Raw genomic sequence first — 71,625 nt, forward strand, 5'->3', positions numbered from 1 at the left:
AACATGATAATTGTCAAGAGGCTAACAAGAATAGCACATCCCAAAGTCACTTCCTTTAGTAACCTATATATCACTGGGCTGGACAAAAAAGGCACCTCCCATGTTCTCGACTGGAAGTTACAATGCCAAAACCCTAAACAGTATATTCAAACACTGCCGGTCAGAGTGGGGTGGAAGTTCACCCAGTTGTTTACCAGTCACACCCTGAATATCACAAAGGGAGCAACGCCTTCCGCTGCCGGCTGCCGCTCAACTCGCCGCTGATTGGATGACCTTTGACCCCCTCCCATTGTGGGCCCAGCTGGTCTGTCCCTCCGTGTGTCCGTCTGGCTAACAAAAGGGTGCCAACTTTAAACGCTGCAATCTAACTAAAAGGAAGGGGAAACGGTTTGGGGAGATGAGGGGTTGCAACACAAACAGTTGCTCATTCAACTGTACATGCTCCTCACCCAAATCCTCAACCATTTCTTAGTGGGCTGCATTAAAATGGGCCAATACCAGCAAAGACAATAGGCCTAAGTTTAAAGTCATTGCACTACAGTGCGGCACGCAGGTCAGACCCAGCCCTGCCCTGGAGAGTCCTGCCCATGCAGCTTTCTAGCTATCCAGGCAGGTGAGCCACACTGTCCCCATTGTTAATGCTCGGCATGTGACATCAGAGGCCAACAGACTGACAGACCCCCCCGAATAACATGACCCGCTGTGCTTAAGAATGTAAGGTATGCAATCAAGACACATGTAAAGAATGTTATAATGCACTGTTGTTTATACATGATATGCATACCTATATGTCAACTCAAGCATTTAAGCAGCTTACTAATTTTAAATTATAAATACACATGGTACTCAACAGATCATTCCTGATGTTGCTTTGCACATAGGATGTTGGGGGTATTTCATGCGTGGGTGGCTTGATGTAAAACTTGCCTTGAGTTGTCAACACTTTGGCCTCAAGGAGTCCTCGGGAAGATCCCAATTGCATACTCCTCGAGAGGGGAGGAACTCTGGCTTTCTCATCCAATGGGTTTTGAGAAGGAGCCGAGGAGAGAGGACACGAGGACTATGCAATTGAGATCTACCCCTGCTCTCTGTCTCTGGGCGGAGTCACAGATCAATACAGCACATAAGCACCATCTGTCAATGTATTACATTCTGCTGAGTCACATATTTTTGCCTTATGGTGACAACAAGGCCCCAATGGCAGGGCCTATAAGTATGGCCATGATGGGATGACAAGAAACTTGAATGCCTGCTACAGTATGATGCATCCTCATCATCACCCCCAGCCTCAATCATCATTGGTTTCTAACAAGAGGATGAGTGTATTGTGTGGGGGACATCTGGGGTCAATGTCTGGACGCTGGTCTGGACACATATCTCAGCCATCCTACCAGAGTATTAGAACCCGCAAGTCATTGTGTCATAGTATTATCATAGTGTTAGGCTTACACACAAGTGAAGCCAGTCATATATTCTGTATAATGTGAGTGTCGATCCCTCCATACCTGCCCTGGCTTGTCGTTCTTCCACAAAACTGATGTTCTTTATAGCCTTCCATTACAATAGGATACAGTAGCAAAACTACACTTCCTTTCAGCCCCACCTATACTATTCCAGTTGACTGTTCCCTTCGCCATATCAGAGGATGCGGACAGGTAGCCTACATGAAAGTATAAGGTGTTTCATTGCAGGCATGCGTCGTATAAAAATGCAGGGCGCGTTTTTGAAATGTATTACTGTAGAGATGAATAGGCAAAAACTACAGGCGCACAGAACACGATAGAAGGTGGGCATATGGCTCTATTACACCGGACACAGATATTTCATAGGTTACCTTTCAATAAAACCCAGATCATGTTTCCACACCACAAGCAGAATACAATGGTATACATCTGCCTCAGAACGTAATGATTCGGCAATGCAGAGCGGCGTGTAAGTGGTGGTCTTGACTGAACCATAGGCTTCTGCAGACACTGCAAATCATTTAACATATTCCATGCATATAAATAGCCTATTTCAAAACTATTGGCTGCAGTTATTTTTCAATAGATCTAAATTGTTTCGCATCTTGTTCCTACTAATTGATCGCATTTCTTGGATTTGAAAACGAAGAAGACTTCCGAGACATGCACGCACAGAGATTAATTCATTATTAACCATTCAAAATCAACAAAACATCAAGTCTCCATAAATAACAGTATGGGTATAGGGAATATAGAGTCAACTCACCAATGAGAAGAGTGAATAATTGTGTGAGTCCGTGCCGCCTTTTGTGTAATCCAATCCCAACGAAATATGGAAGAACATGTAATTTCAGAACGTCTTCATGAACATTGGATGGAGCGATGATGCGATGCGGGCAAGTGGTCTTCTTGATGCAAATACTTGTACGAGTCAATCCGCTTTTAATAAAATAAAACAAAAAAACAAGACGAGCAGTGAATAACGATTTCGATAAATGTTTTGTAATATTTATGCTTTAGTTGACTGTGCAGTTACTGTCGCACAGATTGGGTTCCTCTCCCAACTCCACTCGCTGGCCCTGCCTTCTGAGCGAGCCTATTGGCACAGACGCCCGGACATGCAAATTTACTCTACCCATTAAAGTTTTACAAAAATACAACGGACCCATGTTTCAGTCACTCTACAGCGCCACCGTGTGTTTTATATATATATATATATTATTTTGTTAACCTCTATTTAACTACGCAAGTCAGTGAAGAACACATTATTATTTACAATGACGGCCTACACCGGACAAACCCGGACGACGCCAAATGTGCGCCGCCCTATGGGACTCCCAATCACGGCCGGTTGTAATACAGCCTGGATTCGAACCAGGGTCCTGTAGTGACGGCTCTAGCACTAAGATGCAGTGCTGCACCACTCGGGAGCCCATAATAATTCAAAAAGTGGCTACACTATTACCACTTAATTAACAGCTCTTTTCTTTCAAGTTGGATTGTAGTAAACCTAAATTGGTATTTAAGACTAAAATAAATGGGCTTTAAATGGACAAATGTGTTCTTGTCAGGCAGAAGATGCCATGATGTCCTGCCTTCAAGATTGTGGAGGAGAATCTACTGAATGATTGATGTGTGGGCTAAAAAGCTTCAGAGATCAATTCGGACTGTGAAGATCCCAAAAAGTCTCCAGATTTAACTTCTATAAGAAACAGTTTTCCTCAATTGACTTTGTGGTTTCAGTAGACATCATCAGCTTTTAGCAAGACACAGTGGATGGAATGTGCTGCCTAATAAAACGTCAATTTTCATGCCGATATAAACTAAAACCATCTGGTCATTATTAGCACTGTTGCAATCCAACTTTCCATTACGCTATACTACAACATCACTGGGCCTTTCCTTCCCCAGTGTATGTGCTAGTCATTACATCTTAGTTGAGAAATGTCTTGAGAAGTGGCAATTAATACTAACACTCATACTCGTTTGGCCCTACATGCATACTTGTGTAACTTATAGCTTGTGCCTACAGGACTTTAGCACAGCACTCCTCTTCTCATAAAGAATAGTTAAGGTTTTCAAAACAAATACACTGATGTCTGAGATACACTGATTATACTGTGCTAGGGTTGAATAGGGTTAGACTGTGATTGAACATTATTGACAGCTTCAGGGTCTGACAGTAAGTCTACTTAGTCAATATTCTACCTTGACAATCAGAGGTATGTCTGGTACAAGGACAAGGTAGATGGACCAGAGATGAATAAACACAGTGGATGACCGTCCATTATATTATTGTGGAGGAAATGGCATTAGAATGGTAGGATCTATTATCATAATGTTGTGTATGTAGACCCTGGAAGGTTTACTCTATTTCAGTCCAGAGACATGAACAGTGAATGACTCTTAGGGAGTGACGAAGGGAGTCCAACAGCTGGGGCTCACAGCAGCAAACCTTCATCTCTGTGTGCGCCTTGCAGTGCTTCTCCTTGTGAACATCAAAGGGTTTAGCAGCATATACAGTAACACAAGAGCCAGTTAGTCAATGTTCACTTCCCTGCCCAGACTCTTAATCATCAGAGTGAAGATGTCAAAAGGTTTTCATGTTACCTACTGAGCAGGTAAATTACCTCGTTACTAGCAGGCGCCTGCTAGCACAGGGGTATATTCATTAGTGCAAACCGTTGCAACAAAATAAATGCATCTTATTGGAGAAATTGAGCTTAGTCCTCCCCATTTCAGCCCGTTTGGGTCTGAATTAAACCCTGTTTAAACAGCTAGCCAGTGGCAAAAGGTCTCTATTTTAGTCAACTGTTTATTGCAAGGATGGAAACCCACAGAATAATCATTTGTCTTATGGAGCTGAAGTATGGTCCCAAAGTGCATGTACAGCATATCATGTGAAAATGTCAACGCACATATTTATGCTGAGGCTTTTTACAGTTGGCGTCATCTAGCAGGACTATTTTATTACACTGTTTAAGGACATCTTCTATGGTTTCCATCAAACAGTCCTTTAAAATACATACAAACACTGCTCTTCTAACATATCGTGGAAATACATTCACAAGATGGCTTAATACTGCAACCCAACAAGGCAGTGAAATAAGCCTTGTATATTAAGACTAGTATAGAAGATATTTTCTGGCTTTAAATAGTAAATCTCCCAGACATTGTTTTTTTTAGCCAAAAATATACCTGTTGGAAGATTGCAACAATATTTGAAAGAGTAATCTTTGTAGTGTGTACAATTATGTCCAAATAACTTTTCAGTGTCAAAATGCCTTTTAGTACAAACAATGCCATTTTCAGAAACAAATGTCATGTTTGTGGCATTAACATGTAATAATCAATCTGCATTAAAATGAGAGTTTGTTGGAAACCATTAGACCAGGGCACATCAAAAACACAAACCAACACTCAAAACATATTACCTTTCCCCCCCCCCCCCAACAGAGACACAGCTCAAATCAGTTATATGGCCTTCATACATTTACATTAAACAAATATTATTAACACCAATCTCAAGTGATTCAATCACACAAATGCCATAGAGTTTCTTTCTGTGTTCGTTTATACAAGCAGACGCTCCACCTACCACTCCTTACTGTCAGCCCACCTCATTGAGTGGTATCGAGTCACTGACAGTCAAAGTACTGGGAGTCAGTAGATCACCCATGTACTACAGTTACCCTCTCTTAAATAAACCTAGTCCACAGCCATGGGACTTCTGCCAGAGAGTGACCACTAGTAATGACCTTTGACCCCATCTAGGCCTGAACTTGGGCAGCCTGCTCCTTCTCCAGCCGCCGCTGTTGGTAGGAATTGTAGATGTCCAGGAACATGTCCTTGCAGGCAATTTTGGCGCCAAGCTTGGAACAGATGAGGAAGGAGCCGGCCATCTTGCGGTGCAGGGAGTAGGTCTCCTCGGGGGGCGGGGTGAGGCGGTGACGCAGCATGACGGGGATCAGGCTCTGGATCCGCTGCGTGGTGCTCTGGGTGCCAAAGTCAAAGGGGTCAGAGTTGGCGAAGGCCTCGCCCAGGATCATCACTGCCTCCACGTGGGCGTCCTGGAACGCCTTGGGAGAGGGGGCATTTTCAACACAACTTGGTAACACTCCGCATGTATAATGCTTTATTACTTGTTAAAAGCATGTATGAACCTTTATTATGGTCTTAAAATGAATAATATTATATATCCCTCTGTTTATTAGTTTTTTTTACTGACTCAAAAGTGTAGAAAAGTACATGGCTATGTATACAACCCTGCCCCAGTAGAAGGAGAGGAGAAAGGGAACAGAGAGAGAAGGGTGATGTCATAAACCACACATAAAAAATGTATACGCTTCATGACACCATGGTTATCACTGCACAAAAATACCTTCTTACCTTGGCCTCAAACCCTGTGAGGAACTTGAGGTCCTTGGATTTCTCCAGCACAGTCTCCCTATCTCCGATGGAGGCTGCGTGCACCACCTGGACACAGACAGACGTCATCAAAAGGTTACAGAGAACAAAATCAAAGCCATTTGATATGCTGTGCTCCTGGGTCTAAAATATTCATGGAATCTGTCATTCATCAGGTAATTGTTAGGGCACACCGTAGAAAAACGTTGTCCAGGTAGTCCGTCCCTGCTTCGGCCCATTTCCTTTCGTTTGGTGTTTTAATGCACACGACTCAGATTAATTTACCTGTACGTAATCATCTGTGAAGGCCTCAGGGTAATCCCGGCACGCACCGAAATCCAACAGAATAATCTGGAGACACAAAGTGGGCGGAGGTTTAACTACGTAACATCCCCACCAAAAGAACAATCGCCATCACACATGTTCATGAATGCGGGGAATAAAGTGGTATGTTCTCATGAAAATGTATGATACACTGAATACATGTACATAAAATGTATTTCAGTGTACATGTATTCATAAATCCATTATAAAGCTATTTAATACAAAAACATGATTGAAGGTCAGAGTCATGGTATTGATGAATGACACAGAGGTTAAGTCCCCAATGGCACCCTATTCCCTACATAAAAATCAGCGCACCCTGTGGCCTCTGGTCAAAAGTAGCGCACTATATAGGGAATAGGGTGCCAGATGAGACACCTCTAGCATCTCGTCACAGGCTCACTCGCCCTCTCACCTTGTTCTGCTCAGCGTTGTAGAAGAAGTTGGCCCAGTTGGGGTCCGTCTGCATGAAGCGGAACTCAAAGAGCTCTCTCAGACACAGCTGTAGGATGTTGAAGCAGATCTGTAGGGGAGAGGTGATGTGGGACCACAGGGGTCAGTTTATCACTCCTAAACTGAGTCCCAAAATGGCACCAAATAGGGAACAGGGTGACATTTGGGATGCATCCACTACATAGTGTGAGTGATATCAGTGTCACCACTCAACTTGGGATACTGCCCCCTGCTGGTCAAAATGAGCCATGTTCATAGTGTTGCTTCAGAAATGTGGTTTTAGAGCGTCTTTTTAAAGTATTAATAATGCTCTCCGTTATCTGTCGTTTTCATTTCATCCCAACGCCACAGGTGCTGAATCGTGAGTGAAACGTTGTCTGTTCACAAAGTAAGAACCCTGGAGTCATTTTAAACCAGATTCCACAATCACTTGAGCCATTAATAAATATGAATGATTCCTCTACTTCTGGGTGTAGAGACAATGGTGTATGATTCATTGCTTCAGGGTTTGGGGGGGGGGCGAGGGGATGCCTAATTTCTTCATACCAGTGACAACTGAGAAAAGCACATTATACAGGTGGTCTGCAGAGTCATAGCTTATCAACCTATCTAACGGTTAAGGCAGGATTTCCCAAACTCAGTCCTCGGGACCCCAAGAGGTGCAACGTTTTGGTTTTTGCCAAAACGTCAGCTGTGAGTCATAGCCGTGGCCGATTAATTAGGGCCGATTTCAAGTTCATAACAAATCGGTAATCGGCATTTTTGGACGCCGATTATGGCTGATTACATTGCACTCCACAAGGAGACAGGCTGACCACCTGTTATGCAAGTGCAGCAAGGAGCCAAGGTAAGTTGCTAGCTAGCATTAAACTTATCTTATACTTATCTTATAAAAAACAATCAAATCTTCACACAATCACTAGTTAACTACACATGGTTGATGAAATTACTAGGTTAACTAGCTTGTCCTGCATCGCAGTGCTAACTGCGCCACCAGAGTCTCTGGGTTCGCGCCCAGGCTCTGTCGCAGCCGGCCGCGACCGGGAGGTCCGTGGGGCGACGCACAATTGGCATAGCGTCGTCCGGGTTAGGGAGGGTTTGGCCGGTAGGGATATCCTTGTCTCATCGCGCTCCAGCGACTCCTGTGGCGGGCCGGGCGCAGTGCGCGCTAACCAAGGGGGCCAGGTACACGGTGTTTCCTCCGACACATTGGTGCGGCTGGCTTCCGGGTTGGAGGCGCGCTGTGTTAAGAAGCAGTGCGGCTTGGTTGGGTTGTGCTTCGGAGGACGCATGGGTTTCAACCTTCGTCTCTCCCGAGCCCGTACGGGAGTTGTAGCGATGAGACAAGATAGTAATTACTAGCGATTGGATACCACGAAAATTGGGGAGAAAATGGGATAAAAATGTTTAAAAAAAAAAAAAAAATTAAATAGCTTGTCTTGCGTTGCATATAATCAATGCGGTGCCTGTTAATTTATCATTGAATCACAGCCTACTTCGCCAAACGGGTGATGATTTAAGCACATTCGTGAAAAAAGCACTGTCGTTGCACCAATGTGTACCTACCCATGAACATCAATGCTTTTCTTAAAATCAATACACAAGAAAAAAAAAATGTAAACCTGCATATTTAGTTAATATTGCCTGATAACATGAATTTCTTTTAACTAGAGAAATTGTGTCACTTCTCTTGCGTTCTGTGCAAGCAGAGTCAGGGTATTTGGGCCACCTGGCTCGTTGTGAACTGTGTGAAGACCATTTCTTCCTAACAAAGACCGTAATTAATTAGCCTGAATTTTACATAATTATGACATAACATTGAAGGTTGTGCAATGTAACAGCAATATTTAGACTTAGATAAAGGTTCCGTATTTCACTGAAAGAATTAAACGTCTTGTTTTCGAAATTATAGTTCCCGGATTTGACCATATTAATGACCTAAGGCTCGTATTTCTGTGTGTTTATTATATTATAGTTAAGTCTATGATTTGATAGAGCAGTCTGACTGAGCGGTGTTAAGCAGTAGCAGGCTCATAATCATTCATTCAAACAGCACTTTCCTGCATTTGCCAGCAGCTCTTTGCAATGCTTGAAGCACAGCGCTGTTTATGACTTCAAGCCTATCAACTCCCGAGATTAGGCTGGCAATACTATAGTGCCTATAAAAACATCCAATAGTCAAAGGTATATGAAATACAAATGGTATAGAGAGAAATAGTCCTATAATAAATACAACCTAAAACTTCTTAACTGGGAATATTGAAGACTCATGTTAAAAAGGAACCACCAGCTTTCATATGGTCTCATGTTCTGAGCAAGGAACTTAAACGTTAGCTTTTTTGCATTGCACATTTTTTTGCATTATTTAAACCAAATTGAATATGTTTCATTATTTTTTGAGACTGAATAGATTTCATTGATGTATTATATTAAGTTAAAATAAGTGTTCATTAAGTATTGTTGTAATTGTCATTACTACAAATATATATAAAATAATAATTAAAAAATGTGTCCGATTAATCGGTATCTGCTTTTTTTGGTCCTCCAATAATCAGTATCGCCGTTGAAAAATCATAATCGTTGGACCTCTAGTAGTATTATCTAAACATCTAAACCCCCCCGGGGTCCGAAGGGCCGAGTTTGGGAAACTCTGGGTTAAGGGCAGTCAGAGCTACAACCAGTCAACCAGTCACTGAGTTAGACTAAGGTTAGGCAATGATGTGTCCACAACATCCCCCCACAGCGCTACCGGGAAAAAGGCCATTCACCCAATGTTTATTCTCCTGGGTGGAGGTCAACTCTAACCTGATTCCTTGTCTCCTGATCCAGATCCACACAGCTGTCCAGTGGTACCCCTGACACCAGCTCCATGGCCAGAACCCTCCTTCCTGAGAGCTCGTCCACCACAAATGGAACGTGGAAAAATGGGTCATCCGCCAGAAGTGACCTGAGGCAGACAGAAATCATTAATCTGCTCAACAGGACTGAGCTGGTACATTGCTATGCATCAATACACAACAGGCCCACAAATTGTACTACCATCAGATTCACAGTGCATTAGAGAGCGTATCATCCTGACAGGAACTGAAATAAATAAAGATAGAAATCACATGAGGGCCAGCTTCCCCAATACTGTGGAAAGTGGCATTTAATTTATACTCACTGTATAGTAACATTTGGATACACTAAGAGGACTACTACAGGCTATTCAAGTTAATTATCCTTCTGAAGAGACATCATGCTTTATGACAGACTCAGTGGTGTAGGGCTTACTTAAAATGCTTGGCACTCTCCGCCTCTCTCTTGTAGTCGCACTCCCACGCCAGCTCCCTTTGAAGGACTTCTAGACTACTGTCTGCAAACAAGCCTGTGAGAAAATAAATGTCAATGTAAGTTAGGCAGCCTCCTGAGGGCATTTTCCCAAGTACTAGGATATCTTTCTCACTACAAAGCATTCAAGTAGATTATTTTAGTAATGAAAAGCGCTATATAAATTGAATAAATTATTATTAGTTTGGATTTCTGAACCCTTACCGTCTGGTAGAACAATACTCATCTTCAGCACAGACATCAGGTTGTTGATGTCACTGTGGATGCTCTCAGCTACTCCTGGGTACTGCAATGAAGAGAGAGAACAGACATCCAGAATTACATGAGAAAAGATCAAAGACTGTCTGAGAATATCAATAACCTAATCTTAGAGCTCCCATGACAAAACACTGAGATAGTCTCTTTACCAGAACAATAATTTTTTTTTTTTTTTACAAGTTACTGTTAACAAAAGGCAACCAACCCTTAACTAGGGGTCGGGATTTTAGGTAGACGTTTTTTTTAAAAATAATCTACATTTTACAATGACAAATAAAACCTCTTCATGGGTCATTGACTGATACCATTGCTACTATACTACTGAACCTGGAATTGGAGCCTGGATCTCTTTGGATGCCAAAGGATATGTATGGCATCCCTCACCTGGATCTTCATGGCGACCTCCCTGCCATCGTGCAGCTTCCCGTGATGCACCTGGCCAATGGAGGCGGCGGCGAAGGGCTTGTCCGCAAACGACGATAGCTTTTCCCTCCAGCCCGCACCTAGCTCCTCCTCCAGAACTTTCTGCAGTCACATACACAGCAGAGCGGACAGTCTTGAAGTCCAATTTGATTCCAAAATGACTTGCTAACATTCGTAGCAGTGGAATGTCAAATATTACTATACAATATCTGAAGTTCAAGAAGACTCCCGATAGGCGCAGCAATCTAAGGCACCGCAGTGCTAGAGGCGTCACTACAGACACCCTGGTTCAAATCCAGGCTGTATCACTGCCGGCCGTGATTGGGAGTCCCATAGGGCGGCGCACAATTGGCCCAGCGTCGTCCGGGTTTGGCCGGTGTAGGCCGTCATTGTAAATAAGAATTTGTTCTTAACTGACTTGCCTAGTTAAATAAAGGTTAAATGCATTTATTTTTATAATAATTTCAGTGTATGCATGACTCACATTCATCTGCCAGGAGGGCATGAAGTCTGCGCTCTGTCGGACCCGCTCAAAGATCTTCTGTAGCTGCGGGTTTATGAAGGAGTTATCTACAGGGAAGAGCACAACATATGTTAAATTTACCTGGTATGCATAATGTGTTGAATTGGTAATACTTTACATAGAATGTAATGTAGCATCTATAAATGCCTTTATAGATGCAGCATAACCATCCAACAATTATTCCAATTGAATTCATCAAAGATAAATGTGATGGGTGACAGAGGGGAGGGTAGACCATTATACCTTGTATACTGAGCATCTGTCCTATTTTGAGGGCTGCCCCTCTGACTTTGCACAAGGTGTCCACTATCCTCTCAGCATTGGCCTCGGACAGGAGAGGAGAGTCCAACAGGGCACCCTCTGAGAGAGACATGGTCGAGTTTATTATGGAATCAGAATGAAGGAGAGAAGCAAGCATAGAGTAAAACAAACTAAGGTCTGAATTCATGAGCAAGACCAGAGTAACTACACACCAACATGAGAAATACTGTATATCATAACATTCAATGGTGAACCAAGCCATATTGAGAGGAACTTCAAATCAGTCCAGATTCAACCCAATGCCAGCCTGGTGGCCAATCGAACAACCTATCATGCAGCTTCTTCATCTCAGGGTCTGTTTCAGAGATGCATGGAGGAACCTACAGTTGAAGTCGGAAGTTTACATACACTTAGGTTCGAGTCATTAAAACTTGTTTATCAACCACTCCACAAATTTCTTGTTAACAAACTATAGTTTTGGAAAGTCGGTTAGGACATCTACTTTGTGCATGACAAGTAATTTTTCCAACAATGGTTTACAGACAGATTAATTCACTGTATCACAATTCCAGTGGGTCAGAAGTTTACATACACTAAGTTGACTGTGCCTTTAAACAGCTTGGAAAATTCCAGAAAATGATGTCATGGCTTCAGAAGCTTCTGATAGGCTAATTGACATCATTTGACTCAATTGGAGGTGTACCTGTGGATGTATTTCAAGGCCGACCTTCAAACTCAGTGCCTCTTTGCTTGAAGGCATAGGAAGATCAAAAGAAATCAGCCAAGACCTCAGAAAAAAAAATGGTAGACCTCCACAAGTCTGGTTCATCCTTGGGAGCAATTTCCAAATACCTTAAGGTACCACGTTCATCTGTACAAACCATAGTACTCAAGTATAAACACCATGGGACCACGCAACCATCATACCGCTCAGGAAAGAGATGCGTTCTGTCTCCTAGAGATGAACGTGATTTGGTGCAAAAAGTGCAAATCAATCCCAGAACAGCAGCAAAGGACCTTGTGAAGATGCTGGAGGAAATAGGTACAAAAGTATCTATATCCACAGTAAAACGAGTCCTATATCGACATAACCTGAAAGGCCGCTCAGCAAGGAAGAAGCCACTGCAAAATCATCATAAAAAAGCCAGACTACGGTTTGCAACTGCACATGGGGAAAAAGATCGTACTTTTTGGAAAAATGTCCTCTGGTCTGATCAAACAAAAATAGAACTGTTTGGCCATAATGACCATCGTTATGTTTGGAGGAAAAAGGGGGAGGCTTGCAAGCCGAAGAACACCATCCCAACCGTGAAGCACGGGGGTGGCAGCATCATGTTGTGGTGGTGCTATGCGGCAGGAGGGACTGGTGCACTTCACAAAGTAGATAGCATCATGAGGGAGGACAATTATGTGGATATATTGAAGCAACATCTCAAGACATCAGTCAGAAAGTTAAAGCTTGGTCGCAAATGGGTCTTCCAAATGGACAATGACCCCCAAGCATACTTACAAAGTTGTGGCAAAATGGCTTAAGTACAACAAAGTCAAGGTATTGGAGTGGCCATCACAAAGCCCTGACTTCAATCCTATAGAAAATTTGTGGGCAGAACTGAAAAAGCATGTGCGAGCAAGGAGGCCTACAAACCTGACTCATGTTACACCAGCTCGGTCATGAGGAATGGGCCAGGCTTGTGGAAGGCTACCCAAAACGTTTGACCCAATTTAAAGGCAACGCTACCAAATACTAATTGAGTGCATGTAAACTTCTGACCCACTGGGAATGTGATGAAAGAAATAAAAGCTGAAATAAATCATTATCTCTACTATTATTTTGACATTTCACATTCTTAAAATAAAGTGGTGATCCTAATTGACCTAAGACGGGGAATTTTTACTAGGATTAAATGTCAGGAATTGTGAAAAAACAGAGTTTAAATGTATTTGGCTAAGGTGTATGTAAACTTCCGACTTCAACTGTACCTGAACGCTTGGCTCCCATAGACTGCTTCGCCACCTCTGCAATGGCACCTAGTCCCAGCCCGACTGCCAGACCTGACAACGAGACAGACATAAGGAAGTGTGCCAAACACTACATTGTTTCACTTGAGACGCACACTGATCTCTCCTTTGTCTGGCCATCATACACATGTGCCATTTAAGTCAAAATCAAATCAAAGTTTATTTGTCACGTGCACCGAATACAACAGGTGTAGACCTTACAGTGAAATGCTTACTTACAGGCTCTAACCAATGGTGCAAAAAAAAGGTATTAGGTGAACAATAGGTAAGTAAAGAAATAAAAACAGTAAAAAGACAGTGAAAAACAGTAGCGAGGCTATATACAGTAGCGAGGATACATACAGACACCGGTTAGTCAGGCTGATTGAGGTAGTATGTACATGTAGATATGGTTAAAGGGACTATGCATATATGATGAACAGAGAGTAGCAGTAGCGTAAAGAGGAGTTGGCAGGTGGTGGGACACAATGCAGATAGCCCGGTTAGCCAATGTGCGGGAGCACTGGTTGGTCGGGTCAATTGAGGTAGTATGTACATATGTATAGTTAAAGTGACTGTGCATATATGATAAACAGAGAGTAGCAGCAGCGTAAAAGAGGGGTTGGGTTGGGAAGCCTTTTTGTCCTAGACTTGGCACTCCGGTACCGCTTGACAATTTTTAAGGCCTTCCTCTGACACCGTGTAGAGGTCCTGGATGGCAGGCAGCTTAGCCCCAGTGAAATCAAGGTCATAGGGACTGGGCTGTGCAATGATGTAATGACTATAATGGTTGATTTAATAATGTACTAGAAATATTGATTGATTGTAATATAGCTGCATGCTGGCTGGGTCATGTTTCTTTAGGCATCTATCAATAGAATCCTATAGGTGTACCTAAATAAACTGCAATATCTGGGGTTGATTTCCATTCATTGCAGTGAAACTCTTACCCCCGAAGTTGACCAGCCTGCTGATTCTCGTGGCAGGGACCTTCCTCTCTCTTGCACGATCACTAAGCTGTAAAAATGAGACTTCCATTAAAACAATATCTAACACCAAACATAATCAAATGAGCTAATTTGAGCTACAACCTGCAACATCTAAATTATTTGAGGCTAAAAGACCCCAGTCTCGTGCCAAAGGATAACACTGCACAGTAGTGGATGTTCCATAACATAAGGGCCTGAGAGACTACATGCCACCATGTTTCAGCTATAGCACATACCTGGAGTAATACAGTACCACATCGGTAGGCCTATATCAAATTAGTTCATCCCAGAGGATATATTTAGATGTACAATATTCATGTGAAGCACAGTACAGTTGGCCTATGTATAAAGACCGCCATTGCATACTTTTGTAGAAAATGGAGAAATTATTTCCTAATATAGCAAAGACCAACTTAACCCCCAATGTCCCCATCATGATTTACAACTACAATGCCAGCCCAACACCCAGTCAGTGGAACAGCCCAGACAATCAGGAGGTAAGCATACGTCACTGACCTTCTGCTTAACAATAGGCCTGGAGAGTGCCTGCTTGGACTCCCTGGCCTTCTTGATGTCCTCTGGGGTGAGTCTGGCCACTACCGAGTCATGGACAAACCTGGTGTGGCGTTGCGTCGAGGCGATGTGCAGGAACCGGGAACTTTGGCCAGGCAAGCCTGCTCCCCCTGGACCCCGGGCTGGGCTGTGAGGCACTCCGCTGGGCATCTCTGTGGCCCCTGGGCCTGGGGGGAATTCAGAGCCCACCGCCCATTTAGCAGCCTCATCCGGGTCCATTTCCTCCCATCCCTCAGCATCAGGGAACACATCATCCTTGATAGACTGTTGCTGAATATGGAAAATGTCACATTCAGTGCCTCATTCAATGTCACTGCAGGCAATAGACACCATGGTGCACGCAATTGTATTAGGCAGAGTACTATAACACTTTATGCAGCCTAAGAGCTGAAAAGGCCATTGAACTGTGATAATGTCTCCAATGTACATCTATTTATTTGATGTGTGCAGAAAGGCCCCCTTCTCTCCCGTGTGAACATACCATGGCAGAACCACCCATGACTGTGCCCATTACGCTCTCAACCACCTCCTGGGCAGCTTTGACCCCAGTGCCCAGCGTGGAGTTACAGGCCATTAGCCTCAGCATCTCCCCCTGGGTGTTGGCAAACGCTTGGCCAACCTTCCCTGCTCCCCGCAGCACCTGAAACACCTCAGCTAGCATCTCTGCAAAGACACACACACACACACACACACACACACACACACACACACACACACACACACACACACACACACACACACACACACTAAATCTACCTATACATTTAGTCTAAGCTTGGCTTATCATTGAAGAAGATTCAGTATGCATGACATGTAATGCACACACGTGTGTCTTCGACCTGCACTCCTCACAGGCTATATAAGTAACTTATATGCTTTCCCAAAGACGTTGTCGTTTGATTACCAAGTGAAGATAGTGGTGCAGTTACGACACAATCGAATATAAGAGGCAAAAATTCGATTTTTAATTTGGGTAACGTTGAATGCATAGATTTAACCCAAGCATGTTGTTCACACTAGCTACTAGGTTAGTTAGCTAGGCTTCACACCCAAACATCAGAGCTAATGAATCACTTAGTTAATTTTAGCTAGATAGTTTAAAATATACCAAGGAATTGTCAGTCACTTACTATTGAAGGGATGCTTCCTATAGAATTTGGAGAGTAGCTGACGACTGTCCTCTTGCCCGTGAAGTCAATGGACGCTGTTTTGCAACAACTTTCAGACCCGGAAATAGAGGTTTGACTAAATTGACAGACGTGCTTGTGGTCCAACTGCGCCGGGCAAAATAGGAGAAGGCGGGCGTAATATCACTAGACCAATCCTACGCCACGTTTCAATGATTTAATGTGTGATTGACGGAGGAAAGTTTTTCCACTGAACAAATCAGAGAAGTGAAAGGTGTGGCTACGGCAACCTAATGGCCAATAACATATTAATGGGCGTATCATGAGGAAGCATGCACTTGTTTGGAATGTAGTTACAAAATCTTGAGGATGGTGCTGATGCTCAGTGGCGTGTATTTATGGATGCCAAGGAAAGCCAGGCTTCCCCCAAACATTTAAAAAGGAAAAAATATATACAATAATTTATCGTTCGTCTCTCTGAGTTTCATAATTGTCATTCAATTCACAAGAGGCGAGATGTATCTCACCGGAGAAAGCACCCAAGCGAGCGAAACAGTGCCACTCTGCCCCTTTATGTGTAGCCCATCTAACTGATGCTATGTTGCAGCAGCCAGCCAGCGCCAGCCGTCAGGTCGAAATGAGTATGACCTTGTTGGCGCCCGTGGCATTGAATGAATGCAAGGGAAGCTAGCGACCCAGTGTTGCCAACTCCTCAGTAAGGAAAGTAGCTATTGGCTGTCCTAAAAGTCGCTAGAAGTCGCTAAATGACGTCATCGCCTAATTTGCATAATTAACCATGTGCATGTAATTGTGATGACACTGTAGGAGAGAGGAATAACGTCGTGGGAGAGAAAAAAAAATGAGTAAAAAAACACCCTAAATATGTTTGGAACTACAAATGAGAGGAGGAGGCTGAAATGCTGGTCACCCACATCTGCGACCAACTTTTTCAGAAAGTATGGTGCTAGAACACCATTAATCATTTCTGTGCACTTTGTCCTGTGCATTTTGAAGTGGGTAGCAGCAGTGGAGTCTGAGAAAGCAGCTCTACATGCTTCTCCAATGTGATCACATGCCAGCATGGAACAGTGTTCAGCGATAGCTAATGCCATGGTGGCCTCAGCCTTTTTTGCAGAGTACATTTTTTAAAACATAAATGGCAGCTTGTTTTGGGTGGAACTGTTATAAGGCTTTGCCTTTTGACTATATTTTTGAGTTGTCGTGTTTTTTTTACATCACTAAGTTTGGCGTAGAAATCATCCTTACAATACAGGCAGTATGCCCGTGTATCATCTCCAATAAACGGCTTCAACCAGCCTTTGAATTCAGGGTTTGATTCCCACTCCTTTCTGTATTTTTGAGTGTACAGTTTAGACTGCGACATGATTTAGCTAGCCAGCTAGATGTTTAGCTTATGTCACAGTGAGGCACACACACAGTGGACAAGGTGAGTAAGTGACTGAGGCTGTGTGAGTCAAATGCAGTGATTTATTTTAGACAAAGAACATTTTACATTTACATCCCGTCCTGAATGTAAGCCAGGGCAGGATCAGCCAGCGGCGGCTTCCCGCATGCGCGATTAATTTGCAGACTGGACGTGGAGGGGTGAACATCTCCTGCTCTGACTGCAGCTGGGAGGGACTGCTGCGCGAGGACTGGGCCGCCTGTGAGTGCTTTGGGACGGGGGTGGGGCCCACGGCAGCACCCGCTGCTCGTTGAGAAGAGTAAGAACGATACGTGCTTTCACATCAGAGTCTCCAAAAGTCTCCAATAACACCAGAAAAAGTCGCTAGATTTGTCGCTAGTTGATAGTTTGAAAATGTGTCGCTAGAGGGGTCTGAATACTCGCTAAATATAGCGACAATGTCGCTAAGTTGGCAACACTGTAGCGACCACCCTTGATCTTTTTTTTTTTTTTTTTTTTTACAATAATAGCCAATCAGCATTGAACTAAACTGATGGTCCTGATGGTCCTGGAGCACCAAAGAAAGTGTCAAGGGAATACAGTTTGGATTTGGCTTCAAACCAATTACATCACAATAAAGACAAACATCATTGACAGAAAAAATCTTGAATTGTTGCATATTGTTGTGGTGTTGTCCTACGGTGGCTGGCTAGCTCAAATTGACCCTTTCCTAGAATGGCCATGGACAGAGATAGCGATTGGACATGTGGTTTTACCTAATTATCCATACCAAATCAAATTGTATTTGTCACATGCGCCGAATACAACAGGTATTTCACCTTACAGTGAAATGCTTACTTACAAGCCCTTAATTAAGCAACAATGCTTTATGAAGTTAAGAAAAAAATAAAAATAAGTGTTCAGTAAAAAATAGATAGAAAATAAAAGTATATATACAGGGGGTACCGGTACAGAGTCAATGTGTGTGGAGCACCGATTAGTCGAGGTAATTGAGGTAATATGTACATGTAGGTAGAGTTAAAGTGACTATGCATAGATAATAAACAGAGAGTAGCAGCAGCGTAAAAGAGGGGTCTGGGTAGCCCTTAGATTAGCTGTTCAGGAGTCTTATTGCTTGGGGGTAGAAGCTGTTTAGAAGCCTCTTGGACCTCGACTTGGCACTCCGGTACCGCTTGCCTTGCGGTAGCAGAGAGAACAGTCTATGACTAGGGTGGCTGGAGTCTTTGACAATTTTTAGGGCCTTCCTCTGACACCGCCTGGTATAGATGACCTAGATGGCAGGAAGCTTAGCCCTGGTGATGTACTGGGCCGTACACACTACGATCTGTAGTGCATTGCGGTCGGAGGCTGAGCAGTTGCCATACCAGGCAGTGATGCAACCCATCAGGATGCTCTCGATGGTGCAGCTGTAAAACCTTTTTAGGATCTGAGGACCCATGCCAAATCTTTTCAGTCTCCTGAGGGGGAATAGGTTTTGTCGTACCCTCTTCACGACTGTCTTGGTGTGTGTGGACCATGTTAGTTTGTTGGTGATGTGGACGCCAAGGAACTTGAAGCTCTCAACCTGCTCCACTACAGCCCCGTTGATGAGAATGGGGGCGTGCTCGGTCCTCCTTTTCCTGTAATCATCTCCTTTGTCTTGATCACGTTGAGGGAGAGGTTGTTATCCTTGCACCACACGGTCATGTCTCTGACCTCCTCCCTATAGGCTGTCTCATCATTAATGATGATGTTGGAGTCGTGCCTGGCCGTGCAGTCATGAGTGAACAGGGAGTACAGGAGGGGACTGAGCATGCACCCCTGAGGGGCCCCCGTGTTGAGGATCAGCGTGGCGGATGTGTTGTTACCTACCCTTACCACCTGGAGGCGGCCCGTCAGGAAGTCCAGGATCCAATTGCAGAGGGAGGTGTTTAGTCCCAGGGTCCTTAGCTTAGTGATGAGCTTTGAGGGCACTATGGTGTTGAACGCTGAGCTGTAGTCAATGAATAGCATTCTCACATAGGTGTTCCTTTTGTCCAGGTGTGAAAGGGCAGTGTGGAGTGCAATAAGGATTGCATCATCTGTGGATCTGTTGGTGTGGTATGCAAATTGGAGTGGGTCTAGGGTTTCTGGGATAATGGTGTTGATGTGAGCCATGACCAGCGTTTCAAAACATTTCATGGCTACATTTGTGAGTGCTACGGGTCGGTAGTCATTTAGGCAGGTTACCTTAGTGTTCTTGGGCACAGGGACTATGGTGGTCTGCTTGAAACATGTTGGTATTACAGACTCAGACATGGAGAGGTTGAAAATGTCAGTGAAGACACTTGCCAGTTGGTCAGCGCATGCTCAGAGTACACGTCCTGGTAATCCGTCTGGTCCTGCTGCCTTGTGAATGTTGACCTGTTTAAAGGTCTTACTCACATTTGCTGTGGCGTGCGTGATCACATAGTCGTCCGGAACAGTTGATGCTTTCATGCATGTTTCAGTATTACTTGCCTATTAGTGAGCATAGAAGTTATTTAGCTAATCTGATAGGCTCGTGTCACTGGGCAGCTCTCAGCTCCACAACCGATGAGAGTCGGAGCCGGTGTAGTACGATTCAATCTAATACCTGTATTAACACTGTGCCTGTTTGATGGTTCGTCAGAGGGCATAGTGGGATATTTTATAAGCTTCAGGGTTAGAGTCCCACTCCTTGAAAGCGGCAGCTCTACCCTTTAGCTCAGTGTGAATGTTGCCTGTAATCCATGGCTTTTGGTTGGGGTATGTACGTACGGTCACTGTGTGGATGACGTCCTCGATGCACTTATTGATAAAGCCAGTGACTGATGTGGTGTAGTCCTCAATGCCATCGGAAGAATCCCGGAACATATTCTTACCTTTGCCTCGATTTGGCAGTCTCATCCAGATCATCATGGCATTTGTAGTTCTTTATGAAAGCCACTAAGTAACATTTCATTTTTGGGGGGTAAATACAGGCAAATATACAGTATATTGATAAAAATCACCTTGTCCTTGAGAGATTTACATGGTTTTCAAAACATCACGCCAGGGTAAGCCTACACGAAACACAGCCCTTATTCCCTTCTTTTAAGTGTTTCTAAAATTGAAAAATGAATGATGGAAAAACGACTGGAACCATTTCCCTGTTTGACCTTTAGGTTTAATAGGTATTATGACTCATACTGTGGTACTCTATTATCACAACACATAGGTTGTAATAGGGCATTTTTTCCCTGGCTTGGCTTCCCCAGGGATTTTACCTACGCACCTCGACTGCTGATGCTGAGTATCTTTTGGGATAAACATAGGAAATTCCTACACAGCAGCCAAGTAATGCAATAGCTCAACAATATTCTCCTTCAGACAAAGGCACATTTGTCCATGAAACCTTCTGCAAACATAGCCACGGGAAGTAGGGGTGCTGAGGGTGATGCAGCACTCCCTAAAAAATAAAACATAATTACAAAACAAGATTTGTGAACTAGGCCTTTATTACTCCTGTACTCCTCAACCCCCCCACCCCACCCCAATGAACACTTGCAAGATATGCTGGATACTATTCTAATAAGCCTATGAAACAAGGCCAATAATAATACCCAGTGTGCTTTGCCATTTTTATCTTTTACATTTGCATTTTGGTCTTTTAGCAGGCACTTTTATTCAGAGTGACTTACAGTCAGTGCATTTAACAGAGGTAGATAAACAACTACATATCAGTCTTAGCAAGTAAAACATGTTTTGTTACGGTTACTGAGAATGTTGTTATAGTGAAGGCATGTACTGTAGTTGCAAATGTATTTTGTGTCTGAATTCCAAAATACCTCAATATACCTGTATTTGATGTAAATACTGGAATGGAATGTTTAGCTGGAATGGAATGTTCGTTTCCGGTATAAAATTATCTGCTAAATGACTAAAATGTCAAATGTAAATGTTTTACATACAGATATCATACTACTGTATTTAATTATATTAAAAAATTAAAACAATTATATTGATGTCACAAATGTATCATTTGTACAGTTCTTATAAAAAATGTAGTTATTTGTTCCATTTGACTGTGTAAAACCCTAAATCTAGCAGTACTACTTCTCTGAGAGTGAGGCGGATATAGCATTTTGCAAAATGTTTTTATTTATTATTTGTCTCTCTGAAATGAAATCATCAAGTGACAGATTTTAAACAAATAAATGCCTGTCATTAAACAACCCCATGCCATGATTAGATAGCTTAGCTTTTGACTGTATGCTACAAACTTGGCATGTTCCACCAGCTGTGCTCCTCTGTTGCCTACATTGGGTCATGTTTGTGCAATGAAAAAAACATGACAATAATGTTACAGAACCATTGATAGTTTTTTGGGGAATATGTATGCAAACGTTGTACACTGTGGTGTGGTGGGGACCATAAAGCCATTTGAAAACAATTGAAAAGTATTGAAGACGCACTATACTGAAATCACTCCGCCATTTTCTGTTTAATAAAATTCTAATATTTTGCTTAATTTCCGTTTATGTGACAAAACAAGCAAGTATAGTGTATAGAATCCTTGTACCATCTAAACTGCTGTGAAATATATTTTCCATAACCAAAAAATATTGTATTTTCAAGCTGTTTGAAGCTGGTGTACACAAGTGAGTGCGCACTCATGCATGGAGCCCTACACTCAGCAGTTCCGTCTGGCCCTCTGCTGGGCAGTATCAGCTGCTCTAAGCTCCTTCTACACACAAACCCACCTGTGCTACCATTTGCATGCATGGCCATCATGCATTTTTTAATTATTTTTTTATTTCACCTTTATTTAACCAGGTAGGCAAGTTGAGAACAAGTTCTCATTTACAATTGCGACCTGACCAAGATAAAGCAAAGCAGTTCGACACATACAACAACACAGAGTTACACATGGAGTAAAACAAACATACAGTCAATAATACAGTAGAAAAATAAGTCTATATACAATGTGAGCAAATGAGGTGAGATAAGGGAGGTAAAGGCAAAAAAGGGCCATTGTGGCGAAGTAAATACAATATAGCAAGTAAAACACTGGAATGGTAGATTTGCAGTGGAAGAATGTGCAAAGTAGAAATATAAATAATGGGGTGCAAAGGAGCAGAATAAATAAATAAATACAGTAGGGGAAGAGGTAGTTGTTTGGACTAAATTATAGATGGGCTATGTACAGGTGCAGTAATCTGTGAGCTGCTCTGAAAGCTGGTGCTTAAAGCTAGTGAGGGAGATAAGTGTTTCCAGCTTCAGAGATTTTAGTAGTTTGTTCCAGTCATTGGCAGCAGAGAACTGGAAGGAGAGGCAGCCAAAGGAGGAATTGGTTTTGGGGGTGACCATAGAGATATACCTGCTGGAGCGCGTGCTACAGGTGGGTGCTGCTATGGTGACCAGCGAGCTGAGATAAGGGGGGACTTTACCTAGCAGAGTCTTGTAGATGACCTGGAGCCAGTGGGTTTGGCGACGAGTATGAAGCGAGGGCCAGCCAACGAGAGCGTACAGGTCGCAATGGTGGGTAGTATATGGGGCTTTGGTGACAAAACGGATGGCACTGTGATAGACTGCATCCAATTTATTGAGTAGGGTATTGGAGGCTATTTTGTAAATGACATCGACGAAGTCGAGGATCGGTAGGATGGTCAGTTTTACGAGGGTATGTTTGGCAGCATGAGTGAAGGATGCTTTGTTGCGAAATAGGAAGCCAATTCTAGATTTAACTTTGGATTGGAGATGTTTGATGTGATTCTGGAAGGAGAGTTTACATTTGAAGAAGAGGCTGTATAAAATCTTGGCATATTAGTTTCTTACAGTTTTTATTATAAATCACTTAAAAGCATTTAGTATTTTGTTGTCAAATCTCAAGCAATGATCAAATCTCCAAATACATGTACAGGACTTATAACAATCTTCTACTCTTTGTACACTGATAGTACGTCATCCTGAGCTCTTTATTGCAAAACCTTAGATACAAATGTCATCCGTCAGTGTATACAGTTATGTTGAGAGAAAGTTCACACATTGTTTCGATCAGGGGAAAACAAAGTGGCATTGCTGATGGTTTCCTTCAAACTGTAAATACAGTGGGAGAAAAGTTTAATTTGTTTACCAGTCCTAAATCATGTATGATGTAAAGCTAGACCTGTGCTTTAGTTTAGTTTTCTCAGTGGACTTTCTAAAAAGCTCAGAGATGCAGATAATTATGTTGGGATAATGATATACATGTACCTGGGACACATTGAGGGTTCCTTACTTTTTCCTTCATGTGTGTATATATAGTAATAAAACTGTAATGCCATATATCTGACATCATTCCATAGTAGGCTATTCTGCATTCTCATTGCAAACAGTTTTTTAGTTGACATTACATTTTGTCATGTCAACTTGTTTTGCTTAGTGAATAGCAGGTGCAACTTATGATGCTTGCATTTGTTGTATTGCAATTTGCTAGCATGTTGTATTGAATGCTGATGACTGTAAATTGGATCTACGGCAGCATTGTGTGTGTGTGTGTGTGTGTGTGTGTGTGTGTGTGTGTGTGTGTGTGTGTGTGTGTGTGTGTGTGTGTGTGTGTGTGTGTGTGTCAGAGAGAGAGAGAGAGAGAGAGAGGCTATGTGCACGATGTCCACAAAATGAGGTGGAAACTGAGCTGCACTTCCTAACCTCCTGCCAAAATGTATGACCATATTAGAGACATATTTCCCTCAGATTAGACAGACCCACAAAGAATTTCAAAACAAATCAAATTTTGATAAACTCCCATATCTATTGGGTGAACTAACACAGTGTGCCATCATAGCAGCAATATTTGTGACCGGTTGCCACAAGAAAAGGGCAACCAATGAAGAACAAACACCATTGTAAATACAACCCATATTTATGTTTATTTATTTTCCCTTTTGTACTTTAACTATTGTCACATCATTATAACACTGTACATTGCCATAATATGCCATTTGAAATGTCTATTCCTTTGAAACTTGTGAGTGTTATTATCTATTTCACTTGCTTTGGCAATGTACACATACGTTTCCCATGCCAATAAAGCCCTTTTAATTGAATTGAGAGAGAGAGCGAGATTGGGAGGGGTGAGAGCTAAGAGGGGGGATTGGGCCATATATGCCATATATGGGCACGCCATCGACTCTGCCTTGCTATTGGCTGTGGGCCTTGTGCAGCTGCCTGTCAACAAGATGGCCTTCCTCTCCACGGATGTTCTGATTCCGATTATTTTGGTTGGTCAGAGAATGTACCGTAAAGGCCAGCCTGTGTCAGTTCTAAAAAGGTAGCCAGATGAACGAGGAAGAGTGTGAAACAGGCTCAGGATCAGTACAGGTTGTGTACAATCGAAAAACGGACAGTAGGCTTCGATGTTAACATTAGGTTGATATTAGAAAGTAAGTACTATATTCTGCAGATAGCTAACGTTAGCTACGTGGACACGTAACGCTAAAAGATAACCCGAGTCACCTGCACCCCCATCCTTGCTCAAACGGATTCCTCGGTCGGTTGTTGAGAGGAAAACGGGCCTACGACGGGGTGACTTGCTAGTGCTGTCATCCGCACTGTTGCAGGTCAAGAGCTTGCGGATCTACAGGTAAGATGACGAAAACATGAACAATTGCACTTTACGTTAGCAATTCTTAGCTGCATTTCAATGTCGTTAGCCAGCAACACACAATATGGGTTCCATTGCAATTTTGTTTGGCAGCCTAGCCAGCACACAATGTTACACGATACAACCCTTAACGTAGTTGGCTAACTGATTTTAATTTTTACTTCAAAGACAGATGTGGTGCCTATCAGTTAGCCGCACCATAGCGAGTGTTTGTAACCATGTAACAACGAGATTGTTGTTGGCGTCTTGGGCTATAACGCGCTAACTAACTTAATGTTAGCTGGCTAGCCAACTAGGCTAACTTAGATAAATTGGTAACGTTAAGCTAACTAGCAGCTAGGAAATTAAGTTGGTTAGCTAACGTTACTGTACCTAGTTAGCTAGTTGTGTTAGCTACCTAGCTAACATTAGCCAGCTGACGTTAGTGTTTACTTCTTTGGGGCCTGCACGTCAGGTAGTTGCTAGTTAGCATAATTGATTAGCATATAACTAACCTAATGTAAGCTAACATTAGTTAGCTAGTTAACCACGGAAGTTAACTAGTTATAAGAATAACTAAACCATCTGGTTAAACCACAGCCAGGATTTCTGTTTCGTCCTATTCCTAGCTAGCTATGTAACTAAGTTAGCTAGATTGCGCAATTATTGTTACATTTGTATCATATTTTTGGTCATTTCAACTGACTGTTTGGTTGATCATTGTTAGACAACTGAATAAACACATATGGGGATGTCAATAATTAGTCATTGGCTACTTACTCATGGTTACCCATGTAGACCACCTGTAAGTTACAACCTAATGGAAATGTTCCGTTAAATTCTGATGGTGCTTTGTTTATAGCTAGAGTCCATGTCACCTGTACTTCCTCAGTGCAGTAACGTTTCTCTGTTTCGTTTGTTTGATTTTCAGCTTCTTGATTCAGTATTGGCTAGGTGACCATGTTTTCCAAACACTGTGGTAAATATCTGGCCAGGTCGCAATTGTAAATGAGAACTTGTTTTCAACTTGCCTACCTGGTTAAATAAAAAAATCTACTCTGAATTAAGATTCTATTTTGTCTGCAGAAACAATGGGGTGTCAGCTATGACACCTTGACGTTGAAAACATCTATTTTGTTTATTGAACTACAGTATGTGATGTGGATTTACAGCTGGTGACAGAATTTCATCATGGGTCACTGATCTGTACTATGCAGAAATAAATGCATAATTATGGATATTAAAGGATATTAAAGTGTATCTTAAATAGGCACACAAATGTAGAAATATGCAATATAGACCTCTGCATATTTTGGTATTATTCTACACACTGGCTATTTTTTAAATATTTTTTTATATAAAAAATGTAACCTTTATTTAACTAGACAAGTCAGTTAAGAATAAATTCTTATTTACAATGACGGCCAAACCCGGACGACGCTGGGGAAATTGTGTGCCGCCCTATGGGACTCCCAATCACGGCCGGTTGTGATACAGCCTGGAATCGAACCAGGGTGTCTGTAGTGACACCTCAAGACCAAATTTGTTTGGACTGGACCAAATCTGAATCAGTCATAGATGTCTGTTTCCCCTTTTTTCCTCAGAACAGCTTCAATTTGTCGGGTCATGGGCTCTACAAGTTGTCAAAAGCATTCCGAAGGGATGCTGGCCTATGTTGACGCCAATGTTTCCCACAGTCGTGTCAAGTTGGCTGGATGTCCTTTGGGTGGTAGACCATTTCTGATACACACGAGAAACTGTTGAGCGTGAAAAACCCAGCAGCGTTGCAGTTCTTGACACCAACCGGTGCGCCTGGCACTTACTACCATACCCCGTTCAAAGGCACTTCAATATTTTTGTCCTGCCCATTCACACTCTGAATGGCACACATACAGAAACCATGTCTCAAGACTTAAAAATGCTTATTTAACCTGTCTCTTCCCAATTCATCTACACTGATTGAAGTGGATTTAACAAGTGACATCAATAAGGGATCATAGCTTTCACCTGGTCCAGTCTGTCATGGAAAGCGCAAGGGTAGTTCAGTAGAGTACAGTAAATTAGTGTACTCAACTTGTGTGCTTTACTGTGTACTGTACTGAACTCTATTCTACTGTACTGAACTATACTTTAATAAAAAATTAAAAAATCTGAACCAATCATGGATGTCTGTTTTGGGTCAAATCAAGGCCGGTCTGGACCGGACCAAAAATCAACATCTTTGGAGGTTGAAATCAAGGCCAGGGGGGACTGACCAAATTTCGAATACTTTTCAACGTCCATGGACGTCCGATGTCGGTTGGTGCTCAGTGAGTAAGGAAGCTGATTACAGTAAATGGAAAGAGCGGGGGCTCATGGGTAGGTGTCAGTAGGTAGCCGGGAGAGGTGACATTAACTGGAGGGAGATGGAGAGGGCTTGTCCAGGCTGTAGTCACACTTGCTTTGACCACCAAATGGTAGAAAGAGAAAGAAAACCGTTGTGAGTTGTGGAAGGAAGGACTGTAGCAGGTGACCCAACAGTGGTTTGTGACTATGATTTCCCATTGTTGCCAATTCAATTGCAGTAATATGTAAAATAATTGTGTGTTTTTAATCACTTAATAATTCATAACCAAATAGATATTAGTAAAATCACTAATATGTAGGTCTACCTTTACTTGTTACTTTTGTGAACTATCATTATCCTCCCTCCTCATGAGGAGAGAAATTGTAAAATATCTTAGGTATGTGGGTTTTTGATAATTAAGGCACAGGGCAATGTGTGTGTGTTGATATTAGCTGGCAGGGGTCTTCACATCAATATGATTGTGTTTTGATGTGTTACTGATACCTCTTGAGACTTTTTCTGGTAAATGTTTTCTAAGGCCCCTTTTCCATCTGTTTGAATAGAGATCAAAGCCTTTGCTTAGTCCTAATATTTAGGATATAAAATATCCTATGCCTTGATTTCTTAAATATAGATGCTTACTGTAGCTTTCATTAGACACCATATTTAACATCATCCTATTGTCCTGGTGGCGCTCAAGGGTCCGTTTTACATTGAAATGCTCTTATTTTCTCAAAGTCGAAAGAAGTAATTGAATTACAGGAAAAGCACATATGTTGTTCAACTGAGAACTAGGCCTATACATTTTTATCTTTGGTACTAGAATCGGGAGTAGTGGCGCAATGGGGCATTGAAACAAGCTTTGGGCATCTTCATGATTCATCTTCACATGTAGGTCTATATTCAATAGTTAAATTCCAGGGATCATCCATTGACGCTTGGGTCAGCCTAAATGCCTAATGTTTACAGAGAAACTACAATTCACCATTTTGGCGACCACTGTCCTGGCCCTTACAACCAACACTATTTGAGTAAGGGGGTTGATGATGAACTCTTTTGATTGAAGCCAAATGGTGGAAAGAAACAACCTGATGAAAAGCTATAGTTTAAAAGGAGTGCATCGATATCCATTGCAGGTCAGCACGGTGCTGTTCACTGCCAGAGAAGCACAGCTGACAGACCAAACACTTCTATAGCCAGCTTGTCTGCCTAACCCTCATGACAAAGGCACTCTGGGTTCATTTTTATCAGGGATGGGTGGAGTCCATTATTCTTGTAGACGAGCATCATCAGCCTCACCTTGGCCCAGGCTACTGCTGTATTGTCCCTGCAGGCGCAGCCAAGGCGAGGGCCAGTGGCTGGAGTAATTTATCACCTCTGCATAGTCCACCATTCTCAAAGCCTCTGAAAGGGAGAGGGAGGATATCGCTAGAGGCGAACGAGAGGCCTGTCTGAATTATCTGAGGAAAGCCTGGAATTAGGATTTTTGTTTAACAAGTGTTTTTTCCTGAAAGGTCATTCCCTGCTTAGTGTGCCTAAACGGTTTCTTCTCAGTATTATATATTTTCTGTGATAGAATAGGAATGATGTCGTGTTAAACATTCCTTCAATGCCTGAGACTATTCTAACGGTGGTATTTTAGTGGGCGCAGATAGAAACGCAAGTTGTGGAATTGAAATGTATTCTATGTCATTTGACAACCGTTGTTTTGTTTCCATACATTCCCTGTTAAATCTGGAGCATTCTGTTATGATGTGGAGCATGCTGAACATGCTCCAGCAGAAAGCCTCTGGATTGTTTGATGACTACATAATGGAGGAGTGAATCCTCCTGCATTGGTGTGTGTGTAGTTCAGCGGTCGGTCAGACAACTTGGGGAGCCAGTGAGAGACGAGCCTCTGGCACGGCACTCAGCTATTTCTGTACTGCTGCTTGGCATGGACAGGATTTGGAGGATTAGGCAAAAAAAGCTTAAAACCAGCCTTAATTTGCAGGAATTGTTTCAAATGAGAGGGAAAAATCTGTGCAATGATAATGCAGTTTTTATCAGCTGTCGGGGAATACAGATTTTCGTCAAAGTCTCGGCCGTGTTTTGGTCCATGGATATCACTTTGATTCGATAAACGGTCTACTACTCTCATGTCCTCATTTTGTGTACTCTGTCATCGTTCAGGCTATTACTCATTACCTGTATTACCTGTTATTAAGCCAGTATAGATGTCTTTAAACATACTGCTTGTATTAGATGGTATCTCCCTGCAGAGTTCAGCTTTGTTTCAGCTGGTATGGAAACACGTGATAGAATAGAACCGCATACTGCATGCTGTTTATTACCATTGTAGCATTTTACTACCACCTGTTCATCAGCCGCCTTGCTTCCTAAATAAATTGCAGGGGATATTGTGGGATAGCCTATTTATTGACAGCGATGACGACAGGATTGATTATAGCCACTGACTCCAGCTTCTGGGTGACTGGTAGTGCGACTGCCGTCCCCCTCCATCTCTCCATCTTCTGAAGCAATGTTGGTGGCTCAAAATAGTAGACACTGGTCAATAGAGAGGGAATCTGACTGGAGCCAAATCTGCCACTCACTGTCTGCTTCAGGAAGTGCCAGTGTTTGTTACAAAGATGGACAAACAGACTGACACTCACTGTCCCTGTTACGCCAACAAATACTTTTATGTGGGGGGATAAAAACGGAGTGGGGTGGTGGCCCTGGGATGTACTTCATACAGGGTGTAATCTGCAGGCTCTTAGCTGGAGCTGTGTGATTTATAAAGCCCTTAACCAACCCAGGAGTAGTTCTGTCCTCTGACGCACACACACACACACACACACACACACACACACACACACACACACACACACAGCCTGAGCAGCAGACTACTCAGTGTAGACATTCCTCTCCAGCCGAAGGTACACGTTCTCATGCTTTCAACTGGCCACAAGTATAGATAGGCCTATATCTCGCCTACGTTTGGCTGGTAAGAGTCACCTCAGGGGCCAAACAATAGTGTAACACTAGTGGTGTCTTTCTCAACTTGTTTGTAATCACGAGATGGAAGGAGTGGGGCTTGTTCAGTTCTTTGTTACGAGATGTTTCATACATTTTATATACAGTGTGTGTGATATTATTTTTTGGGGGACAGGGAAGTCCTGCTGAGACTAGAGTCTCTTTTACAGATGAGCCCTGCATAAATACATCAAACACATACAATATACATAATAAGAAAAACAGACACATTTATCAACATAGAGGTCTAAAGGTCTTGTTGAAACAGTTCCGCACCACTTGTTCCTCTTAAGCACCCAGTGTCACATTTTTGGCAGGGTAACATGAAATGGCACGGGCACCCCGGGTAAATGGTTTTCCTGCAGGCCGCAGGCAAGATCCTTTAGACTCTGCCTGGCATGCAATATCAATTCCACTACTCTCCCCTTCTAAAAATAGACTAGGCATATGCTTTCCTTGTTCTTCCTCACCTCCTATTAGGCAGGTCCTCTTTTGAAGTGTCAGGATGGGAATCCATTTGCTGTTTTATTCCTCCCTTCATCTGCCCCAGACACAAGACCCCGAAATGGAAGCCTTTAATTAGATTGAGAGCGTTCAAGGCGAGATAATTGACTAATTGAGTTTAGCTGTTGAGGCTGTCTGAAAGCACGAGTCCTCCTGACTTCCTTGTACACTGCGACTTGGTTTCTGAACCACCAAGAGGCTAGAAGCTGACTTGCTGTACTCTTGCTGTAATGAATGGCTAGAAGGTGTGAAATTTGATCCAGTGAGTGTCTCACACCCTTCCATAGAGGTTGCTTCTGTATCAGCATATCACAGAATTAGACTAGGTGACTTAGGTATTTAGTACTAATGCAACATGGAAAGAAATTGGCCCTCAAATTAGATTTTTAGATGCGTAATGTAATAACATTTGATGAAATGACATTACTCATGTTTGTCTCCCCCGGCTAGATGACCTATGATGGTTAATGTTGTAATACTCCTCTCTCTCCCTACAGATTGTATGCCCTCTTCCTGTGACGGTGCCTGCTGGCTTGCACAGAGAGAATGAGTGGTGTGGTGCACAGCAGATGCCCAGCCTAGACGCCGCTGATATGCTTCCCTCTGGCCCGTGATGGACCGAGATACCTTCTCCCACATCCGACTGTGGTGCCCACGCCCCTTTGGCACCTACTCCCAGAACAAGCCCCGAAGTACGGGTACGGGGGGCAGTGGGGCAGCCCCCTCCCTCTGCAAGGCTGACACTGCGGGGCGCACGTCGCTGGAGGCCGGGGGAGGCGTGGATGGCCAGGAGGAGGAGGATGCCGGCTCCGAGAACACTCCCCCAGACGCCGACCCGGCATCGGCACCGCAGGCCCCCTCCACCCCTCCCGGCGCCACACAGATGGAGGATGGGAGGGTGCTGCTGGACACCTGGTACGTCATTAAGCCGGGCAACACCAAGGAGAAGATTGCCTTCTTCGTGGCCCACCAGTTCAGTGGGGTGGGCCTGCCTCGACCCAGCGCCATAAAGGTGAAAGGGAACTGGGCCACGGACTGCACTAAGGCCAAGCGTAGGCGCCGCTGCTCCTCCTATGACCCCCCCGCCCGGGCCCAGGCCAGCGTTATTCCCGCCCCCCCGCCCCCAGAGCCCTCCACCCTAGAGGACCTCCCCGGCGTGAGTGAGACTGACCTGCTGTCCGTGGCGGAGATGGTGGCCCTGGTAGAGCAGCGTACAGCCATGGCCCTTCAGGGCATGGGGGCCCAGGGACAGACTGCCCCAGAAGACCCCGAGCACACACTCCTGCGGGGCACAGTCTCCGACCCCAGCCCCATGGTGTTCCTGTCAGAGAGCCCTGACCCCCCACACCCCTCGCATGGTGCCCTGGAGGAGGAGGAGCAGCAGCAGGAGGAGGAGGAGCAGGAGTCGCGGCGTGTGGCTCAGGTCGTAGCCCACTTTGAGTCCCAACATCAACTCCTGGAGAACACACTGAGGCCCGCGTCGGGCCTGGACTCTCCCAGGGAGAGGGAGCGGAGCGGGGACTCTGGCAGCGCCGGGCCCACCCACGGCCGAGGCGAAGTGAGGATAGCCTTCCGGGTGTCCAGCCTGGATCCTCGCTCGCAGTCGGAGCCCGCAGGCCGGCCCTGCTGCATGTTCATGAGCTGTGGGGGAGGAGGGGGGCAGACGGGGGCCCGGGCCAACGAGAAGATCACCTGTGATCTCTACCAGCTGGTCAGCCCCTCGTCACGTGACCCCAGCCTCCTGCTGGCCGGCTCTCCAAAAGCTGACCCCCATGGGGAGGGCCATACGGACCGGCCAGCCTCCAGCAGCCCGGACCCCAGCCGGGAGCTCGGCTCTGGGGAGAAGAAGCCTGTGGCCCGGGAGAGGGTGACTGGCTTCCACGTGGAGGTGGTGGTCACGGGTGCTGTGGACCAGTGTGTGTTCTATGGCAAGGACAGCACAGAGAATGTGCAAGAGGAGACGGTGTGTTTCGCCATGCCCAGTGGGGTCAGCCCTGCCGACGGCTCAGAGGACCCCCCTCCAGGCCAGCTGTTCTTCCTGCAGCCCCAGAGAGGGTCTGACGAGGACAGTGGCAGTGGAATGTGCTCTTTGGACTGTGCCAATAACAACAATCCTGCTGTGGATGCTGCTGACCGGCCGGACTCCCCCCTGGCCGGCGTGGAGGACTGCTCGGACCCCTCCCTGTGCCGTCTCTACCGCCACGTCTCTCACCACTTCCTGGAGATCCGCTTCCAGATCCAGCGGCTGCTGGAGCCTCGTCAGTACATGCTGCTACTGCCCGACCACATCATGGTCAACATCTTCAGCTACCTGCCCACCCGCTCGCTGGCCGCCCTCAAGTGCACCTGCTACGACTTTAAGGTTCTGATTGAGACGTACGGTGTGCCCGCCACCGACTCGCGCTGGAACCAGGACCCGCTGTACCGCGAAGATCCCTGCAAGCAGTGCAAGCGGCAGTACGAACGGGGCGACGTGTCTCTCTGCCGCTGGCACCCCAAACCTTACCACCACGACCTGCCTTATGGACGCTCCTATTGGATGTGCTGCCGGCGCACGGACAAGGACACACCAGGCTGCTGCGTGGGGCTGCATGACAACAACTGGGTACTGCAGCCCTGCGAGCTGGTGCAGACCCGCGCTAAGAGGGAGGACGGGAGGTAAAGGGGGCCTTCCTGGGTCCCAGCACCCCTCTTACTCCCTCTAGACCCACTGCACCTGGTGGCATGCTACAGACCAGGGTTGGGGTCCTCTCCTGTGTTGTCAGCGCTCTCTCTGCTCGCTATCACCTTGTTCTTAGCAGTCGACTAGCTCCCTACTCGGTTGTTAGTACATGTGAAAACTGGACACCTGATGAGTGGGCCCATGTTCGTGGTATGGTATGGTGCTCTGTGTGCATGAGGCCTGATGCTCAACGTTTCTGCCTATTGGTCAACTGACAGTCACGTCCTAGCCATGCTGTCAGTACTGGAGCTGACCCCAACCTTACTGACCAGAGGCCCAGCCACTGAGGACTAACTGGCTGGATCACAGAGGGAGTCTGTGAAAGTTTTTAAAGGTCCAATGCAGCTGTTTTTATCTCAATATCAAATCATTTCTGGGTAACAATTAAGTACCTTACTGTGATTGTGTTCAATTAAAATGGTCAAAAAGAAAAAATAGCATCTTGGCAAAGAGCATTTTCTTAAGCAAGAATTTTTGCTTGGACTGTCTGGGGAGGGGAATTGGGGAGGGGAAAACTGAGCGCTAGCTGTTGCTGGCAGAGGTTTTCAACTCTTTCTTCTTGGTCTATTAACTAGTGATGTCACCAGGCAGGCCAAAAATCCATCCCACCAAAACAGGCTGAAATTTCAGGTGGCATTTTCAAACAGCTCTTAGACTAAAAGGGCTTTAACTCACATGTTCACAATTGCACAGTATAATTCCAACCTCTGTGCATATAAAACACAGGAAATCATGTTTTTGACTGCACTGGGCCTTTAATGATTGAGACTTTTTTAACAGTGTGGGGGCAAGAGAAGGCAAATTGTCACTTTGTACAAAGTGACACCAGAGCTTTGCAATGATTTTGACAGCTTGATATCAATGCTTTTGTTTTTTGGTGTGTGAGTGAATGTTTGCTGTTTTGAGGACTATGTTCTCCCTCCCGCCTCTATTATTTTGCCCCTCCCTCCCCACTAACTCCTAGTCCCAACTCCCTGCTAGTCGGCAGAGGGCAGTCTTTGTGTCAATGCGGGTGAAAAGAAACCCTGACCATAGAACTCTCTACACCAGCTTCCAGCCTTAACCCCACTGGTCCCACTCACATTCCCTAAATCTGCAAAACCTTGACAAATACAGTATAGAGAACTTTGTTCACTTGACCCCTCTGACCGGGTATTGGGAGACCACTGTAGGTTTCAGATGTACAATGCTAATGGGAATATGTGCTTCTCAAATAAACAGAAATGATTTAAACTGGAATATGACCCCTGATGTTTCTTTCTGCATGACTTGTTGGTATTTTGATAGGCCTACACTGTAAAGACTTCTAATTAAAAAAACAATTGATAATATTGATATAGATTTGAAATTGTCTTGCATCAACTTGAGTCATGTGGAGGACAAAGTGACACTTGATATATGCAATGGCATCATATGGCCACTAGAGGGGAGAAGTGTATGCTAATGTCAAGGTTTAGCAAAGGATTGTGGATTATTGGTTATCATACCCAATTTCATAACTTGAATTGCATTTTTATAATGATAATATTACAAGAAAGGGACAAGGAAAAGTCCTACAAAGGACTATTTATCATGAAGAGATGTTTGTACCTATGTGTACACTAACAAAAGGTATGAGACATACAGTTTGGTTTAATTCAGAATCTAGTGAAAATGATTATCAGTGGTCACATTGCCGTTTTTACTAGCCCCCTCATGCATAGTAACCCCACAAGAAGACTGCCACAGCCATCAGCATCAGTGAGGAGCCCTTATGGAGGAATGTTGTTGATGTCAGGCAGATCTTTGGATGCCTCTAACCTCCTCACTGATGTCAGGCAGCTCTTTGGATGCCTCAGTAACCTCCTCACTGATGTCAGGCAGATCTTTGGATGCCTCTAACCTCCTCACTGATGTCAGGCAGCTCTTTGGATGCCTCAGTAACCTCCTCTGCGAGCTGCTGATGCCACAGAACCAGCCAATGAGACAACAGATACCAGATTTGGGTTCTTCAGCATCCACTAACAAAGGAAAGAAATCAAAACAAGATTATGGGCTTGTTAGACTTTGCAGGTGAGTCAAGACTGACTGATCTACAAATCACCTTGCATAATAAATAACTACTCATTTTTAGATCGGTCAGTCAACTTACCCACAATGCATAATGGATTAGATCCGCTCGACTGCGCCGTGTGTAGTGGAAGTTTCTCATACCTGGGCTGTCAGACTTCTCTGCTTTTCTCCCCTGCCTCCCTGCGTGCTATCCTCCCCAGCACTTCAGTTCCATCAGACCTCACTCACAGAGCATTATATGGGGAGATGCATACCACCATAGGTTTATAGTAAGTTCTCATAATAGTGGGTAAGAGTCCCCTGCATTAATGATATGGATGCAGGCATTTGATAAAACAGTGTTGATGCAAGCGCTCACATGTTTGTTGGCCAGTGTATAGTAGCTGACAAGCAGCACCAGGATGGAGGTGCAGAAGAAGAGGAGCACAGTGAAGTAGAGGTAATGGACCCCACACACCAGAGTGGGGCAGTCTGAGGGGAACCAAAACTCTGGCCCCACATCAGGCCCCAAAATGCCCCCTGAAAGAAACAAATGTCAATTTAGTACCACAGTAATCAAAGAAGGAAAAGTTCATCCAGTGGAATATGTCTGGGCCTGCATTGTCTCAGAGTAGGAGTGCTGATCGAGAATCAGTTTGGCATTTTTGATCAAGGTTTTATGAAGGGGGGTCTAATCTGAGATCGGCAGTACTACCTTCAGATGCCTTGTGAATACGGGCCCAGATGTCTCTCACACTCATAGGTTACATCAACAATGCTTTCCCTATGTCATCTCATAACAATTTGCTTTGTAACTAGAAAACACACCCTCTGACCTCACCTGCTCATTGACCCTCTTCACAAACACAGCCAGGAAGAAGACTAAGTCGATGGGCGGGGCCAGGTAGCTGGTCACTGATTGAATGTAGTCAAACAGCTGACCGCTCTGGGCTGCCTGGACCACAGGGATCCAGCAGATACGATGACGAGGACCCACACTCAGAGGGCGAGACGGAGTGAGGCAGCCATTTTATTGGAGCATACGTTATATTGACCTACTCCAGCAAATGGTCTGGGAGAGCTGAACTTTTCTACATAAACCAAGTTTTCCTATTTAAACCAAGTGAAAAAAGGCCCAGACCTGCCAACGATCATGAGCTCGCTCTCTCTGGTCTGCGGTCTGAAGCGGGTCCAGATGTCCATGGTGAACAGGGTGCTGCTGCTGTTGAAGATGGAATCCAGGGAGCTCATCAGGGCCGCCAGCATGACCGCCAGCATCAGGCCCCTCAGACCTGGGGGAGAGGAGGGGAGGGGGGGGATTAAGGTAAGATGATGGGAGAGCTAAAAACCTTGGTAGCCATCGACACACAACTGCACGCAGTAAATTATGTGTAAAAATAACAATTATACAGTAAAAGTGTCACCCAGATCTGAGCAACTATTTCAGCAGAGAGAGACTTCACACCATTGGGCATCACAGAGACCACCAGTTCGGGGTAGGCGAATGTTGGAGCAGCCCACCTCCGTCCCACACACTTCTGGCACCACACAACCCACCTCATCTGTCAACAGAGAGAGAAGACAGGCTCCATGTTACCATGGAGCCCATAATGACAGGAGGAAAATAGAGGGAACACCCCCCCCCCCCCCCCTTCAGGGTAAAAGAAAAAGGCATCAAAAGTTTGACAAACTGTTTATAATTTAGTTTTTTTTTTGCTGTGTGCTTGCTTCCCTGTTAATGAACCTAAAAGATCAAACTCTCCACTCAACTCTGTCAATCCTATGATGGCATATTTTGGGAACTCACCTGGGAAGAACATGCGGCTGGTCATTCCAGGGAACACCATATGGAACATGGGGAGCAGTTTCAGGTATCCACACATGATGCAGCCGCCTTCACATGGGTCAGACTGCGGGCCGCCAGGCAGCGCTGCATGATCACCTATACACAGACATGGGGGAAGATCCCAGATCAACTCAACCAACGATTCAATCTTTCCATCTGATCCATGTTATTTCACATCCATCTAATTTACGTATCTCTCACCATAGCAACAGAATGAGCAGAGCAGACATCAACATTATGTAACACATTCAAATTAGATTCAGTCAGCAATGTGCCAACTCAAATCTAATCACAGTTTTGAATGGGCCATCTACAGTAAATGCAATATGAAATATCAATATGAATTCCATCCACTGTGTTCCTATGAGCTTATTTACCTGGTCGGTGCACCAATACCAGCCGCCCACGATGGCGATGCCAAAGAGGACCCCCGGCCAGGGCAGGTCCCCGGTCACGGGGTCCCTAAGCAGCTGGAAGGCGTCGTCTTCGGGGGTGAAGCACTGGGGGGAGATGTTGTAGAGCTGGTGCTTCAGGGACTGGTACGTGGAGGGCAGTGCTAACCTGTACTTCTCCAGCAGAGCATTGTAGCCCCCCACCTCAAAGAAGGCTGAGGACAGGAAGAGAAAGGATGAGGGACACACACACACACTGTCACATAGGGTGCAGAGGTCAGGAGGAGTGGACTGGGGGATGTATAGTGGCTTGCGAAAGTATTCACACCCCTTAGGCATTTTTCCTATTTTGTTGCCTTACAACCTGGAATTAAAATTGATTTTTGGGGGGTTTGTATTATTTGATTTACACAACATGCCTCCCACTTTGAAGATGCAAAATATTTATTGTGAATCAAACAAGAAATGAGACAAAAAAAACTGAAAACTTGAGCGTGCATAACTATTCACTGCCCTCCACGTACCAGTCCCTGAAGCACCAGCTCTACAACATCTCCCCCCAGTGCTTCACCCCCAAAGTCAATACTTTGTAGAGCCACATTTTGCAGCAATTACAGCTGCAAGTCTCTTGGGGTATGTCTCTATAAGCTTGGAACATCTAGCCACTGGAATTGTTTCCCATTCTTCAGGAAAAGCTGCTCCAGCTCCTTCAAGTTGGATGGGTTCCGCTGGTGTACAGCAATCTTTAAGTCATACCACAGATTCTCAATTGGATTGAGGTCTGGGCATTAACTAGGCCATTCCAAGACATTTAAATGTTTCCCCTTAAACTACTTGAGTGTTGCTTCAGCAGTATGCTTTTGGTCATTGTCCTGCTGGAAGATGAACCTCCGTTCCAGTCTCAAATCGCTTGAAGACTGGTTTCCCTCAAGAATTTCCCTGTATTTAGCGCCATCCATCATTCCTTCAATTCTGACCAGTTTCCCAGGCCCTGCTGATGAAAAACATCCCCACAGCCTGATGCTGCCAATACCATGCTTCATTGTGGGGATGGTGTTCTTGCGGTGATGAGAGGTGTTGGGTTTGCGCCAGACATAAAGTTTTCCTTGATGGCGAAAAAGCTCAATTTTAGTCTCATCTGACCAGAGTACCTTCTTCCATATGTTTGGGGAGTCTCCCACATGCCTTTTGGCGAACACAAAACGTGTTTGCTTATTTTTTTTCCTTAAGCAATTACTTTTTTCTGGCTACTCTTCCGTAAAGCCCAGCTCTGTGGAGTGTACGGCTTAAAGTGGTCCTATGGACAGATACTCCAATCCGCCTGAGATAAGGCGGAGCTATACCTAGCAAAGACTTATAGATGATCTTTGTTGCCTTTCTGATTAATGCCCTCCTTGCCTGGTCCATGAGTTTTGGTGGGCGGCCCTCTCTTTACAGGTTTGTTGTAGTGCCATATTCTTTCCATTTTTTAATAATGGATTTAATGGTGCTGTGGGATGTTCAAAGTTTCAGATATTTTTTTATAACTCAACCCTGAACTGTACTTCTCCACAACTTTGTCCCTGACCTGTTTGTAGAGCTCCTTGGTCTTCATGGTGCCGCTTGCTTAGTGGTGTTGCAGACTCTTGGGCCTTTCAGAACAGGTGTATATATACTGAGATCATGTGACAGATCATGTGACACTTAGATTGCACACAGGTGGACTTTATTTAACTAATTATGTGACTTCTGAAGGTAATTGGTTGCACCAGATCTTATTTAGGGGCTTCATAGCAAAGGACGTGAATACAGTTGAAGTCGGAAGTTTACATACACCTTAGCCAAATACATTTAAACTCAGTTTTCACAATTCCTGACATTTAATCCTAGTAAACATTCCCTGTCTTAGGTCAGTTAGGATCACCACTTTATTTTAAGAATGTGAAATGTCAGAATAATAGTAGAGAGAATGATTTATTTCAGCTTTTATTTCTTTCATCACATTCCCAGTGGGTCAGAAGTTTACATGCACTCAATTGGTATTTGGAAGCAATGCCTTTAAATTGTTTCACTTGGGTCAAACGTTTCGGGTAGCCTTCCACAAGCTTCCCACAATAAGTTGGGTGAATTCTGGCCCATTCCTCCTGACAGAGCTGGTGTAACTGAGTAAGGTTTGTAGGCCTCCTCGCTCGCACACGCTTTTCCAGTTCTGCCCACAAATTTTATATAGGATTGAGGTCAGGGCTTTATGATGGCCACTCCAATACTTTGACTTTGTTGTCCTTAAGCCATTTTGCCACAACTTTGTAAGTATGCTTGGGGTCATTGTCCATTTGGAAAACCCATTTGCGACCAAGCTTTAACTTCCTGACTGATGTCTTGAGATGTTGCTTCAATATATCCACATCATTTTCTCCCCTCATGATGCCATCTATTTTGTAGATGGCATCATGAGCAGCAAAGCAGCCACACAACATGATGCTGCCACCCCCGTGCTTCACGGTTGGGATGGTGTTCTTCGGCTTGCAAGCATCCCCCTTTTTCCTCCAAACATAACGATGGTCATTATGGCCAAACAGTTCTATTTTTGTTCCATCAGACCAGAGGACATTCCTCCAAAAAGTACGATCTTTGTCCCCATGTGCAGTTGCAAACCGTAGTCTTTTGGAGCAGTGGCTTCTTCCTTGCTGAGCGGCCTTTCAGGTTATGGCGATATAGGACTCGTTTTACTGTGCATATAGATACTTTTATACCTGTTTCCTCCAGCATCTTCACAAGGTCCTTTGCTGTTGTTCTGGGATTGATTTGCACTTTTCACACCAAAGTATGTTCATCTCTAGAAGACAGAACTCGTCTCCTTCCTGAGCGGTATGACGGTTGCGTGGCCCCATGGTGTTTATACTTGCGTACTATTGTTTGTACAGATGAACATACCTTCAGGCGTTTGGAAATTGCTCCCAAGGATGAACCAGACTTGTGGAGGTCTACAATTTTTTTTCTGAGGTCATGGCTGATTTCTTTTGATTTTCTTATGATGTCAAGCAAAGACGCACTGAGTTTGAAGGTAGGCCTTGAAATACATCCACAGGTACACCTCCAATTGACTCAAATTATGTCAATTAGCCTATCAGAAGCTTCTAAAGCCATGACATCATTTTCTGGAATTTTCCAAGCTGTTTAAAGGAACAGTCAACTTAGTGTATGTAAATGTCTGACCCACTGGAATTGTGATACAGTGAATTATAAGTGAAATAATCTGTCTGTAAACAATTGTTGGAAAAATTACTTGTGTCATGCACAAAGTAGATGTCCTAACCGACTTTCCAAAACGATAGTTTGTTAACAAGAAATTTGTGGAGTGGTTGAAAAACGTGTTTAATGACGCCAACCTAAGTGTATGTAAACTTCCGACTTCAACTGTACATATGCACGCCCCACTTTTCCGTTTTTTTTTTATTTTACTTCACCAATTTTGACTATTTTGTGTATGTCCATTACATGAAATCCAAATAAAAATCCATTTAAATTACAGGTTATAAAGCAACAAAATAGTAAAAACGCCAAGGGGGATGAATACTTTTGCAAGGCACTGTACAGGGGGGTCTACAGTGAGGCTGAATCAAGGAAGTGGTTTACTAAAGGTGGTGGTGGATGCGAGAGGGAGGTTGGATGAAGGAGGGAGTGAGTGAGTGAGGGAGTGAGTGAGAGAGAGAGGGAGTAAGGAAGGGCTGCACTAACAGATCCACTAGACACCGCAACTAATTCCTCATGACCAGTTGAGTCATGAGTTAAAAATATTTATTAAAGTGTCACTCCACAATGATAGAATAGTTGACTATACAAAATACACATTTTAAAAGTCACATTGTGGACCACTCAAATAGAGTTGAGACACTAAATGCAGTCATAGTCAAAACATGGTACAGTATTTCATTTGGAGGTACACTATCTATAATACATAACATCATCTATACATCATTGGTATCAGTTATTATACATTACGTCATCTATACACATGTATGCATAAACAAAAAGTACAGTAGATAAAAGGGCATTTAAGCACCGATAAAGAAACATCTCCATTTCTTGTTACTCCGTCATGCGTTGAGAAACAAGTGGAGTCAACAAGATGGAATGTGTGGCACTCTGGACACAGGACAAAATTTACCGAAACCTGTGAGGCTGAAGGCGCCAGCGATGATGACGAATGTATGGACGGTGTCTGTGTACATCAGAGCAGCTAGGCCCCCTAGTGAGCAAAACAGGTCATTACAGATTAACACATTTCAAATTATAATGTCACATACAGTGAAACGCCTTTCTTGCAAACTCAAAACCCAACAATGCAATAATCATTAACAATGTAGTAATAGAAAAAAGCACACGAGAAATAAGAATAAGAAATATTAAATACACAAAGTAAGTAAGCAAGCATACTATAGACAGGAAATATTTTTTAAAGTCAGTTCCAATACCATATTTACATGTGCAAGGATACTGGAGTGACTGAGGTAGATATGCATAGAGGTAAGGTGACTAGGCAACAATAACCCAGTTGATGAACAAACTACAGAGGTCATCTAGGACAGGGTTTCCCAAAATGTGCACACAGGGGGGGCCCCAGGACCGAGTTTGGGAACTCCTTATCTAGGACAGTGTTTCCAAACTCCAGTCCTCGAGTACCCCCAACAGCACACATTTTTGTTGTAGCCCTGGAAAAAAACACCTGATTCAACTTGTCAAGGGTTTGATGATAAGTTGACAAGTAGAATCAGCTGTGCTTGTGGGTCGAGGGTAACAGACAAAATGCTTAAGGCCCTGTTTTTTCCTATGGTTAATCTTTTCCAAACATGACCTCTCCTTAATCGTGGACTGCCTTTTCTACAACAAGTAATGAAAGCGTTTTGTGTATAATTTGATCAAACAGATGTTACCTGTGACTGTGTACAGAGCTGTGATGGAGAGGAGGGCTATCACAGCCACATATATGTTCCAGCCTAGAGCCTGCTGTATGAACACAGCCCCAGAGAACATGTCCACCTGGAGAGAGAGAGATGAGGAGACAGTCAGACTGGTCCACGGGTATGTTTATATCGCAATGCCTTTCATACCTCAATCAAACGTACAGAACTCAGGAGACTTAGAAATACCACAGATACTATCAATATTGAAGAAAATGTCATGATAAAGGACTGTGGGGGACGTTTATAGCATGTTACAAACAGTGCCACATATTGTTGTCCCAGACCAGGGCTCTCCAACCCTGTTCCTGGAGAGCCATCCTCCTGTGGGTTTTTGCTGTAACTCCAGTTGTAACTAACCCATCAACCAGCTAATAATTCGAATCAGGTGCACTAGATTAAGGTTGGAGCGAAAACCTACACGACGGTAGCTCTCCAGGAACAGGGTTGGGGAGCCCTGTCCTACACTTACAGAGATCTTGGTGAAGATGTAGAGGAACAGAGAAATGACGGAGAGGTACAAACTGATCCGGGTTCCCCCAAACCTCTTTTTCAGGTACTGAGGCATTGTAATTACCTAAGCAACAAGAAATGCAGAAATTACAAATGGACACAAATCTCTCCAGTATGCCATGTTAGCTGGCATATCATGGTCTTGTGTAACTTACCCCCGCTGTGAGGTAGACAGGGACAAACAGCCAGTCCAATAGGAGCACAATAAACAAGGCCTGGGTAGAGAGAGGGCTCCAATGTCAGAAGATTCTCAATTTCCTGATCAGCACATATTAGAAAGTATTGTCACTGTGTCGTGTACTCGAAACCCTGTAATAACATGTCATAACATCTTTTAAGGCGTCAAATTATACTTACATTCCACGCAAATCCCCCCCACAGCAATTCCACCGGCTGCTCCGGTACCAGCAAGGCCCACAAAGCGACCACTACCAAAATGACTGGCAAACAGTGACGCTCCAACCTAGAGAGAGAGAGACGGGGGAGAACTGTTAAAGGAAAAACACATCGTCGTGATGATGTGGCATGTGACACATTGCTTCTTGAAAATCCTAGCTCTTGAAAACTTGTCTGCTGACATGCAAAACATTTTGGGACTAATGAAACAAAGATCAAAAAATTATTTTGGAGTGGTACTGTCCTTTAACTCACATACAGGCTGTAATGTATACAATGGGACTGGGCAAGACAAGAAAGGTGACTGCAAAAACTAGTGGAAGCAGAGTCCCAAAGGGTTAGCTGAAATACAGTTCAATAAGGGTTCAAATACACGAGTTGGCAAAGAGGTTAAAGATGAAGTTGAACTCACTGGCCACCAAGTCATAGTCCTGTCAAAAAGTACCCTCCCACAGTGCCACGATTGGTCTGAAACATAGACTGGAAGACAGGACATTCCCTGGATGTAAGCCCTAAGCAGTGGTTTACCTACGTATGCCTACTCTACTGTATTGTAAATGTCAATAAATAGAGCTATACAAATACCCAGTTTGACATAAGACATCATTATGATAAATTGCACATGGAGAGAATCAGCTATAATTTCAAACTATGTAGATTCAAAACTAAACTCAGCAAAAAATGAAATGTCCTCTCACTGTCAACTGCGTTTATTTTCAGCAAACTTAACATGTGTAAATATTTGAATGAACATAACAAGATTCAACAACTGAGACAAACACTGAACAAGTTCCACAGACATGTGACTAACAGAAATTGAATAATGTGTCCCTGAACAAAGGAGGGGTCAAAATCAAAAGTAACAGTCAGTATCTGGTGTGGCCACCAGCTGCATTAAGTACTGCAGTGCATCTCCTCCTCATGGATTGCACCAGAGTTGCCAGTTCTTGCTGTGAGATGTTACCCCACTCTTCCACCAAGGCACCTGCAAGTTCCCGGACATTTCTGGGGGGAATGGCCCTAGCCCTCACCCTCTGATCCAACAGGTCCCAGACGTGCTCAATGGGATTGAGGTCCGGGCTCTTCGCTGGCCATTCCCAGAACATACGCACAGAACGAGCTGTATGGCTGGTGGCATTGTCATGCTGGAGGGTCATGTCAGGATGAGCCTGCAGGGAGGGTACCACATGAGGGAGGAGGATGTCTTCCCTGTAACGCACAGCGTTGAGATTGCCTGCAATGACAACAAGCTCAGTCCGATGATGCTGTGACACACCGCCCCAGACCATGACGGACCCTCCACCTCCAAATTGATCCTGCTCCAGAGTACAGGCCTCGGTGTAACGCTCATTTCTTCGACGATAAACGCGAATCCGACCATCAACCCTGGTGAGACAAAACCGCGACCGTCAGTGAAGAGCACTTTTTGCCAGTCCTGTCTGGTCCAGCGACGGTGGGTTTGTGACCATAGGTGACCTTGTTGCCGGTGATGTCTGGTGAGGACCTGCCTTACAACAGGCCTACAAGCCCTCAGTTCAGCCTCTCTCAGCCTATTGTGGACAGTCTGAGCACTGATGGAGGGATTGTGCGTTCCTGTTGTAACTCGGGCAGTTGTTGTTGCCATCCTGTACCTGTCCCGCAGGTGTGATGTTCGGGTGTACCGATCCTTTGCAGGTGTTGTTATACGTGTTCTGCCACTGGGAGGAAGATCAGCTGTCCATCCTGTCTCCCTGTAGCGCTGTCTTAGGCGTCTCACAGTACGGACATTGCAATTTATTGCCCTGGCCACATCTGCAGTCCTCATGCCTCCTTGCAGCATGCCTAAGGCACGTTCACGCAGATGAGCAGGGACCCTGGGCATCTTTTTCTGGTGTTTTTTGGAGTCAGTATAAAGGCCTCTTTAGTGTCCTAAGTTCTCATAACTGTGACCTTAACTGCCTACCGTCTGTAAGCTGTTAGTGTCTTAACGACCGTTTCACAGGTGCATGTTCATTAATTGTTTATGGTTCATTGAACAAGCATGGGAAACAGTGTTTAAACCCTTTACAATGAAGATCTGTGAAGTTATTTGGATTTTTACGAATTATCTTTGAAAGACAGGGTTCTGAAAAAGGGACATTTCTTTTTCAGAATGAAAAGAGGTAAATGCTGGTCTTGTGGGTTTATGTAGGCTACAGACCTGTAGACAGATACAGATAGGTGTACTACTAACCCAGACGCCCACTCCAATGACCAGAATGAAGTAGCCGATGATGACCAAGATATCAGCTAGATTATTAATGGTCCCCTTCTCTGGTGTGGTTTCAGACGAGGGATTCTCCATTTCTCAACAAAAAGGAAGAAAGGCGTCAACGGTCGTAATAATGTCAAACCAAGGGATATCAGTCCAAGACTTGGAGGAAAGGATAATGATAATACTACTGTCTATTAACTACAGGGTTCACATTCTAACAGCCGATAAGGCATAAGAGAAGGTGAAGGAGGAGAGAATGGTCAGGAAGACCTTTTGGTCGCCAGAAAAGGAGGCTGATTGAGGTTTATTAATGACAGTAATAATTAACGCCTAGCCTCTTCAATGTTCACTTACAGTACACACACGGTTCAGTTCTAGTAAAATAAACTCCATTAGTTCAGTTCAACCTATCGTAACATGTCAAACAAATTTGATTTTCTCTTCCGTGTGCAAATTATATCGGTAACTAAATTAAATGAATGTTACAGGTGTTAACCTTTGGTTTATCGTGACCCAAAATATGCCTAAAGCTCTGACCAATGGTTTCACCCCCACCCTGCTGGAAATGTGTTGAGGGAGACTACGAGATGTGTGCGTGCATGAGTGACTACAAGACCGTCCATTCTAATGTAAATCTGGTTTATGATTTCTTCTCTTTTAGTAACATATGCAAAATGACAGAAGGACAAACGGACACATGGACCGGTTGTCGTAGCCCAGAGGAAAATTGTAAAACAGGAGAATAATCCCAAAAATCTTAAGAAAATTCCTTTAATCTTTTGATAGCATAACTGTCATCAAATTATCAATTTGACTTTCAGTTCAAAAACATACATCAGATTACATCAGTCAGGTGACGTTTCTCTTAAGGGGTGTGAGGGATTGGGGGGGGACTCCCCTGTTGTTACATACCATAATCCAACATTCACACCCCAACACACATACACATTTAAACTCTGAATATCTTCACACAGCTCTATAGACCAAAGGGGCGTGTTCAACTAAAATCCAAAATAAAACAAATAGGTGTCAGGTATTCTGGCGGATCTGCCTGCTCTTGCGGTAAGTAACCCATGCATCTGAAAATTAAATAAAACATCATTTGGCGACAATAATGATTACAAAACCACATTATCCCCTCAGATGATAACACTATATCTGATTGGAGGAGGATGTGTTAGGGTGAATAGCGATGAAGAGAAACTGACCAAAAATAACAAGTGACTGAAATCTAGGTCATGTTTATTAGAGCATTAAATCAAAAAAACATTACAAAACATGTTGCAATGGAAAATGAAAATGAATGTTTAGGTTATTGGACAAGTCCTGGTAGGTTGTCCTTCCCTGTTTCAGTTCATTTTCTTCCGTTTCGTGCCTAATGAACATGGCCCTGGAATCATTGAAAAGTGAAAGACTAAAGTTACATACATGGGATGCTTTAGTGAATTTCAGAATGTCTGGAATAGAAAAGGCAGAAATAAAACAATTCAATAAGCATTCGCAGCCAGTCATCCAAAACATAGTCCTATGCAGTCGTTAAATTCCTATAGAAGGCTGAGGATGTGTTCTCAACAGGCAGACAAGTTTCAAACCATTTAAATGCATTCAAATCATTTTTGTGAAGAACTTTAGTGTTATTGTGGCATACGGTGGTTACATTCAGATGCGAGTCCCCTTCCCCCCCACTGTCTCAAGTGTAAAAAGTTGATAACATTTCATTACTGAAACCCCATGAATGCTGGTCTTAGCCACAACTCATTAGTCCGGCTGTGGCTAGTCATCATCAGGATTGCGGTCCTCCCGAGCCAGTCTCAGCCGGGACAGGATGTGTTTCTTGGGGAACTTGAGGGTGGTACAGCCAAATTGGCTGACTCCCCCCGTGTCTCCGGGTAGTTTCTCCCGTCTCTGGACCCAGCTGCGCCAGCCAGGCTTCCAACAGTACACACTGTCATAGAAACGGGAGCCGTTCTCCCCGCCCAGGACGTATATCCTGCGTTTCCACCTGGCTACGCCCCCGGCAGCAATCCGCCTGGGCAACCCCGGGAAAACCACCGGACTGGGGGCTCGGTCACTCCCCCCGCCCCCGCCCCTCTCAGACACCACCGCCCCTGTCACCTCCCTTTCCACCCCTGTGCCCCGGCCCTCCCTGAAGAACAGCACCCGCCCCGTGGCTTCTAGAGGTTCCAGATGGGTGTAGTTTCCATCTATAAACTTCGTGGCGTCCCTCATGTAGCCTCCAATGGCACAGACCCCTCCCCGCACCGCCACCCCTCCGGCCAGGCAGGTGGCGCCAGAGTCCAGTCCCACGCGGGTCCACGAGTCAGTCAGGGTGTGGTAGATGAGCACGCCAGCGTGCACCACCGCCCGGTTCTGCTCCAGCGTGGTGCCGCCCAGCAGGTAGATGCGGCCGCGCAGAGCGGCACAGGCAAAGGAGCGCAGTGGCAGGGGCAGACGGGGCCCGGGGCCCCACTGGAGAGAGGCCAGGTCCAGGATCTCACAGGAGTCCAGCATGGCTCCTCTGTTGCAGCCCCCCAGGGCGTAGAGTGACTCCCCACAGCCCAGCAGACCCAGCATGGCCCGGGGCTGCACCATGGGCGACCGCTCCTGCCAGCGATCCAACACAGAGTCATACTCATGGACCTCCGTGGACACCGTGCCCCCCCGCAGAATGCCCCCCGCTACGAACAGCCGCCCCCCAATGGCCGTGCAACCTGGGCACAGCAGAGAGCCCAGGGCAGCCAGCTTCTCCCATTTTCCTGTGCGTGGGTCGAAGCAGTCCACCGTGAAGTCCCTCTCGTTCAGCGACTCGTCCTCCCGTGGCTTTAGGTCCACACACACTATCTTCTTCTCGAACATGCCTTCCCGGGGCCTCAGCGGACCCCCCAGGCCCTCCCCGGCCGCCGCAGGGCCCAGCTCCTGGCTCAGCCGCTGGCTCTCCTCCAGGGACAGCAGGCCAGGGCGGAGGTGGTGGAGCAGGGCCGGCATGTGGCTGTAACGGTCCAGGGGCTGGTGCTCGGCCCAGCGGCGCGCCGCGTCATACACCTCTGCCTCAGAGTCTATGCCCAGGCGGTCAGAGCCCAGCAGGCTGCCCAGGGTACCTGGGTCCAGCAGCAGGAAGTCCTTCTGGCGGGCCACGCGTGGGAAGTGCTGGGCCACCAGCCTCAGAGAGGCCCTCAGGAGCAGCTGGTCGTGGTGGGAGCGGGCCAGAGAGTACATGCCCAGGCAGTTGTCCACAGACAGGTGTTCAAACAGGAACCTACAGACACACAGATGTTTGAGGATGGAAAACCAGACAATAAAAGAAAGATGGCTTTTTAAAATGCTATCAAAACTCTGTGGCAGTTACTGAACTGCATATGCTTAGGAGTATGAGAAGCATTCTGGACCGGGGAAAATACAACGCATCTATATCAGGCAGCACTGACTATATAGTTACCTGGAGCACAGGTCCTGCAGAGGCATCACTTGAAGCCGATTGGCCGCCACAAACAGGTCCTCGGCCGTGTCCAGGCAGAGCCCCGCCTCCCCAGTGTAGACAAACTGGATGACAGTCTCCATGACTGATGGCGTCACCTCCTCCAATCGGATCTCAGTGAGGCGGGACTCCACCAACGGGCTAGTGAACATGGCACGGAAATACGGGCTGACCGCTGCCAAGAGGACTCTGAAGAGAGGCAGAAGCACGACGTCATTCACATAAGGGTGAGATAGGGTGTGACTACAATGAACTGCAGGAGACTAGAGTACTGAAACAGCAGTAGGCATCTAAGTGTGTGTAACATATTCCTTTGTGTGTAGCAACATGCACTGTCTGGATGTAGTACACTAGAATTGAGAGAAGGTCATTGACCCCACCTGTGACACATAAACCTCTTCCCCTCCACTAACAGAGTGACATCACACAGCTGCTGAGCATCCAGTAGCTGCTTTAAGCCTGAGGGAGAGAAGAAGTAAAAAGTGAGGCGAATGAGACTTACAGTACCAGTCAAAAGGTGTGTCTAAACTACTCATTCAAGGGTTTTTACATTATTTTTACATTGTAGAATAATAGTGAAGACATCAAAACATCAAAAGCATTCCTCATGAAGCTGGTTGAGAGAATGCCAAGAGTGTGCAAAGCTGTCATCAAGGCAAAGGGTGGCTACTTTGAAGAATCTCAAATATTTTGATTTGTTTAACACTTTTTTGGTTACTACATGATTCCATGTGTGTTATTTCATATTGTTGATGTCTTCACTATTATTCTACAATGTAGAAAATAGTAAAAATAAAGAAAAACCTTTGAATGAGTAGGTGTGTCCAAACTTTTGACAGGTACACACACATATATAGGCAGCACATGATGAGCTCTCTGAGTAACATGACTGATGCAATCATTTGGACGTTCCCATTCTACCATACCATGTGTGACGTAGTCTCCTAAAGGAGTGGTGCTGTCATCGGGAAAGTCCTCTTCTTCGGAGTCGCTGTCCGAAAGGGGCTCCCCACCCCCACTATCACCATCCTGCCAGGGCTGTGGCCGCCAGGTGATTGTTCCTCCACGGACTGCACTCATCTGGAAATAGTCAAGAGTTAACATAGATAAACAGGAATATCAGGAACCTTTAACAACAACAAAAAACATTTCTGTCAAGGAGCCAGATACACAAGATGGTGGCCAGTTATAATTACAATTTGATGTAGATAAGAGGTCGACCGATTAATCGGAATGGCCGATTAATTCGGGCCGATTTCAAGTTTTCATAACAATCGGAAATCGGTATTGTTGGACACCGATTTGGCCGATTTTTATTAAAAAAATTATATATTTTTTTACACCTTTATTTAACTAGGCAAGTAAGTTAATAAGAACACATTCTTATTTTCAATGACGGCCTAGGAACGGTGGGTTAACTGCCTCTTTCAGGGGCAGAACGACAGATTTTTACCTTGTCAGCTCGGGGGATTCAATCTTGCAACCTTACAGTTAACTAGTCCAACGCTCTAACCACCTGATTACATTGCACTCCACGAGGAGCCTGCCTGTTACGCGAATGCAGTAGAAGCCAAGGTAAGTTTTTTTTTTTTTGCATATTTAGCTAAAAGAAATCCAGGTTAGCAGGCAATATTAACCAGGTGAAATTGTGTCACTTCTCTTGCGTTCATTGCACGCAGAGTCAGTGTATATGCAACGGTTTGGGCTGCCTAATTTGCCAGAATTTTACGTAATTATGACATAACATTGAAGGTTGTGCAATGTAACAGGAATATTTAGACTTATGGATGCCACCCGTTAGATAAAATACGGAACGGTTCCGTATTTCACTGAAAGAATAAACGTCTTGTTTTCGAGATGATAGTTTCCGGATTCGACCATATTAATGACCTAAGGCTCGTATTTCTGTGTGTTATTATGTTATAACAAAGTCTATGATTTGATAGAGCAGTTTGAGTGAGCGGTGGTAGGCAGCAGCAGGCTAGTAAGCATTCATTCAAACAGCACTTTCCTGCGTTTTGCCAGAAGCTCTTCGCTGTGCTTCAAGCCTATCAACTCCCGAGATTAGGCTGGTGTAACCGATGTGAAATGGCTAGCTAGTTAGCGGGATGCGCGCTAATAGCGTTTCAAACGTCACTCGCTCTGAGACTTGGAGTAGTTATTCCCCTTGCTCTGCGTGGGTAACGCTGCTTCGAGGGTGGCTGTTGTTGTTGTGTTCCTGGTTCGAGCGAGGAGAGGGATGGAAGCTATACTGTTACAGTGGCAATACTAAAGTGCCTATAAGAACATCCAATAGTCAAAGGTTAATGAAATACAAATGGTATAGAGAGAAATAGTCCTATAATAACTACAACCTAAAACTCCTTACCTGGGAATATTGAAGACTCATGTTAAAAGGAACCACCAGCTATCATATGTTTTCATGTTCTGAGCAAGGAACTTAAACGTTAGCTTTCTTACATGGCACATATTGCACTTTTACTTTCTTCTCCAACACTTAGTTTTTGCATTATTTAAACCAAATTGAACATTTTTCATTATTTATTTGAGGCTAAATTGATTTTATTGATGTATTATATTAAGTTAAAATAAGTGTTCATTCAGTATTGTTGTAATTGTCATTATTACAAATAAATAAATAAAAATTGGCCGATTAATCGGTATCGGCGTTGAAAAATCATAATCGGTCGACCTCTAGTAGATAGATCTAGGTAATCTATCTAAGAGTAATTAGAGGGTTATGGTCAAGATCAACTTCTAAGTCCTTAATGAATCGTATCCAACTCTGAGCTAAAGGCTGAATGAATGTCTTGCAAAGCTCTAAGGTACCATTCCCTAATCCTCTCTCTTATTGGGAAAATCAACAGGGTACATTCAGGAAGTGACACAAAATGACAACAATGTTGTTGACGTTACCTTCATTAAGGGGAGACTACCCTACTTGGTGGTCCTGTCCTGGGCTCTGATTGTGTGGATGTCACCAGGGGCCAGACAGTTACTGTTAGTAGCTTCTCCTTTAGGCCCGATTGTCTGTAGTCAGTCAAAAAGGGAAGCTGACAGTTGACATCCGTGTGTCCCACCCTCCAATCCGCCTTGCCTGTCCTGGTTTGAGTGAGTACGGCCTCCAGTGTGGGGTGCAGCACGGCTCATGGTTCTCAGAACCACCATGCAGGCTATAACAACAGACCGCCCGGCGGCGGCTAGCTAACGTTTGTTAGCAACTGCTGAATGCAGCTCTCTAAAAATCATCCGCCAAAGCGTCCCTTTCTGTCTTATCAGGGGAATTAGTCAATCATGGCATAAAACACAAACAACTCAAACACATTACGGATGTAAAAAAAAAACATAGAATACTGTTTTTCTTGTCCCGGAGACCTGCCTGACTGTTGTCGGCCGCACAATTCACTCGTCTCCCTCTCTGAACCGCATTACCGCAATGCAATGGTTCCGCTAGTCTCATTGGCTAACCTTTGAACCAGTGCACGGATGTGACGTTTAGTTTTGAACTCGCTCGTGCTCCTTATTTTATAATTAAAGCAAATGTAAGCAATATTTTATGTTTTTCGACTTTATAAACACACAGTCAGTACATTACATTTGTTACAAATATTGTTCATAGAATTTGTCTTATTTGGTTCCGCCTCTATGTACCAACCTACTTCCGCATTGAAACATGGCGACTTGCATTGGCATTGCTGTTCGGCTTGGCACATTGAATGTCTTAAAACCTGTTTCAAGACACTTTACAAGGCAGGGGACAAACGTATTTACCCCCAGCCGCTCCACACATGAGGTGCGAAGTAGTCTGTACGAACATGTCCGCGATGGCTACAGTGACAAGCCAGACTTGGACATGCGACTTGTGTGCGAGGAGACTGACAAAGTCATTGCCAATGTGGAGACTCGGAAAGGGGACCTACGGGGAGCAGATGTCAGGGAGATCGTAAGCTTTTCTGTATATACCATCTCACCACACCATGTTGAATACTGTAGATGTAGCCTAGTCACATGCACTTTGCATGCTCTCTTGACCATCAAGTCATTAAAGTGTATTTGATGTGCAAGAGAGATTGCCCGGGTCTCCCGGGTGGCGCAGTGGTCGCTCTGGATAAGAGCGTCTGCTAAATGACTAAAATGTAAATGTAAAAATTGCCTCTGTGCTTTCATATGCTGTGTGTCATTTGCCTTGAAGTACATGCAGGCGGTGTAGCCTACTGCATTAGTATCAAGCACATTGCCTGATCTCTATTGGCCTATTTTAGGGGTGTGTTTCTGATGTAAGTGTGTGCTGCAGGTGTGTGTTTGGCAGCAACTTGAGGCAGTGCGAAAGGAAATCTCACAGCTGGAGAAGCAGAAGAAAGTGATCAGTCATAGAGTTCGGGCTCTTGTGGTCAGTTGATATGTTGGCAATGATACCAATACCTGTGCTTCAAAAAAAAAATCATGTTATGATGAGATATTATTTTGTGGAATTATTGTAATAAACATTTCCCTTCTCTTCATAGGACCAGAATGACAAGAAAGCCCTATCTAATGTAAGTTCTGCCTTGCCTGCTGTGGCCTTATGGTATTTGCACTTAACATCAAGGCTGAACAGAGAGAATACCCTTTTGGAGTAAGTAGCTCCTTATTTTGTTCAGATTCCTGAGTTCAAGGAGGCTACGAAGGAGGGTCGGGAGATCCGTCATCGGCTGAGCCAGCTTTACCCCCGAGAGAGTGAGCTGGAGGAGGAGCACTATGGCCGAGCCCTGAGGCTGCCCAACACCACACACCCCGATGTGGTGAGAACACACACACACACACACACACACACACACACACACACACACACACACACACACACACACACACACACACACACAGGTGTGAGGCAAATATATGTTGTTAGAGAATCATTCTGAGAGAGACCTATGCAGAGACAGACTTTCAACTATTGGAAGACATTTTTTTGCATATCTGAAAAAATCTATAGTTTGGAACTAGTTTAATTTTCAACCCCCCCCCCCCCCCCCCATCTCCCTCTTTCAGCCAATTGGAGATGAGAGCCAAGCGAGAGTGGTGGAGCTGGTTGGACAGAAGCCAGGTGAGGAGGCGGAACAATTACATGCTGTCCTCATGATCTCATCGACGTACAAAGTAGGGCAGTATTTGATATGCAGTTGTCTCTGACCTTTTTCATCAGAGTTTGACTTCAAACCCAGGAGACACCTAGAGATCGGGGAGGAGCTTGGTCTTATCAGACAGAGGTTAGGCACACTGGTCTGCTCTCTGGCTTTTGTTCTCTCTTCCTCGTGTCGCTCTCTCTATACCCCTGTCTCTTCATGTCACTCTGCTTACTCTCTCTCCTCACTGTTTATCATCTTTTTTTCTCTTCCTGTCTTTCTCTTTATATCAACATTTCTTCTCTCGCTCTCTCTCTCGTTGTTCCTCAATATTATCTCTCTGTTCATTTTGATCAGTTGATCCTTCAGTCCCAGTATTCTTGGCAAAGGCGTACCGGTGAACACATAACTAAACCTCATCAACAGTGCAGCCAAACAACAGGGGCTCACCAGCGTTATCCTCTGGTATTGTTGTTAACAATATGTAGCCTAGGGCTTGTCATTAGTAAATGGGTTCTTAATATTGCATGAGTTGTTTCTTTGTCTAGATTTTTTTTTTCTACAGCAGATGGCCAGGGTCTTTGCTAGATTTTCAGATTAGCAATCTTTTGTTTCTAATTTCCCCTTGAGATTAATGTCTTATCTTTATATATATATATATATATATATATATATATATATATATATATATATATTTTTTTTTTTAAACTTAATTACCAACTCTCACCCTCTGTAATTTCCAGGTGAACAAAAAGGAGAGCAGTCGTTGGTAAAGTCAATAAAAAATCTATCCGGTTTATTACAAGTTGCAGCAGGGAGACACCTCCAGCACAGAAGCAGAGAAAATGTCTAACTGGCCTGCACTGAGAAGGTCCTTATATCCTCATCAGCAGACAACTGTTCTGTAAACACCAGCCTGAGAGGCCTTTAGGAGGTCAAAACAAAAGGCTGTGACTTTGTCAGCTGCTACAGAATCGCACTGTTTCACAGAATACAATAATAATCAGCGTCCTCGGTCCTTGTATCTCCAGTCTCGCGTCATCAATCAGTATCAAGTAATTCAGAACATTTAGCTTCAAGTTTAGTGACCATCAACCTGCACCTTCAGTGTAACAAATAGAAGACTGGAAATCATGTGTATTACAGAAACTCCAAATATGCATAACATTGTCTAAATTAAATATGAACTTTAGTCATCTAAAATATTCCTAGTGGTTAGAGCGTTGAGCCAGTAACCGTAAATGTTGCTGGATCGAATCCCCGAGCTGACAATGTAAAAATATTTTGTTCTGCCCTTGAACAAGGCAGTTAACCCACTGTTCCCCGGTAGGCCGTCATTGTAAATAAGAATTTGTTCTTAACTGACTTGCCTAGTTAAATAAAGGTTAAATCATGTGGTTTACTCCGATCTTCTCTCTGCAGGCGTCTTGCCCATGTCTCAGGTCATAGGTCATACTATCTAAGGGGAGCGGGGGCCAGACTCCAGTCTGCTCTACAGAACTTCGCCCTGGAAACACTGCAGCAGCGGGTGTGTAAGATACCCTTTGTTCGACTGTGTTATTAGGGAGAATAGATGAATATATCTGCAAAATGTGTGATTATCATTTCAGATTCTGAGTGTTTAATAGTCACATGTACAAGGTTGCAGGTGTGATTGCAGGGTACAGTGAAAATCTTACGTTTCGAGCTCCAGCATGCAGGACTAAGTGAAATAAAATAATGAAAATGATAATAAAAAAACTATAGAAATGGCACTATATATATATCATAACAACTGTAGCAGTGATGAATAAATACATGTCTCCCTACTTTGAAAGCAAGTCCGTATTTTTCCTTCTCTCTCAGGGGTTTATACCTATGGTTGTGCCAGACATGCTGAAGGGGGCTGTATTTGTGAGTATCTGACTCTATCCTTCATTTACGCTACAGTATGCACTGCAGACATGAATCCATAACAATATTCAAACTGGAAAAAGAGAGTAACGCATTCAGAGATTAAGGTGCAATGTGTGTACCTAGTAGTGAGACAGTTTTCACAAGTCACATTTCTCCAAACTGACACGTTCTCTCTTTCTTTCTCTGGAGACTCTCTCACTCTCTCTGTCTTCCTCTCTCATACATACAGGAGGGTTGTGGAATGCAGCCCCATGCCCACAGGTCTCAGGTGTACTCTCTGGACCCCGCCTGCTTCCCTGACCTCAACCTGGCTGGCACAGGGGAGGTGGGCATAGCAGGTGAGGCCATGTATGAGTTGGGCTGTGATGGGGAGGTCGTGGGGTGAGGTCATCTGTGTGGGTGAGAATGGACAGGCCATGGAAAAACCTTAATAATTAGTAGTGATATACTAGTGTGCCGTTGTTGCTGTAAACAGAAAATGTCCTTTTCTCTTCTAGGTTATTTTATGGACCATGCTGTTAACTGGAAGGACCTTCCTGTCAGGTGAGGCACTTTATTTGTAATACTGTACGTTTGGTTTGCTGACAATCCAGTGTAACATATACATGTACCCCATACATGTACCCCCTATGTGTTTTTATTAGCTGAATGGACTGGTTTTTCCATTGTAGGTCTGTGTGCAGTAGCACATGTTACAGGGCTGAGACGGACACAGGCAGAGAGACTTGGGGCCTTTACAGAGTACATCACTTCAACAAGGTAATAGGAAACAAAGCCAAATCTTATAGAATCAACCAAGGACCATGTTGTCTGCCATATTTGATGCATGGTGTTAAAGTACCCTTGTGTTCTCATCCTCTGCTCGTGTGTCTGTCCAGGTGGAGATGTTTGGTGTGACTGCAGATGAGACTGGGGAGGAGAGCTCTCAGATGCTGGAGGAGTTCCTGTCCCTGCAGAAGGAGATCTTCTCCTCCCTGGAGCTCCACTATAGGTCACTGCTCCTCTCTGGCTCTCTGCATACACTCAATGTGGCTGGATAGATGCATTTCTTATGCTTTGAGTCATACACCATAGCCATATATTTACATATAAGTATATTATTTGTGCAAATACTCACACACAGTATTGACTTTACTCATTAAACCCTAGCAAGAGTGTTTCTGTAACCGCTGCGTTCTCTCTACCTGTAGAGTACTGGACATGCCCACCCAGGAGCTAGGTCGCCCAGCACACAGGAAGTACGACATTGAGGCCTGGATGCCAGGGAGGGACAGCTATGGCGAGGTGGGAGTGATAGCACAACTATGATTGGTTAATCATATCCTGGATGAATATTGTTTTTGTTCGAAAATAATTTCTCATTATTGCTTTGTCAGAGCATTGGGGTCGGTTTTGTTATCCAGGCTTGATGTTTTTGTTTCTCCATTGGCTTGCCTTAGATCTCCAGTGGGTCTAACTGTACAGACTACCAAAGCAGACGCCTCAATATCCTATATGAGGGGGAGGATGGTAGCCTACACTATGCTCATACGGTGAGACCAGGAAGGGGGATATTCTGTATGTTGTGAGATTCAGTATTTCTGATGCACTAAATGTAATACAAGAACAGATGAACCATTTAAGTTTTTTCTAATTCGAAAATGTCTAATTCTTTGTGTTCTGGTCTAGGTGAATGCCACAGCGTGTGCTATTCCCCGTACTATCATTGCTATACTGGAGACTCATCAGACCAAGGTAAGAGAGAACGCCGACTGTATCACCAATACTATTGATGAATACATTCACCCATCATGAAAACAAGTGTCTCTGATAACATGCTACTCTCTATATCTCACTCACATGTCCATTTTCAGGAAGGGACAGTGTTAGTGCCTCGTGCCTTGCAGCCCTTCCTGGGGTTGGAGGTGATTGAAAAGCCCAAATACATTCCTTTGAAATACATCGGACCAAACCAGCCCAATCGCATGCCCCGCCCTGTCCCAAAGCCCAGATGACATCATGCACCAACACACTTACATCAGGAGAACTGAAGCCTTTTCCATCTGCATGTTTACTTATTCTGTGTTGCTCTGCCATGTAAATATATTCATGTCATACTGTTTGTGAATGTGTGTCACGATGACACTGTATCATAAACTGTCCTGTTCTTGTCTGCAAAAAAATTCAACGGTATTAAATTAAACAAAAATGTCATTTTCTCACAACTCATGTTGATCATTAAAACAATTCAGGATCTGCAACCACACAGTAGGCTACTTTCAGAGAACACAGTTCCGCTCAAATCTAGACGCTTTTATATGTAAATATACTCAAAAACAACATATTATGGCAAATAAGTATTTCAGATCTGGTGGTTTTATTCATTGGACCCCTGTTTATGCCCCACATAGGTGCAGTGCTTGCTCTGTCAGAAGCGTATCATTCAGGAGAGGGAACACAGGGTCCTTCATGTCCACTGCCTGGAAGTACTAGCACACTGGAATTACTGAGTATAGAGGCACAAAACATTGCTGTAATGACTGCGTTCCTATCCTTAATGCTGGGAAATGGATTAGAATAGAATTGGTAATGAAGCCCAGAGGTATAATGTTCCCCTTTCCAATAGTCAGAAAACACAAAACACATTTTGTGGACAAAATGCTGTGCCCATTAGGCTGGGCATTACATGTCATCACCTCAATGTGTAATTAATTGTGCTAGATACTCCTATAATTAAACAATAAGGCATGAGGAGGTGTATATGCATGATGCGAAGCGGAGTGCCTGGACACAGCCCTTAGCCATGGTATATTGGCCATATATCACAAATCCCCAATGTGCCTTATTGCTATTATAAACTGGTTACCAACTTAATTAGAGCAGTAAAAACAAATGTTTTGTCATACCGTGGTATATGGTCTGATATACCATGTCTGTCAGCCAATCAGCATTCAGGGCTCGAACCACCCAGTTATAATAACACATAATTGAAATGTACACTCCTTGTTAAAATAAAACAAATGTGTCTCCCGTCCCCCTCTTCACGTAAAGCCTAAATGCCAACAGCATGGCAGGTTATGTGTTGTAATACAAATCTGCTGCTGAGCCATGAGATTGAACACCAGAGAATTTGCGTTACCTCCGGTCAGATGTGGTCAACAGCTTGGTGCTAGCAATCCTCTCGTTATCACTGCGTTAGTTGTTACTCCTTGACGGGGCATCATCCTCCAGACCTGTCCTGCATCACCTGGCCCTTTGAGCCAAGCACACGCGCCTCAGCTCCTCCTCAGCGGGTCCTCGCTCGACTTGATAATGAGGTCGCCGCATTATTATTTCAAGGTTATTTCCTATTCTTTAAGGCCTTTATATTCAGATCCTATGGGAGTTCTTATTTTCACGGCGTTGCTTTGGACCTTCAGTGGAGGTAAGGAAAATCAGGGATTCATTTGTGAGGCTGCTGATCAATCAGTGTATGAGCGTATCCAGTGTTAGATAACGCGTATGTTAGCCGAGATTATAGCTTGCCTGTTCTAACAGCCTATAGGCATTTTAGTTATAGCTTTGCTTGGGACATTAGCTAAAACGTGTGATTGTAGGTTATTGATTGCAGTTAAGCAGAATGTTTATGCTATTTAGAGCATGTTTATATTTTGATAATATAGCCTATAAATAAAACGGAGGGGAGAATGGATTGTGCGACAATTCAACCAAAATGACAAAAGTACAAAAAGGTAAATTGGTAGGATATATCTTCGCTTTTAAGATTTAGGATCAAGATCGACTTATTACATAATTTGTTTAGAGCGCACCTTATCCGGTTGGTCAGTAACGCTAAATCTGTCCGTAGCCTATCCAGAAAGCGAGTTAGGTTTCCCCTGTGATTGCCTACATATTGATTGTTATCGCATGTGTGTATTGGATATACTCTTATGTAAAAATGACATAAATCAAGTGTATTTCTACATCAACCTAAATATGAATTATGTTGTCGCGCACGACAGGTGACGAAAACAGTGCACGTGCGCTCATGTAACTGTTTAACCTAAATCTTTTACAACCATGTCCTGTTTGAATATCCAAGTATTGACCCGATGACCATGGTTTGATGTGAGCAGTTTTGTATCAGTGTTTTGGGAGTAAAGATGTATGGATGTAATGTTGTGAGAACGGGAGGGTAGGCTGTACATGTATTATATAAGTGTTATATGAAAATATAACTGAGCTTAAGGCTAATGCTCTGTGCGCACTGTGTAGAGGTGTTAAAGTCACCTATGTGTGTGTGAACATACAGACCCAAATCTCCTTGCCAATTGCCTTTGGTATACAGCGGGTGACTGGAGGCCTGCCAAGCCAATCAACATGGGATTGCAGCTTTAAAGGATCTGTGTCCCAGTTTAGGAAGAAACACTCTCCCACACAACTAACAGCCCCCGTTACCATTGACCTCCATTATCAATGACCAATTGATTCACGCACCATGGGACTAGCTTTATTGACACAGAGAAGGCAGTGGCTTTAATGAGATATGTCAGGGGTTCAGTGACTCAGTCGTTTAGCGCTTGTGTACAATTCATTGGACTCCCTGTGAGGCTGTGAACTAATAACATGGAGATTTCCACTTCCTCCTTGAGGGAGGATTACAAGGTCCTTTTCTGTCCTGTTAGCTGCTTGGCATGTGACTGTCTTGGCCTTAAAAATAGATCCGGCTACTTTTAGGCCAAACAATTCAATGACTTTCTTTTTATTTCCTGGCAATGTTCAATCACCTCACTATGTATACAGTTGAAGTCGGGAGTTTACATACACCTTAGCCAAATACATTTAAACTCAGTTTTTCACAATTCCTGACATTTAATCCCAGTAAAAATTCCCTGTTTTAGGTCAGTTAGGATCACCACTTTATTTTAAGAATATGAAATGTCAGAATAATAGAGATGTCACGATGTTCGTAATAATGATGGTCGGACCAAGGCGCAGCATACTTCGAATTCCACATATTTTAATTAAAGTGAAACTTAAGCAAATACAAAACAAAATAAAGAATAAACGAACCGTGACGACAATGCAATGGGAACAGGCAACTAAACAAACAATATCCCATAACCCACAGGTGGAAAAAAATGCAACTTAAGTATGATCCACAATTAGAGACAACGATTACCAGCTGCCTCTAATTGGGAATCATACACAAACACCAACATAGAAAATAAACCTAGAACCCTACATAGAAATAATAAACTAGACTAAACACCCCTAGTCACGCCCTGACCTACTCTACCATAGAAAATACAGGCTTTCTATGGTCAGGACGTGACAAGATAATTATTTATTTCAGCTTGTATTTCTTTCATCACATTCCCAGGGGGTCAGAAGTTTACATATACTCAATTAGTATTTGGTAGCATTGCCTTTAAATTGTTTAACGTGGGCCAAACGTTTCGGGTAGCCTTCCACAACCTTCCCACACTAAGTTGGGTGAATTTTGGCCCATTCCTCCTGACAGCTGGTGCAACTGAGTCAGGTTTGTAGGCCTCCTTGCTTGCACACACTTTTTCAGTTCTGCCCACAAATTTTCTATAGGATTGAGGTCAGGGCTTTGTGACTTTGTTGTCTTTGAGCCATTTTACCACAACTTTGGAAATATGCTTGGGGTCATTGTCCATTTGGAAGACCCATTTGCGACCAAGCCTTAACTTCCTGACTTATATCTTGAGATGTTGCTTCAATATATCCACATAATTATCCCTCCTCATGATGCCATCTATTTTGTGAAGTGCACCAGTCCCTCCTGCAGCAATGCACCCCCACAACATGATGCTGCCACCCCCGTGCTTCACAGTTGGGATGGTGTTCTTCGGCTTGCAAGCCTCCGCCTTTTTCCTCCAAACATAACAATGGTCATTATGGCCAAACAGTTATATTTTTGTTTAATCAGACCAGAGGACATTTCTCCAAAAAGTACGATTTTTGTCCTCATGTACAGTTGCAAACCGTAGTCTGGCTTTTTTATGGCGGTTTTGGAGCAGTGGCTTCTTCCTTGCTGAGCGGCCTTTCAGGTTATGTCGATATAGGACTCGTTTTACTGTGGATATAGATACTTTTGTACCCGTTTCCTCCAGCATCTTCACAAGGTCCTTTGCTGTTGTTCTGGGATTGATTTGCATTTTTCGCACCAAAGTACGTTCATCTCTAGGAGACAGAACGCGTCTCCTTCCTGAGCGGTATGACGACTGCGTGGTCCCATGGTGTTTATACTTGCGTACTATTGTTTGTACAGATGAACGTGGTACCTTCAGGCCTTTGGAAATTGCTCCCAAGGATGAACCAGACTTGTGGAGGTCTTGGCTGAGTTCTTTTGATTTTCCCATGACGTCAAGCAAAGAGGCACTGAGTTTGAAGGTAGGCCTTGAATAATATATCCACAGGTACACCTCCAATTGACTCAAATGATGTCAATTAGCCTATCAGAAGCTTCTGAAGCCATAAAGTCATTTTCTGGAATTTTCCAAGCTGTTTAAAGGCACAGTCAACTTAGTGTATGTAAACTTCTGACCCACTGGAATTGTGATACAGTGAATTATAAGTTAAATAATCTGTCTGTAAACAATTTGTTGGAAAAATTACTTATGTCATGCACAAAGTAGATGTCCTAACTGACTTTCCAAAACTATAGTTTGTTAACAAGAAATTTGTGGAGTGGTTGAAAAACGAGTTTTAATGACTCCGACCTAAGTGTATGTAAACTTCCGACTTCAACTGTACATTTAAAAACATGAACATGTAGTGTGTGAGTCTATCAGTTACACATGTCACACATGTCAGTACATACACACAACAAGTAGGTCACATGGGGAGAGGAGTTGTGCTGTGAGGTGTTGCTTTATTTGTTTTTTGAAACCAGGTTTGCTGTTCACTTGCTCTGAATGAGATGGAAGGGAGTTCCATGCACTCATGACTCTGTATAATACTGTATGTTTCCTTGAATTTGTTCTGGACCTGGGGACTGTGAAAAGACCCTTGGTGGCATGTCTGGTGGGGTAAGTGTGTGTGTCAGCGCTGTGTGGAAGTTCACTATGCAAACAATTTGGTATTTCCAACATATTAATGTTTCTTTTAAAACAAGGAGTGATGCAGTCAGTCTTTCCTCAACTCTTATCCAAGACAGACTGGCATGCATAGTATTAATATTAGCCCTCTGATTACAATGAAGAGCAAGATGTGCTGCTCCGTTCTGGACCAGCTGCAGCCCAACTAGGTCTTTCTTTACAGCCCTTTACAGCACTTGACCATATCACAACAATCAAGATAAGATAAAACTAGAGCCTGCAGGACTTGCTTTGTGGAGTGTGATGTTAAAAAAGCAGAGCAATTCTTTATTACGGACAGACCTCTCCTCATCTTTACAACCATTGAATCTATATGTTTTGACTATGATAGTTTACAATCTAAGGTAACACCAAATAATTTTGTCTCCTCAACTTGTTTAACAGCCACACCATTCATTACCAGATTCAGCTGAGGTCTATAACTTAGGGATTGATTTGTACCAAATACAATGCTTTTAGATTTAGAGATGTTCAGGATCAGTTTATTACTGGCCACCAGGGGTGAAAGTAGATTTAATTTCTTACAGGTACTGGACACCGAAGTCCGCACACACATTTAGTTTTTTGCTCCAAAATTTCTCTGCTGACACTGACAAACAGATCAATAAAAATGATGTTATCTGATCCATATAATCGGCCTACGAAAAGGGGAGACACAATATGACGTCCATCTAACCTAGAGGAGGAAATTACTGTTCAAAAACAAACAAAAGTGGCACTGACCCAATGATAAAAACGGTGAATATGCACACTCACCAGGGATATGGCCGATGTTCTCCACTGGTCCCAATAAGATAGGCTACTGTTAGCTCAATTAATCATTTTGATAACTAAAAGACAGATTGGAGGCTTTTCATTGTCATCTCTTTACAGTAGCCATTTAGCCATTTGGTTTCCAAACAGTTTTTCCGCAATTGCATTTTTAAATATTGCGATGTGCCTGGCTGGGTCTCTGCTTTTCACTGACAGTCGCAACTCAACAATCATCTATTTGGTATTTGCAGGGTGCGCTGCCCAAATTGCGAGTCTTTCAGACTGTAGGCTATGCAATTAAAAACAATCCACAGCTTTCTTTTTAAAGAAGCTAATTATCCTCTGTGGCCAAATCATGCTTTCTTGTGTAGTAGCCTATTTGGAATGATTAAAAAAAAGAGTAAGCTAACATAATTTTGGCAATTAAATTTACTTTAGGGAAAGCTTAGCTCCACCAGCCTTATGGACACGCCTCCTATGCCTTTTAATGTGGCATAAACACAACTAGTCATGATGTTTTCATCTGATTGTCAAACAATCACTTAACAAAGGCTACCTGCGCATTCACTCACAAAGTAATTTCAGCATCCAAACCCCAACAGTGCACCGCAATTTGATGAATGGAAAGAGACAGCTGATACAAAACACCTACGTGGAGTGTAATGAAATTCTGTGATTGTCATTAGGCCTACGCTTGTAGCCTGAATGGATGCATCCACTGTTGTCCACGCGCCCCTCTGTCTCGGCCACTCATCTGCGCCTTGACAAAACATACTGTTCTCCTCAAACCACAGCACAATTTGGAGGTATACCACCCGGTTTCCAGTCTATTCGCTAATTTGTCATGCGGCTGATATGCAGTAATGTTAAATATTGGTGTAATAGCCTATAGTTTTTTGGGCATGTTATGTTAATTGTGATAGGCTCACGTTTTACCGGTAGGCGTACCCTCACTATTTATTTTACTGGGATGTTGTACTGCCTTACTTTCACCCCTGCTGGCCACCCTTTCCAAAACTGACTGCAAGTCTTTGTTAAGGGTTTAAGTGACTTCATTAGCAGTGGTTGCTGATGCGTATATGGTTGAATCATCAGCCTACATGGGCACACATGCTTTGTTTAATGGCACCGGCAGGTCATTGGTAAAAATAAAAAATAGTAGAGGGCCTAGAGAGCTGCCCTGCGGTACACCACACTTTACATGTTTGACATTAGAGAAGCTTCCATTAAAGAAAACGCTCTGAAAAGCCATAACACAAGTTTTTTCAACAACCGGTTATAGTCAATAATACACTATATATACAAAGGTATGTGGACACCCCTTCAAATTAGTGGATTCAACTATTTCAACCACAGCTGTTGTTGACAGGTGTATACAATTGAGCACACAGCTATGCAATCTCCATGGACAAACATTGGCAGTAGAATGACCTTACTAAAGAGCTCAGTGACTTTCAACGTGTATCTGTCATAGGATACCACCTTTCCAACAAGTCAGTTTGTCAAATTTCTGCCCTGCTATAGCTTCCCCGGTCAACTGTAAGTGCTGTGATTGTGAATTGGAAACGTTTAGGAACCACAACAGCTCAGCCGCGAAGTGGTAGGCCACATAAGCTCACAGAAGGGGACCGCCTAGTGCTGAAGCGCGTAGTGCATAAAAATCGTCTGTCCTTGGTTGCAACACTCACTAACGAGTTCCAAACTGCCTCTGGAAGCAACGACAGCACAAGAACTGTTTGTCGGGAGCTTCATCAAATTGGTTTCCATGGCCGAGCAGCCGCATACAAGCCTAAGATCACCATGCGCAATGCCAAGTGTCGGCTGGAGTGATGTAAAGCTCCCCATCATTTGACTCTGGGGCAGTGGAAACGTGTTCTCTGGAGTGATGAATCACACTTCACCATCTGGCAATCTGACGGACTAATCTGGGTTTGGAGGATGGCAGGAGAACGCTACCTGCCCCAATGCACAGTGCCAACTGTAAAGTTTGTTGGAGGAGGAATGGTCTGGAGCTGTTTTTCATGGTTCGAGCTAGGCCCATTGGTTCCAGTGAAGGGAAATGTTAATGCTACAGCATACAATGACATTCTAGACGATTCTGTGCTTCCAACTTTGTGGTAACAGTTTGGGGAAGGCCCTCACCTGTTTCAGCATGACAATGCCCCGTGCACAAAGCGAGGTCCATACGAGATTGGTGTGGAAGAACTTGACTGGCCTACACAGAGCCCTGACCTCAACCCCATCAAACACGTTTGGGATCAATTGGAACGCAAACTGAGAGCCAGGCCAAATCGGCCAACATCAGTGCTCGACCTCACTAATGCTCTTGTGGCTGAATGGAAGCAAGTCCTGTTACGAATTTGCAAAATGTACAATAGGTTACAAATGTGCAAAATATACATTGTTACTAATTTGCTCAATGTATGATATGTTACGAATTCTAGCTAGGTGGCTAATGTTAGCTAGGCTAGCGGTTAGGGATAAGTTTAGGAGTTAAGTTAAAGGGTTAAGGTTAGGGTTAGGGGAAGGGTTAGCGTTTGGTGGAAGGGTTAGCTAACATGCTAAGTAGTTGCAAAGTAGCTAAAAAGTAGTAGAAAGTTGCTAATTAGCTAAAATGCAAAAGTTGTCCATGATGAGATTTGAACTCGCAACCAGCCACCCTACTTAAGTAACCATCTGTCTTATGTAACCATACCAAACGTAACATATCCTACTCATTTGAGTGTCCTGGATTTACAGTTATTATGTTATGTCTAGTCTTTGAGACCAGGCTGGGCAGCAAGCTGATAGGTCGGATGTTTGAAACAGTAAAGGCAGCTTTACCACTATTGGGTAGTGGAATGACTACTGCTTCCCTCCAGGCCTGAGGACAAACACTTTCCTCTAGGCTCAGATTAAAGATATGACGGATAGGAGTCGCTATAGAGTCAGCAACCATGCTCAGTAGCTTTCCATCTGTATAAATTGTCAATGCCAGGAGGTTTGTCATTATTGAATGATAACAATTATTGTTCCACCTCTCCCACACTAACTTTCAAACTTACAATGCTTTTCTTTCATTATTAGTTTTTTTATGCATGAATACTGTCAGATGTGAAGCCAGACTTATTAGTCACTCATTTTGCCCCAACTCTTTCAACCATACAGTTTTTCAATTCCTCATCAAACCATGGAGCCTTAACAATTCTAACAGTCCGTTTCTTAACAGGTGCACGTTTATCAATAATTGGAAGAATCAATTTCATAAATTCATAAAGTACAGGATGCTCCTTATTAATCACATCAGCCCAATAAATATTTTTAACATCATCCACATAAGAGTCATAGCACAATCTTTTGTATGATCTCTTATACACTATTTTAGTCCCAGCTCTTTGTAACTTTGTCTTTCCTGGATATAGCCACTATATTATCAACACTGCATCCAATGGGTACGGATACAGCTTCAGAACGAAGTTCTACAGTATTAGTAAAAATGTGATCCATACATGTGGATGATGTTGTTCCTGTAGTGTTTGTAAACACCCTGGTAGGTTGATTAATAACCTGAACCAGATTACAGGCACTGGTTACAGTCAGAAGCTTCCTCTTGAGCGGACAGCTTGATGAAAACCAGACAATATTCAGGTCCCAAAGAAAGTAGATCTCTCTGTTTACATCACATACACTATCATGCATTTCATACACATTTTCTAGAGACTGACTGTTAGCACTTGGTGGCCTATAGCAACAACCCCAAAGAATAGGCTTTAGATTAGGCAGGTGAACCTGCAACCACAACACTTCAATAACACTTGACATGAGATCTTCTCTAAGCATTACAGGGATATGGCTCTGAATATATACAGAAACACCTCCCCCATAAGCATTCCTGCCTCTTCTATAGATGTTATATCTTCATATTCCTACTGCTGTATCATCAAAATAATGATCTAATTGAGTCTCAGAAATGGCTGTATGCGCTTATACAGTATGTGAACGTTATCTGATGTGAGCAAGTTAATGATTTCATGAACCTTATTTCTAAGGATACATATATTAATATGGGCTATTGTCAGCCCTTTCCTGGGTATCTTATCAGAGATAGACTTAATATGTAAAAGGGCAAACAAAGCAAGAGAAAAAAATGAACATTCAGCAGACCATTAATCAGTTGGTGTGTTATTGTTGGCAAAATATGCAATTATTTGGAAAGGCTACATTTATTTCTCTCTCTCTCTCTAGTGGGATGCCTTCCTCTATCCTCCTCTCTACAGGTTGGAAAGGTCAGAGACAAAGCATTTGTGTTATCGCTCTGATTTTTTTTATGAGTGTATTATAACACTTCTAACATATTGTGGTTATTGATATTGATGCTGCAATAGCTAATTGACTGTGTCTGACTGTCCTCTGTGTGTTTGTGTGTGGGTGTGTTTGTGTGCGTGTGCTCTCAGGTCGCTGACTGTATTCAGGACTCTCTGAAGAGTAACGGCGGTGTGCCACATTCTGGCTGTGACAAACGGAAAACAGGTGACAGCGCCTACCTTATCTCTTATCTGACATAACCTCCCTCAGCTGCACAGACGCACTAGGTCACACAGTGCACTTTCTACCTGTATTCACTATGACATTGTAATGCGTCAACATTTTGATTTAGTTTATCATGACGATGGAATCATTACTTACTGTACGTGAGGAATATACTTTTACATTTGACTATAATGCTGTTCATTATTTCATCCATTGAATCAATCTTCCATTACAAATATTCATGGAAACACCTGTCACTCAGGCAGATAGGTATGATTATGTGTATTTTGATAAGATGAACATGGTCGGTGTTGAGCAACCAGTGTTGTGTTGTGTTGTGCAGATGATGCTGTCAACAGGCACCGGGGTCTCCTGAGAGAGCTGCAGGAGCTAGCCCAGGAGGGTCAGTCTGACTACGGTTATTAGCTAATACTTTACTAGTGAAGTAACCAGGGACGGACTGGGATCAGAAATTGGTACACAGTGATATGGAATGTCAAAATATACTGATTTATTAACAGAATCAGTCTAATTGTTGCAATAGCTTTGCTATGCTATGTTGGTTTTAGAGTCAGGTAATTAAACATGTAAATAACATGTAAATCAAGATAAAATCTTTATAAACGTGTTTTGTTGTACTTGTTGTAATATGCTTTAAATTGTACAGTAACTATCTACCTAAATTTACTTTATTCTTACAGAGAGGGAAAAAGAGAGAGAGTATGGGAGGGAGAACGAGCGATATGAGGAGAACCAGGCTGAGGGAGAGAGGGACAGAGAGGGGAGGAAGGAGGAGCAGAATAATGACAAGAAGGAGACTGAGAAAGAAGAACTGAGAGAGAAAGAGACGAAGGCAGAAGGGGTAGAGGAGGAGGAGAAGGTGGAGATGAAGGACAGAACAAATGAGGAGATAAGGGAAGAGCCCAGACTGGAGGACAAAAGGGGGGATGAGGAAGAGAGCGCCAAAGAGCTGGAGGAGCTCCTCGCAAAGGAGATAAGAAAGATAGGAGAGGAGGAAAAAGAGGACAGGGAGCTTGAGGAGCTGCTCAAGGAGCTGAAGAAGAAAAGGTACGAGTCGGTGAAGGAGAAAGAGCTCCAGAGAGGGTCAGAAGCAGAGGAGAAGAGGAAGAAGGATGAGGAGGAGGAGCAGAAAAAGGGAGAGAAAGAGCAGCTAGATATTCTTGAGAAGGAAGAGAGGAAACACAGCGAGGAGAGGAAGAACAACGAGGTGGAGCTGCTGGTGGAGAAAGGGAAGGTGGAGCGGGAGCTCAAGGAGCTGCTGGAGGAACAGGACAGCATGAAGAATGTGGAGAAGGAGAAAGAGAGGGAGGAAAAACAGGAGGAACTGGAGGAGCTCCTCAAAAAGATGAAACGTGTGCAAGAGGAGGAGGAGCGAGAAGAGGAGGAGAGGAAGAGAGGGAATGCCGGGGATGAGGCGAAAGTGGACAAAGAGAGCCAGAAGGAGGGAGAGATTCACAAGGAATTGGAGAAGGTGAAAGAAAGAGAGAGTGAGAAGGAGGTTAAGGAGCCTCAGCAGAAGAGAGTGATGGAGAAAGCGAGTGATGAGTCGACCCGTCAGTTTGAAAAGGAGAGGAACAGGGACGATGATGACGACGATGATGAAGAAGCAGATGAGGAAGATGAGGATGAAAACAATGAGGATTGGGAAGAGGAGGATGAGGACAAAAAGGAGGATGTTGAGGAGGATGAAGGAGCGGTAAGTGGGCGAGAGTCAACAGGTTTTAGCACAACTGAGCTTGTAAAGTTGATATTGTAATTGTTAATTGACTATGTCTCTGTGTGTGCGTCTGCGTGTGTGTGTGTGTGTGTGCACCTAACACACTGTCTGACCTGTTCTGTGTGCCTACAGGAGCTTCTGGAGATTGAGGCAGAGCTGCGAAAAGTGGCTGCAGAGCTTCGGGAGCTTCACAGGAGTCATTAAGTTCTAAATTACACACACACACACACACACACAGACAGACAGACAGACAGACAGACAGACAGACAGACAGACAGACAGACAGACAGACAGACAGACAGACAGACAGACAGACAGACAGACAGACAGACAGACAGACACAACACAACACAACACAACACAACACAACACAACACAACACAACACAACACAACACAACACAACACAACACAAAACAGACAGATAATGACACAATGCAGCTCTCTCTCTCATGCTATCACACACAGAAACACACACAACTAACATACTTAGTAACATGGTATAATCATAATGCTTTTGATGGGATGTACTTCTGTAAGTAGTTGCATTTTAGTACAAGCATACAGGTACACTTCTCCCCATCCCCTAACTCTCATATTGCATTAAGAGATGATAAGTTCTTTAGATGTCAGTCTTTCTGTGTGCTGCCATTATCAAAGATTGTTTAGTAGGCAAGATTTACAACCTTGCAAAGCTATAGTTAGTCTTCATCTCATGATACGTGGGAAAGAGGTCTCCTTTATGATATGTCTCGTGTATATATTTTGTGCAATAATTAAAAATCAGTGTGTAGGATTTGTTAAGGTCACTGTGGCTTTTAATGTAAGCAATGTATCACTGTTATTTGTAATATTGACATTTCGATTCCTATGATTGATTTCCATGTGTATGTCAACAAAATGCGAGGATTGTGCTATCTGGCTAATGCACTGTTAATAGTAGACTGTTAATGAAGAACTGAGGTAACACTCCAGGAGAATCTTAATTGCAAAATCCGTGCGTCCCCTCTCCT

The 71,625-nt window shown here is 43.8% G+C and overlaps 4 protein-coding genes and 1 pseudogene across 6 annotated transcripts; 2 read left to right on the top strand and 3 right to left on the bottom strand.

Moving 5' to 3' along the window:
• Positions 1-4,270: 4,270 nt before the first annotated feature.
• Positions 4,271-16,225, bottom strand: LOC120028564 (atypical kinase COQ8B, mitochondrial-like). 2 transcript variants are annotated; one of them, XM_038973755.1, is made up of 15 exons: positions 16,133-16,225; positions 15,484-15,665; positions 14,946-15,272; positions 14,391-14,457; positions 13,423-13,494; positions 11,425-11,541; positions 11,143-11,228; positions 10,620-10,760; positions 10,182-10,263; positions 9,921-10,014; positions 9,453-9,594; positions 6,610-6,717; positions 6,156-6,221; positions 5,853-5,939; positions 4,271-5,542 (listed from the first exon to the last, which is right to left on the bottom strand). In XM_038973755.1, the coding sequence occupies exons 2-15, from the start codon at positions 15,661-15,663 to the stop codon at positions 5,234-5,236; spliced, it is 1,878 nt and encodes a 625-aa protein (XP_038829683.1). In that variant the 5' UTR covers positions 15,664-15,665; positions 16,133-16,225; the 3' UTR covers positions 4,271-5,233. The 2 variants fall into 2 exon arrangements, with proteins under 2 accessions (XP_038829683.1, XP_038829684.1); XM_038973756.1 differs by lacking the exon at positions 13,423-13,494.
• An 8,508-nt stretch (positions 16,226-24,733) lies between these two features.
• fbxo46 (F-box protein 46) lies at positions 24,734-34,943 on the top strand. The gene is made up of 2 exons (XM_038973751.1): positions 24,734-25,137; positions 31,480-34,943. The coding sequence occupies exon 2, from the start codon at positions 31,596-31,598 to the stop codon at positions 33,642-33,644; it is 2,049 nt and encodes a 682-aa protein (XP_038829679.1). The 5' UTR covers positions 24,734-25,137; positions 31,480-31,595; the 3' UTR covers positions 33,645-34,943.
• A 454-nt stretch (positions 34,944-35,397) lies between these two features.
• On the bottom strand, positions 35,398-46,145 carry LOC120029171 (annotated as a pseudogene).
• Positions 46,146-47,280: 1,135 nt separating this feature from the next.
• On the bottom strand, positions 47,281-52,951 carry LOC120029046 (kelch-like protein 12). Its single transcript, XM_038974337.1, has 5 exons — positions 52,447-52,951; positions 50,457-50,610; positions 49,911-49,989; positions 49,492-49,719; positions 47,281-49,311 (listed from the first exon to the last, which is right to left on the bottom strand). Exons 1-5 carry the CDS (start codon positions 52,450-52,452, stop codon positions 47,829-47,831), a joined length of 1,950 nt encoding a protein of 649 aa, XP_038830265.1. The 5' UTR covers positions 52,453-52,951; the 3' UTR covers positions 47,281-47,828.
• Positions 52,952-53,202: 251 nt separating this feature from the next.
• sars2 (seryl-tRNA synthetase 2, mitochondrial) lies at positions 53,203-58,726 on the top strand. Of its 2 annotated transcripts, XM_038973820.1 has the most exons (16): positions 53,203-53,473; positions 53,825-53,920; positions 54,036-54,065; positions 54,171-54,311; positions 54,559-54,613; positions 54,713-54,776; positions 56,055-56,160; positions 56,478-56,525; positions 56,758-56,866; positions 57,026-57,071; positions 57,200-57,287; positions 57,407-57,519; positions 57,719-57,812; positions 57,968-58,060; positions 58,197-58,262; positions 58,382-58,726. In XM_038973820.1, the coding sequence occupies exons 1-16, from the start codon at positions 53,204-53,206 to the stop codon at positions 58,520-58,522; spliced, it is 1,560 nt and encodes a 519-aa protein (XP_038829748.1). In that variant the 5' UTR covers position 53,203; the 3' UTR covers positions 58,523-58,726. The 2 variants fall into 2 exon arrangements, with proteins under 2 accessions (XP_038829748.1, XP_038829749.1); XM_038973821.1 differs by lacking the exon at positions 53,825-53,920.
• Positions 58,727-71,625: the final 12,899 nt, after the last annotated feature.

This window comes from Salvelinus namaycush, chromosome 34 (assembly GCF_016432855.1).
Source record: "Salvelinus namaycush isolate Seneca chromosome 34, SaNama_1.0, whole genome shotgun sequence".
Lineage (NCBI taxonomy): Eukaryota > Metazoa > Chordata > Actinopteri > Salmoniformes > Salmonidae > Salvelinus > Salvelinus namaycush.

Bases quoted from the DNA above. Each gene is read 5' to 3' on its own strand.
- fbxo46 (XM_038973751.1), top strand. From the start codon at position 31,596: ATGGACCGAGATACCTTCTCCCACATCCGACTGTGGTGCCCACGCCCC.
- sars2 (XM_038973820.1), top strand. From the start codon at position 53,204: ATGGCGACTTGCATTGGCATTGCTGTTCGGCTTGGCACATTGAATGTC. The intron at 53,474-53,824 runs GTAAGCTTTTCT...TGTGTGCTGCAG, and splicing joins GAGCAGATGTCAGGGAGATC to GTGTGTGTTTGGCAGCAACT. The intron at 57,813-57,967 runs GTGGGAGTGATA...GGCTTGCCTTAG, and splicing joins GGAGGGACAGCTATGGCGAG to ATCTCCAGTGGGTCTAACTG.
- LOC120029046 (XM_038974337.1), bottom strand. The intron at 49,990-50,456 runs GTATGGTAGAAT...TCTCTCCCTCAG, and splicing joins AGGAGACTACGTCACACATG to GCTTAAAGCAGCTACTGGAT. The intron at 49,312-49,491 runs GTAACTATATAG...GTGTGTCTGTAG, and splicing joins CTGCAGGACCTGTGCTCCAG to GTTCCTGTTTGAACACCTGT.
- LOC120028564 (XM_038973755.1), bottom strand. From the start codon at position 15,663: ATGCTAGCTGAGGTGTTTCAGGTGCTGCGGGGAGCAGGGAAGGTTGGC. The intron at 6,718-9,452 runs GTTAGAGTTGAC...TCTCCCCTACAG, and splicing joins ATCAGGAGACAAGGAATCAG to ATCTGCTTCAACATCCTACA. The intron at 6,222-6,609 runs GTGAGAGGGCGA...TTGTGTCTCCAG, and splicing joins ACAACGCTGAGCAGAACAAG to ATTATTCTGTTGGATTTCGG.